This window comes from Mirounga leonina, unplaced genomic scaffold (assembly GCF_011800145.1).
Source record: "Mirounga leonina isolate KUSES-001 unplaced genomic scaffold, KU_Mleo_1.0 Mir_168, whole genome shotgun sequence".
Classification (NCBI taxonomy): domain Eukaryota; kingdom Metazoa; phylum Chordata; class Mammalia; order Carnivora; family Phocidae; genus Mirounga; species Mirounga leonina.
The window spans coordinates 12,053,328-12,114,275 of record NW_023270426.1 but is presented as its reverse complement, the minus strand read 5'-3'; the positions used below and the strand labels follow the sequence as shown (position 1 = coordinate 12,114,275).

The 60,948-nt window shown below is 43.6% G+C and overlaps 1 protein-coding gene across 2 annotated transcripts; it reads left to right on the top strand.

Moving 5' to 3' along the window:
* Nucleotides 1-463: 463 nt before the first annotated feature.
* Nucleotides 464-45,071, top strand: ALDH7A1 (aldehyde dehydrogenase 7 family member A1). Of its 2 annotated transcripts, XM_035014023.1 has the most exons (19): nt 464-691; nt 2,221-2,274; nt 2,808-2,873; nt 11,328-11,408; nt 11,734-11,857; nt 16,104-16,236; nt 18,006-18,050; nt 21,753-21,830; nt 24,220-24,317; nt 29,257-29,298; nt 30,338-30,432; nt 32,188-32,272; nt 33,666-33,772; nt 35,574-35,690; nt 36,964-37,061; nt 37,267-37,340; nt 40,848-40,923; nt 42,288-42,344; nt 44,806-45,071. In XM_035014023.1, exons 1-18 carry the CDS (start codon nt 500-502, stop codon nt 42,340-42,342), a joined length of 1,620 nt encoding a protein of 539 aa, XP_034869914.1. In that variant the 5' UTR covers nt 464-499; the 3' UTR covers nt 42,343-42,344; nt 44,806-45,071. The 2 variants fall into 2 exon arrangements, with proteins under 2 accessions (XP_034869914.1, XP_034869915.1); XM_035014024.1 differs by lacking the exon at nt 44,806-45,071 and having other exon boundaries at nt 42,288-42,522.
* Nucleotides 45,072-60,948: the final 15,877 nt, after the last annotated feature.

Sequence of the window (60,948 nt, the reverse complement as noted above, 5' to 3'; positions counted from 1 at the left end):
AATTTAACAAAGCAGTGAAAACAACCCTCTCCCTCCCTCCACGAAGAAACCTCCCTTGGCTACTCCACGTACACAACCGCGTCAGCATCACCTGGGAGCTGGTCAGAAACGGCGATTGCCAGACCCCAGACCAGAGCCATCGAAGCAGAAGGATGGTCAGGTGATTACATGCACGAGACAGCCCGAAAAGCCCCGCTCTAAGCTAGGGTACTTTAGAACCAGCGTTCTGCTGAAAAGAATTTCTAGCCGGAGCCGCGCTTCGCGGCCTCTTGCAGCAGATGGCAGTAGCCCTCTCGCTTCCTCCTAGCGGAAGGTTCCAGGCGGGGGCGAGCTCCGCGCGCCTCCGGAAGACCCCGGCCAGCTTGGGCCGGAGCGGGGGCGGGGAAGTGCTCCGGGGGGCGGGGCCCGTCCTGTCCAATGGGCTCTCCCGGGCGGGGGGGCGGGGCGCTATTTCAGCCGCTCCCGGGGGCGCGCGCACGCCGCACGTCCCGGGCTCAGTATGTGGCGCGTGCCCCGCCAGCTGTGCGTGCACTTTGCGAGGGGAAGCCAGCTCTCGGGCCCTTGGAGTAGGCCTGCCGCCTTCATGTCCTCTCTGCTCATCAATCAGGCCCAGTACGCTTGGCTGAAGGAGCTCGGGCTCCGCGAGGAAAACGAGGGCGTGTATAATGGAAGCTGGGGAGGCCGGGGAGAGGTATGCGGGCGTGCGGGAAATCTGTGCGGCCTCCGTGCGGTCCCTGCCCAACCCGACCCCCGCCCCCCACCCGCGGCCGCTGTGCACGGTCGTCCTGGGTGGCAAGGGAAGCCACGTAGTAAACGTGTGCTTGTGTAGGGTGCCTTAAAAAAACGCGTTTAGATTATTAGGTCTTTGTGTGCTATGGAGAAATCGGTGTCATTTTGGAGCTGGTAGGGCTTGAACTTCCCGCACACGCTTACAGCCTTACGGCGGAGTTCTCCGATGGGTAGTGAAGACGTGCCACACGCTTAGCGTTGGGAAATTATCTCAATTTTGTGCTTGACTCTGGCTCTTCTGATGTGACGTGTCCACAGGTAATGTTCTGCCTTAGTTGTATACTGTCTCTTCTGAAATCTTTCGTTGGAGTTTGCAAGCCCGGGCTTGCTGAAATCCTGTTAAAATTGTTGGGTGCTGAGCTTCCTCGAGGACAGGATTTTCAGCCTTTCTTTACTTCCAGAGCCACGCACCATGACTGGCACTCGGTGAAAGCTCAATTAAGTGTTTTACAGAATAGGATGGAAAGGTAAGGTGATTACCGCTCAGATTTTTGTGAAAGCTGCATACAAAAGAAAGCTTTTTTTTTTTTTTTTTTTTTAAAGATTTTATTTATTTGCGAGACAGAGAATGAGAGACAGAGAGCCTGAGAGGGGGGAGGATCAGAGGGAGAAGCAGACGCCCTGCCGAGCAGGGAGCCCGATGCGGGACTCGATCCCGGGACTCCAGGATCATGACCTGAGCCGAAGGCAGTCGCTCAACCAACTGAGCCACCCAGGCGCCCCCCAAAAGAAAGCTTTTATGAGAAGATGTTACAGAAAAACACAAAAAGGAAATGTTACATAACATGCCACAAAGTTTGTCGAGTGTGATAATAATGAGCTTGCTTTGTTAGAGGAAACAGTCCTTTGGGTTATCTGTGACTGTAGGAGATGCAGGTGCTTTTAATTATTCTCTAAATCCCCTCTTCTGCTGGCACTTTGATCCTGTTTTTCCTGTGCCATGTCATTAGGTTCCTGGATACATTACTCTCTCCTGAAAATCTAGCTATGCCTTGATTTTTTTTTTTTTTCTTTCTTTCTAATCTCTGCCGTTTGTGTGGGGATGGGCCTTTCCCATAGTTGTCCACTGTTGGCTCTTTCACCTTCTGACCAGGGCAGGGTAAGAGCCAGAAGAGTAAGTAAAACTCGTCAGTTTGGTCCGTTATTTGTGGAAAAAGAGGTGAAGTAACGGGTTACGTTAGACTACTGCTTTTACACCTAATGTTTAGATGGCAAGCTGCGTTTTGCAAAAAGTGGTTTTGAATGTTTAGGTCAAAAATGAAAGCGCTGTAAGTGACCTATTTGTAATAGAAGTTAATGTAAAGATTCCAAGTTTGGATATGGTCTCTAAGTTTAATTTCTTCCTCTGTTTTCCCATTTGGTCTGTTCACCCATTTTGGAAGGGATTTCATTTTCTATAGATAGCATTCATTTTTTTTTGTTTGTTTGAAGGTTGTCACGACCTATTGTCCTGCTAACAATGAACCGATAGCAAGAGTCCGACAGGTAAGTTTTTTGGTTTTGCTTTTTTTAATACAAACTGCCCATGGAGTTTGTGCCTGTGATGAAGAGCAGTATGGAGTCTCCCAGTCCAAGAATTAAGTGTTTCGTTTTCATAGGACATTTAAGAATATCTGGGAGAAACTGCTCACTCTTTGGGTTGGGGTGTTCTAGAAAAGGTGCAACAGAAAAGTTGTGGGGGGGGGGGTCCATTTAAGGCCATGTTTCTGAATCACCTGTTTTTGAGTGAAGGTTCTAACCTGTGAAGTCTGGGTTGGAGCCCATGGTGTTGTCCCCAGATGAGGCTGATGGACCTTGCTTCTAGGAGCAATGTTTTAAAAAGCACAGCTGGATTCTAAGCTGTTTTACTGGATTCTCACAAGTGTTTGGGAAGCATAGGCTGTGAAATTTGTCCTAAACTACAAATCTGAGGGTCACCTAGAGATACTCCAATTCTCCAAAAATCTTGGGTGTTCTCAGAAGGGGATCCTCACTGCCCTTTGTTTTTCCCTTTGTCTCCCCACTACTTGCTAATTTAGGCCAGTGTGGCTGACTATGAAGAAACGGTGAAGAAAGCGAGGGAGGCTTGGAAAGTCTGGGCAGAGGTGAGTGTGAAGGTCATGGCACGATGACCTCTGGTAACTGCAGGGAGAGAAGAGAAAAATCTAAAGAGCAGTCAGTGCTCTCCGCAGTAGGAGTTGCTGGGGGCTGTGATAATCTGCTGCTGCAGTAGTCCCAGGTATGCTTTTTCCACATTTGGCCTTCAGTAAAGGGTGATTTTAAGTGGATTGAAAGGCTGTCCTGAAGTAGCATACACCTCAGCTATGAACGCTATTTCCAAGTGGAGTTTCTTAAGTTCCTAATTGGACTGTCTATGCTGCAAACACCCTTTTGCTGCTTCTCCCCGCTCCTTCCAGCCAGCTTTATGCAGGGCTGGGGGCTGGGGGTGTGGGAGGGAGTATCTCTGCAGTTGGTTGATAGTCCTGGTTCAAAGGGCAGGGTGTTGAGTTCCTGCAGTCCGATCAGGCATGGGGAGCGGGTGGTGTGTCCCGTCCCCCGTCTGTCTCTGATGTAGGAAAGAACGTTAGGGTTCGAAGCCCACGGCCAAGAAAGAACTCGTGAGACGTCTCTGGTGCGAAAAGGTGGTTTTATTAAAGCACGGGGACAGGACCCATGGGCAGAACGAGCTGCACCGAGGTCATGAGGAGTAGCCCATTATATACTTTCAGGTTGGGAGGGGGTTTCGGATAGCGTTAAGTCTCGAAGGAATTTTGGAAGCAAGGTTTCCAGGACCTTGAGTGGGCTCCTATTGTTGGGAAAAGGTCATTTATTACCGTCTAATAAAACCTTAGTCATGAGACCCTTCAGGTGTATATCGGTGGGCCGTGTGCTTGGGGAATGATTACCAACACGTATCTTGGGGGCGTTTAGAGATAAAGGAAGTTTCCAAAGGAATTTTTACACGTTAGACTTATAGGATCCTGGATGGGAGGAGGGTCGGGCTAGGATTGCCTTTTGCCTTTAGCAAAGTATTAACATCGAGGCAGTTGAGACCCTAGAGGAATGTCACTCTGCCTGTTTCAAGAACTTGTGAGTGGACTCTAGGTAGTAAGGAAATTTAATAATTTTTCTTCTGCCTTCGTTTTCCACATCATCTCCACCTTGGGTAATATGAGCCAGTGTAGGAGCTGTGACTGGAGCTGGGCTGGGCCACAGGGAGCTGTCCCTAGGTGAGGACTGGGCTCTGGAGAAGAGAGGGAAGAACTGGGGTAGCCTGCATTTCCCAAGCCTCCGTCCCCTCCCCCACTCCGAATATCCCATTCGATCTACCACCGAGGATTACAGGCCTGAGGGTAGAAGAACATCCTGAAGGTTTAACCCAGTTCTACCCTTGGGTAAATGACTTCCCTTCTGTGTGCTTTGTCTTGTAAATAGAGGAGACCAGGCCTGCCAGCCTCCTGGGGTTATGGTGAGGGTTAAATGAGTTAATCATTCGAACTGCTGCCGAACCTGGCCATTGCAAACCTCCATACCTGAGCTAGGCACCCACGTGCTGCTCAGTTTGGGACTGCTGAGCCAGTGTTTTCTCTGAATCAAAGATTGCTAGGGTGACTTGGGGAGGGGCAGGCTCTCCCAGAGAGCCCTGAGTTGGATGCCCCTTACTTGTCAGCCAGGAGGCTGCCTCTGTGCAAACCAAGAGGAACATCATTCCTGTACTTGAACCAGATCTGGCTGTAAGTTGGCATAGCACAAGAAAAATATCCTTGAGCAGTAAAACGCCACTTCCAGGGACTCCTGGGTGGCTCAGTCGTTAAGCGTCTGCCTTGGGCTCAGGTCATGATCTCAGGGTCCTGGGATCAAGCCCCGCATCAGGCTCCTTGCTCAGCGGGAAGCCTGCTTCTCCCTCTCCCACTCCCCCTGCTTGTGTTCCCTCTCTCGCTGTGTCTCTCTCAATTAAATAAGTAAAATCTTCCAAAAAAAAAAAAAAACCCAAAAAACGCCACTTCCAAAAGTAAATTGTGTGCTAAGTAAATAAAGTTCATCCTACTTAGAGAAAAACGTCTAAAGCAGTGTCATTTATTGTTTGCAAAATAATTTTTGTTTTCTTTTTGATCATAAAAGTGATACATATTTGAGGCACCTGGGTGGCTCAGTTGGTTAAGCGGCTACCTTCTGCTCAGGTCATGATCTTGCGGTGGGCTCCCTGCTCAGTGGGGAGTCTGCTTCTCCCTCTGTTCCCCCCCGCCCCGTCGCCCCCTCATGCACTCTCAAATAAATAAATACAATCCTAAAAAAAAAGTAATACATATTTACTCAAAATTGGATGAGACACTAAGATAATCACATTGAATCCCCTTACCTCATTCTCTTCTATATAAAATGGGTATTGGGAGTTAGATTTTGTGGATTTCCTTACAGTCTTTTATGTGTTTCATAGTTGTGATTATTACACGAGGCATGTGTAGAATTTTGTGACCTATCGTAGCACTGCATCCAGCCTGAGGTATTTACAGAAAAGTTCATTACACTATTTTTTTGAGCAGTTTTAGGTTTATGGTATAGGAGAGGAAAAATCTTTTGCTTTTCACTCTTCTGTTCTGTGGCTGGTCCAATAATTGGCATAAAACAGATTCACAGGAGAAAAACATGTTAATTTCTCCTGTGGGGCGGGGAGGGGTGGCAGTGAGGAAAGATCCAAGATCTAAGGGCAGCCAGACTCCTAGGCTTCCATGCATCCAAAGCTCTGGGGCTCCTTGGTGGGGGGAGGAAGACAATTCACAGGAAGGTGAGAGGAACAAATGTTTGGTACGCAAATGTTTTCCTGCCATGCAGCTTAGGTCTCCTTATAAAAGTGATCTCTGGTAATAACTCACTTCTTGGCACAGATCCCCTTTTTAAGTTCTTTTAGGCAGTTAAGGGGGAGGAGAAAAGCTTTTCCTGAGTCTGGTGGCCTTGGTTGCCTTCAGATCAAAATAATCCTCATGCCAAAGTGGCACGTTCTGGCTCAGTCTGAGCCCTGTCAGCAGAGCGATGAGCAGCAAACGGGGTCCCTGTACCTCCTCATCACACTTAGCATGTTTCCCTCTTACCATCATCTTACATTAGTGCCATGCATTGGTTACAATGGGAGAGCCAATGCTGATCAATTAAAGTCCATAATTTGTGTTAGGATTCGCTGTTTGCATACACTGTTTTGAATGCCAGGGAAACCTGTGACCAGAAACGGCTCTCATAGGTGTGTGTGATTCAGGATCTTGCCTTTCCCGAACTGGTTTTTAAATCAAGTCTTGGCTCTGCCCTAGGGCTGGCAGCTGACATCGTGATGCTTCCCTTAATAGGGTGCTGTACTTTTTTGTTACTGCTATTTTCCTGTTGAGGATTGCATTTGGCAGTCTGCTCTCACTGAACAGTGCCCACCTCTGCACCTACCATGCTTTCTCCTACTTCCTGGACTGTTCAGATCTCCCAGTAGAGTGAGGTTGCCAAGTGGGAACGGGTTGTTGTCCTGGGTGATGGTGGAGTCAGTAGGGGATCCCACTTGTTAGAATTTGAGTTAAGCAACTGAGTTCAAAGTTGAGTGAAGTGGCAAGAGCCTTTCCTAACTGCGCCTCCGGGGCTCCTGCCAATGGGGCAATGACTCAGAGGCTGCTGGTGCCTCAAACAAGAACAGAGCAAAGCTCATCCCCTCCTGGTCTATGCACTTACCCTCCGGGCTCCTTACTCGCGTGGGGCTGCTTCTGCTTCGCCCTGATGGGTTTTGGCTGGCCTTGCCTATGTGAGGATAAACCACCGTTTCCATGAGTTCATTTGCGTTAGGCCTGGAATTTCTCAACGGGAATGTTTCTCTTTAAGGAAAAAGTACAAAATTATAGGAGGATAGATTATATACGCTGATTTCTTTCTCCTCACTACCTAAGCACAGAGAATCTGGACGGGAATACTGGTTCTGCTGCTCTCTCTCAGGAACTGGTTTCAGCCCAGAATGCCACCGATTAAGGCTCCTCTGCATCCCCAGTGTGTCATTTTTCCCATCCATCTCTGGTGAGGAAGAGCCAGAGTGAGGACAGGCAGCTGTTAATGGGCCATCTGTAAGTGAATAAAGGAATACCATTTACATGGAAGCTCTTCAACATGGGTTTCCTCGTATTATTACCCCAAAGGCTCAGCTGATGATTCTCTCAGCGCTGATAATTCCTTCCTCGTGGCTGTCCGGGATGCTCTTTCTAAATAAAACTTAACAGGTGCAGTGTGCAGGGATGAGGACTCTGGTTGCCCATCTCGGGAGGGCATGAGGTTATGAATGGTCTGTTGTGGTGGGACCAGTCAAGCTCACCTGGGAGGTGGGGCTATCTTGTTGCCTGCTCTGCCTTCATTTCCCTCCCCCCAGACCTACTCCTGGCTTTCTCAATTCTTACTACTCTATCCTGTCATTTGGGAGGCTGGAACAAAAACGAAGAGGCTCTACATTTGAATGGTCTTGGATGGAATCTAGCCCAAAAGTTTCAGGGGTGGTGTTTCTCCTATCTACCCAGGGTTGAGAATCTGTCAATTACCATTTGTCAGTGAGCAAGTCTTGAATGTTTTAAAATTACGTTTATCTCTATTGCTGTTTTTGTAATTGAGACAAGTCACCATCCTTATCTTGCCTAATGGTCTTCCTCGTGAATCTTGTCTCCCTCTGATCGCTTTACTAGACCATAACTGGAGTGATTTTTTTAAGTAAGCTCTAAGCCCAACGTGGAACTCGAACTCATGACCCCAAGATCAAGAGTTGCACGCTGTATGCACTGAGCCAGCCAGGTGACCCTGGAGTGATACTTTAAAATGCACTGTGCTTTCCCCCCTACCATTTAACACCCTCTAGTGATTTTCCCAGTATTTTTTGGAGGATCCTTTATAAGGTCCTTTGCATTGTGGCCCCTAATTTTCTCTCCTTCTTTTAACAACCCTTTGAATTTTCCAAAAATCCTCCATATTTTCTCTTGCCTTTTCGCCTTTGCATATGCTAAGTTTCCTGTTGCCCATAATTTTCCTCTACTTTCTCTACCTCTTTACCTGGCAAGGACCAATCATGCTTGAGGTCTTAGATCTCAACTTTAAACTTCAGAAAGCCGCCTCCTTCCCCACTCACTAACCCCAAGCACCACTAAGTTAACATTGCTAGGTTCTCCCCTTGTACAATCTGGCTTCTCCAGCACAGCACTCACCACATGAGATTGAAATCACCTGTTTCTTGCCTCCACCACCCCATTGGGGAGTTGGTTTCTAGTGGGCTAGAATTGTAGCTGTCTTCCCTGGTATCCCTGGGGAAGAACAGAATATTTGGCACATAGAAAGTGTGTAATAATGATTGGTTAGAGACCGAATAATACATACACAGAATACAATGTAAAGGGCCATGTGTATTGGCCATTCTGGTTGATGTTAACCAGTTTGCTAAACTTAGAAACCTGTATGCTAAACTCACTTGAGCCCATCCCATGGCTCTAGGAAGTGTGTAGGATCTGTGCTAATTCAGGTAACATTGCAATTTTTGTTTCTTGTTTTCAAAAGTGCATATATTGTAAAAATGGCAAATGTAGACATAGGAAATGTGGGGAACAGAAGTCTGTTATAATTCCATCCCCCCAAGAAGTCCCATTCCCCAGAAATGACCATTCTTTTTTTTTTTTTTTTTAAAGATTTTATTTATTTATTTGACAGAGAGAGACACAGCGAGAGAGGGAACACAAGCAGGGGGAGAGGGAGAGGGAGAAGCAGGCTCCCCGCAGAGCAGGGAGCCCGATGTGGGACTCGATCCCAGGACCCTGGGATCATGACCTGAGCCGAAGGCAGTCGCTCAACCAACTGAGCCACCCAGGCGCCCACAGAAATGACCATTCTTAACATCTTGTATATTTCTTCAAATATAAGCAAAAGTTTAGTTATCGTATGCATTATTTTGCTATTTTCTGTTCTCCAGTTACAACTCTTTAAAGTTTTCCCGTATGAATCTACCTTACTGTGAAGTATCCCATTTTATAGATGTTCCGTAATTAACCGGTCATGTGTTGATGGGCATTAAGATGGTTGGTTTGTCTCCGCTAGAAAACGGCGTTGTGATTAAGTGTTGTACCTTTGCTGGGTTGTACACTTACGTATATGCTTGATATCCAGGAGTGGAATTACCTAGGGTAGGAATGGGGGCGCCTGGGTGGCTCAGTTGTTTAAGCGACTGCCTTCGGCTCGGGTCATGATCCTGGAGTCCCTGGATCGAGTCCCGCATTGGGCTCCCTGCTCGGCGGGGAGTCTGCTTCTCCCTCTGACCCTCTCCCCTCTCATGTGCTCTCTCTCTTTCATTCTCTCTGTCTCAAATAAATAAATAAAATCTTTAAAAAAAAAAAAAAGGGTAGGAATGGTTTAAATGTTAATGGTATGCCAAGTTACCTTCCAGAAACGCTCTATCACGACCCGGTGATCTATTTGGGAAGAGCAGAGCGAAGATGAGCCCTGAGTTCTGGGTCAGGCTCTGGGAGATGGTGGCCCTTGAGCAGTGAGCAGTGCTGTGATAGTTCTCTCTAAGAGGTGGTGCGGGACTGGCTCCAGCCTGCGGGAAGCTGTCCTTAGAGTTGCCCTGGAGGAGAGGCAGAGTTAATTGGGAAGAGCTGGAGAGGAGTGATGATCACAGTTGAGGAAGTCCTGTCTCCACTTATGCATCACATCTCAAACTTCACGTGGCCCAGCCTGTACTCTTTACCTCCATAAACCCCTGACGCTTCTGAGTCTTCCTTGTCTCAGGAATTGTACTTCAAGCCAGAGACCTGGGCTTCATCCATGGTTCTTGCACTTCCCTCATTTCCCACACCTATTCCGTTACTGTGTCCTGTGCGTTCTGTTTCCAAAATAATCCCGAATCTACTTTATAGTCTCCCTTGCTTCAGTTTTACATCTAAGTTACTGTAATCTTTGGCCTAGGCCACTAGAGTATGTTCTTAATTGGTCTCCCTGCTTCTACTCTTCCCCTCCAATATATGCTCTACCTATCCCACATTGATTTTTTTTTTTTTAAGATTTTGTTTTAGAGAGAGAAAGAGTGGGGGGAGGAGCAGAGGGAGAGGGACAAGTAGATTCTGTGCTGAGTGCAGAGCCTGATGTGGGGCTTGATCCCAGGACCCTGAGATCATGACCTGAGCTGAAATCAAGAGTTGGACTCAGGGGCGCCTGGGTGGCTCAGTCGTTAAGCATCTGCCTTCGGCTCAGGTCGTGATCTCAGGGTCCTGGGATCGAGCCCCGCATCGGGCTCCCTGCTCAGTGGGAAGCCTCCTTCTCCCTCTCCCTCTGCCCCTGCTTGTGTTCCCTCTCTCGCACTGTGTCTCTTTCTGTCAAATAAATAAATAAAATCTTAAAAAAAAAAAGAATTAAAAAAAAAAAAGAGTTGGACTCAGACGATTAACTGACTGAGCCACCCAGGTGCCCCCTGCACAGCGATCTTAATAAAAGGCAAAGCAGGGGCACTTGGCTGGCTCAATCGGTGGAGCATGCAACTCTTGATCTTGGGGTCTTGAGTTCAAGCCCCAGTTTAGGCGTAAAGCTTACTTAATTAAAAAAAAAATCTGGGCACCTGGGTGGCTCAGTTGGTTAAGCGACTGCCTTCGGCTCAGGTCATGATCCTGGAGTCTCTGGATCGAGTCCCGCACCGGGCTCCCTGCTCGGCAGGGAGTCTGCTTCTCCCTCTGGCCCTCCCCCCTCTCATGTGCTCTCTCTCATTCTCTCTGTCTCAAATAAATAAATAAAATCTTTAAAAAAAAAAAATCTTTGGGGGAAAAAAAAGGTAAAGCAAGTCATCTCCTTAAAAACCATTAAAGACTTCCCATTGCACTTACAGTAAGATTCAGTAAGATTATTAGCTCCACGAACGCCTCGTTTATTTTTGCCCCAGTGCCTGGCATTATTCCTGTCATATAGTAGGTGCTCAGAAAATAGTGAGTGAATCATAATTTGAATAGGTTATGGAATACTCTTCTAGGGTTTGGCTATGCAGTCAGTTTGACCCATAAGAAAATGTCATTGGGAATCAAAGGTTTACTGGTATTTAAGGTTTTTTTTTTTTTTTTAAAGATTTTATTTATTTATTTGAGACAGAGAGAAAGAGAGAGAGAGCACATGAGAGGGGGGAGGGTCAGAGGGAGAAGCGGGCTCCCTGCTGAGCAGGGAGCCCGATGCGGGACTTGATCCAGGGATCATGACCTGAGCCGAAGGCAGTCGCTCAACCAACTGAGCCACCCAGGCGCCCCGGTATTTAAGGTATTTTAAGCTTTTTTAGAGTCATTGTGTTCAGTTATGGAATTTCTCTCTGTACGTGGCACAGACCCTTACTCTCCAAAAACCTATCATCTGGATGATGTTTTCTGGGGCTCTGGGATTGGTGTTAGGGATATGCCATAATTACAGTTTGGATGTGATCAGAAAGTCATCTGTTGGTTTGTATTTAGCTCTCTTAGAGCATGTTTGTCTAATACTGTGTTGCAGATACAAGTTTACACTTTGAATCAGATGCTAAGATTCCATTCTCTTCTTAGGTTCCTGCTCCGAAGCGAGGAGAAATAGTGAGACAGATTGGGGATGCTTTGCGGGAGAAGATCCAAATACTAGGAAGTTTGGTAAAGTATTTTCATAGTGAATAGACATTCCTTTGAGTTGCAGAATAAGGCTGCTATGCATTTGTGTTTAAGATTATAAGAACAGTTCATACATTTAAAAAATGTCTTTAAAGATGAACAAGATGAACTGGGAAGAGTAAAGACAATTTATGGATTTTTAAATTAAGATAATAGCAGACTTTCTGTAGTTTATACCTTCACAAAATAGACAAGAAATACAGTTTGCTTCCTTCTGCACCAGCCCCCCCAACCCCTGCCTCATAAATTTAGTATTTAAAACATGAATTGTGTTGCAAAATTGCTTCTTGGCTTTTTGGTTTTTTAGGTGTCTTTGGAGATGGGGAAAATCTTAGTGGAAGGTGTGGGAGAAGTTCAAGAGTACGTGGATGTCTGTGATTATGCTGTTGGCTTATCGAGGATGATTGGAGGACCCATCTTCCCTTCTGAAAGTAAGCAGTGAAGTCAGTTAAGCTAAGACTTCTGTCCTCTTCGGCCATACTCCAAAAAAATGCCCTGGCTGTGAATGATTTTCAGCGGAGGAATTGCATGTAGCATGTAAATATATGAAAATGTCTTTAATATCTGTACTAACAAATAGGTGAAAATAGCAGATCAAGATACCTGTTAAATTTTTCTGTTTTTAAAGGTAAGACTCCATTTTGGGAAGTCCGTGGGTGAGATAGACACTCTTTTATGGGGACTTTTGGTAACATGAATCACCGGTCCATCAGGAAAACAATTTGAAAATAAATCCGAAGGACCCAAAATGTTTAATACCAGTTTCAAGACTAATTTGAGTAAATACTCTGAAATATGACAAAGGTTTATATATAAAGGTGTTCATTATAGTATCAATAGGAAAAATTTGAAATGACCTAAATGCCTTATCATATGACAAATGTTAAGCTAATTTTGGTAGTCTAGTAATACATTTTAAAAGTCATACTTAATGGAGATTGCCCTCCCCTAACCCCACACTTTGTTTCTTTTTCTTTTTTTAAGATTTTATGTATTTATTTGACAGAGCACAAGCAGGGGGGGAGCGGCAGAGGGAGAGGCAGAGGGAGAAGCAGGATCTCCACTGAGCAGGGAGCTAACATGGGGCTTGATCCCAGAGAAAGCACCTGGGATCATGATCTGAGCTGAAGGCAGATGTTTAACCAACTGAGTTACCCAGGTGCCCCTAACCCCACACTTTATGAGAAAGTTTTTTTTTTTTTTTAAGATTTTATTTATTTTGACAGAGAGAGACACAGCGAGAAAGGGAACACAAGCAGGGGGAGCGGGAGAGGGAGAAGCAGGCTTCCCGCTGAGCAGGGAGCCCGACATGGGACCCTGGGATCATGACCCGAGCCGCAGGCAGGCACTTAACTGACTGAGCCACCCAGGCACCCCGAGAAAGTTGTATTTACTTAAATTATTTTAATTTTTTTTAAGAGGTGATAAATTCATATCACAAAATTGGAAAGGAATAAAAAGGTAAAGGATGAAAAAATTTTCTTCCTACCTCCCTGGATACTCCCTACTAGTCCCATGGAAATAGTGAATGTTTCTGGTTTCTTCTTTATCTTTTTAGAGGTTTTGCAGGCAAACACATGTCCTTTAGGAACACCAACATTAGCAAGCTATATGGTCTGTTCTGTACTAATTTTTTACTTAGTGTGTCTTAGAGATTGTTGCTTATTATTCCAGTAAGGGACTTCATCTTTTTTTATGCCTTTCTATTGGTTGTGAGGACGCTAATTTTTTAAGCCAGTTCCCAAAGGATGGATATATGTAGGGCATTTCCAATTTTTTGCTGTACTCTATGTTGCAGGGACTGACCTTGTACTCAGAGGAGGTTTCAACAGTGAGGATAAGGGTTTTTGTGATCTGTAACGTTGGCGATGTTAATGGAGCAAAACAGGCGACTGCATTTCTGCAGAGAAAGTACCAAGGCGGGGCGCCTGGGTGGCTCAGTCGGTTAAGCGTCTGCCTTCAGCTCGGGTCATGATCCCGAGGTCCTGGGATCAAGCCCCGCATTGGGCTCACTCTCATCAGGGAGCCTGCTTCTCCCTCTCCCTCTGCCATTCTCCCCCTGCCACTTGTGCTCTCTGGCTCTCTATCTCTTGGTCAAATAAATAAATAAACTCTAAAAAAAAAAAAAAAGAAAGTATCAAGGGGTGCAAGTCAGCCAGAGCAGTGACTGGTTATCTGTGTGTAGCAGAATTATTGATGGTTGTTACTGTCTGTTTTTCTCTATTTTCAAAAATTTCCGTGATGGAAATTATATTACATTTATAATCAGGAAAAGTAATATATTTTTTTAAAGAGCACATTTTCCTGTTTTTTCTTGGCATATTTGGCAAATTCCTAATGGTGGAAAGAATTGCAATTTTTTTTTTTTACTGTCCTTAATTAGGTATATAACAATGATTCCTATTATCCAAGATGAATTTTATGTTACTGATCATTTTTTCTTTTTTTTTTTAAGATCTTATTTATTTGAGAGAGAGTGAGAAAGAGAGCATAAGTGGGGAGGAGGGACAAAAGGAGAGGGAGAACAAGACTCCCTGCTGAGCAGGGAGCCCCATGTGGTGTTGAATCCCAGGACCCTGGGGGTCATGACCTAAGCCGAAGGCAGATACCCAACCGACTGAGCCACCTGGGTGCCCCGTTACTAATCATTTTCAATAGGCTTTTCTAGTTAAAAAAGTAAATTGGCAGTTTGGAGAAGTACACATGAGCAAACAAGGAACTTCTTTGACTTATACCTACTGAGATGTCTGCCTCACCAATTAAAATCTTTTTCAGTTGTTGGGACATTTTTTAGAAGAGTAGGTTATTCATCTATCTATGCAGAGGCTTTGCGGGTAACTTTGATTTCATTAATGTAGTAAATGCTTACTGAGTGTGTACCAAGTGCCAGGTGAACTGATAGTGATACTTGATCAGTAAGGCATTGTCCTTGTCCTGAAGGAATTAATTAATTGATTGACTGAGAGAGGAAGCAAGTGTGCATATTAGTGGGGCATGGGTAGGGGGGAGAGGGAGAGAGAGGATCTTAAGCAGACTTCACGCCCAGTGCAGAGCCTTACATGGGGCTTGATCTCACCACCCTGAGATTATGACCTGAGCCGAAATCAAGAGTCAGAGGCTTAATCACGGAGCCACCCAGGTGCCCTGTCCTGAAGGAATTTGTACGCTTCAAGGTACCTTATGTTTTAGAGTGCGAGGCAAGTGGGAGACAAGTAATGGGATAATTGTAACAGAGCATGGTAGGTACTGTGATGGGGTACAGGGGAGGGTGGTGACCCTGAGCCAGCCTTGTGAGGCAGGCAGGAAACGCCCCTAGGAGACAGTAATGCAAGGTCAGGCCTCAAGGAGGAGATGGGTGGGGTGCTTGGGCAGGGGTAGCTCTGACACTGGGAAGAAGTCTGTGATTTAAGATGGGAGGACGTGGCTTATTTGGGCAACTGCCTTGCTTTAGCACAGCTTGAGGGCACTGTGTGAGGGGAGAGACTGGGTGGTGATGGAGCCCCGGGAAGGAACCTGTCCTGCTGAGGGACTTGGACTTTGTCCTGAGGACAGCTACAATAGCCATCCAGACACCACAGGCTTGTAAGCAGGGGACGGAGGGCATCAGGGCTGTGCTGGCCTCCGTGGGGAGGAGGATGACGGGAGGGGACAGGAAGAGGCTGTGTCAGCACATGATCTCTAGGGGGATTGAGCTCAGCTAAAGGGGGGCCTGGGAGGGAGGGCAGCTACTACTGGGTTCTGTGTTCCCACAGCGAGAGTGTGGCCAGAGAGATGGACGGCTGGGAGCCCCACCTTCCCCGTCAGTCTGTGGTTTTAACTCTGTGAGCTGTCACCTTACTGTTCCAGTTCACTGCTCCGGCTGCCTTTGATTAAAATATGCCCCTTGTGGGATGGTGGGTGATGTTACATTTAAAATTTGTATATAAGATACATATTTTTCTAATAGATTTTTTTTTTAAGATTTTATTTATTTGACAGAGAGAGACACAGCGAGAGAGGGAATACAAGCAGGGGGAGTGGGAGAGGGAGAGGCAGGCTTCCCACTGAGCAGGGAGCCCGATGCGGGACTCGATCCCAGGACCCTAGGATCATGACCTGAGCCAAAGGCAGACGCTTAACGACTGAGCCACCCAGGCGCCCCATAAGATACATATTTTTCTTTGTATTTCTCATTTTCTTATATGAACGTAAAGACTTGTGCACTTCATTTAACGTACATGTAATTCTTAGAGCTGTTCTTTTTTCTTACAAATGAGCCACCTTGTCTCTCTTTGGAGAGGTTGGCCAAGGGCTTTACAGGCAATGTAAAGAACAGGAGTCACAGGTCCTGGGTCGTGCCCTTGGCATGCACATCATCCAGGGCACCTCTCATCGCCTCTTTGAAGTTTTGTTGTCTCCCAGATGGTGCTGATGCTGCCCTGCTCCACACAGAGCTCCTGTGAGGATCAGAGGCATAAAGGTATCCGTACAGTGTATAACCTAGCATAGTAGTAACAGCTTTATTGTATGCTAATTAATGTACCTGTGTAAAGTGATCCATTGCAAGGCCTCTGGAATCCCCATTGGGTCTGGTGCACTTTCTTTCTCTGAATGATTTCAGACTCTGTTGTTATTATTACCATCAAATGCATTAAGATGATGTGCTTAAGCATGTTCTGCCCCATCCCGTGTCCTCAGGACCTGGCCACGCGCTCATTGAACAGTGGAATCCTTTGGGCCTGGTTGGCATCATCACTGCGTTCAACTTCCCGGTGGCAGTATATGGCTGGAACAATGCCATCGCAATGATCTGTGGGAACGTCTGCCTTTGGTAAGACCTCACCTTCTTACGCAGTGGTAAAATGATAAAAGTAGCCATTTTCAGGTACTGCTCAAAGGATTTTAAATGTATTGAAATGTTTTCTAATAGCCGACTCTTCGATGAACATGTAAGTCACACCTGCTAGTTGTACAGTGCTGAGTTTTTATTATTATGTATTTTGCCATTGGTAGAATTAATTTTTTTGCCTTATTTTTTTTTTTTGGCAAAGGCTTGTGCCCACTCTTGTTTCCAGCTCTTTCCACCCCAAGTGAGTATACTGTAAGAGTTAGTGTCAGGATCTATAGGTTTCAGGGCTCACCACAAGGCTGTTTCCACTTCAGGTTAAAGCCACAAGTGTCCCCAGGTCACCTGCAGTTCTGGCCAGCCTTGTATAAATTAGGAGGTCCCCACGAATCCTCAATTTCAATAATTCACTAGAATGACCCACGGAACTCAAGACAATGCTATGTTTAATGATTACAGTTTTATTTTAAAAGTCTCATACTCTACCAACTGAGCTAACCAGGCACTTGATTATAGTCTGATTTTAAAGGATACACATAGGGTAAGGTGTAGAAGGGTCCCAGATGCAGAGCTTCTATGCCTTCTCCCAGTTTAGCTGGGGCATGTCACCCTACCTACCAAAGAAGCTGCACTGATCTTGGTGTCTACAGGTTTTCTTGGGATTTCCTTAAAAAGGCACAGTTGATTAAATCGTTGGACATGTGATTGGACTCTCTCAGCCCTCCTCCCTTCCCCATAGGTGGAGTCAGGGAGGGCTGAAGTTCCAACCCTCTACAACCCTCTAATCACATCACTGGATTTTATGGTGACCAGACCCCCACCCCCACCCCCATCTGGCAGCTGGCTAACAACCACCCCCCATCAAGTCACCTCGTTAGCATAACAAAGACACTCCGGGAAATTCCGAGGGGTTCTGATGCTATTTCAGAAACTGGGAACAAAGACCCAGATGTATTCTTTATACCCCACTCTAGGAACAAAACTAAGTTAAAAAGTTGGTGGAAAGAGTCACAACCTTCTTTGTGAAATTTGACTCCCCCCCCCCCATAAAAATTTCATAGTGAATCTCGAAGTGATTGTGCAGCCCTTGGCCAGTGTTCCCATTGATAATTAACTTTTACATCTTTATAAAATATGTGATAGTAGAAGTTAGTTGGGAAATGTCTATTTGGTAGATGGCAAAACACTTCCCTGTTTTTAGCTTCCATGGTGAGATCAGGAAAGCCAGGAGAGTTGTCTTGGCTTGTTTGGCGTCTATCCCACTTATTGCCTTAACTGTAATGTTGTGTTCAGTTGAATATATTCACAAACTGTCTACAAAAGCCAGGCATCGTTGGGAGATTAATGATTTGGCACCATGTTGCCAAAGAGACCCACGCTTTCCGGTATTTGAATGCATAAAGACTAGTCGTATGGCTTTTCTCAGCCCTGTGAGCCTTCTTCTGGGGAACTTCTGAAGTTCATGTTGATAGATTAACATTTCCATAATTGACAAAGGTTAATGTAACAGTTCCTGTGTTCAGTGCAGCAAGTAGGTTCAAAATTGTCATTTTCATGTTTTTCAAAATTTTATAGTCCCTTGGGTCCCAGAGACACAAAGCTGAAGAAGGACAGATTCTGATTTCAGTTACTAGGCTCCGTGGTCTAATTGGACAGAACTTGTCACAAAGACTTTTGGTTCTGCTTGACAGTAAAAGGTACTTATGATTTCCACCAAATTAAGTTGCCTTTTTTTTTTTTTTAACCCTGTCAAGGAAAGGAGCTCCAACAACTTCGCTCATTAGTGTAGCCGTCACAAAGTAAGTATGTGTGGCTTTCTTTTTCCTGAGTGTTGAGTAATCTCAAAGAGTGATTAGTAGGCCCTGATTTTTAATTCAGTGTGGAAGGGTCACATTTACTTAAGCATGGAACTTGGGTAGCCTCTTTCTCCTTTGATTGTAATAACATTTTGATAATCATTTCACAGCATATGGAGCTCTTTCAGAGCCGTATCATTGAACTCTTTGGAAACATGCCAGATATTGATTAACATGTTGAAATTGAGCTCTTTTTTTTTTTTTTTTTTTTAAGATTTTATTTATTTGACAGAGAGAGACACAGCGAGAGAGGGAACACAAACGGGGAGTGGGAGAGGGAGAAGCAGACTCCCCGCCGAGCAGGGAGCCCGATGCGGGACTTGATCCCGGGACTCCAGGATCATGACCTGAGCCGAAGGCAGTCGCTTAACCAACTGAGCCACCCAGGCGCCCTGATATTGAGCTCTTATAAACCTTTATGTCACTTGGGAAATAAAAACAAATCCAGTGGAAAGGAAGTCGTGCAATTTAGGAGCTGTATTTAGTAAATGCTGAACGTGTTCATGGTTTTGACTTCTACCCAGCTACTGCGTTTATTGCTTTTGTTTAATAAGTGGTTAGCAAAACAGAAAGAAATGATAATACTGTTCTACTGATTCTAACTAACAATGTCTAAAATGTACTTCATTCTTGGATTATAAAATATTTTTAGTTCATTTTTGAGAACTTGACAATTCTGATTAGGTCATAAAATCAGTGTTACTCATCTGTCATTGTGGAATTTAGAGTCTGTATAGAAGAGGATACCTTCCCATGTAGAGTGATGATTGTTGACAGTCCTTGATGTCCCATCGGTTGCATGGTCTGCCTTCTCTGATAGAAGGATTGCTCATAGGAAGCATGTGGAGTCTCTATGGAAGAGGGTCCTTAATGTTAGAAGTTCATTTAGGGGCAGTGGCTTAGGAATTGAAACGTGGGCTGAAAAAGAGAGTAGTGTGTGTTAGTATTTACTTGAAAGGAATATGTGATATTGAGGAAACTTTATCCTCCAAGGCAAGATGATTAAATTGAATAATTAAATAATTATTGACTTATAATTAAAATTTATTATAATTATACTTAAATTATAATTATTACAGACAACTGTAATCTGCAAAACACATGAGACAGGACACAGCTATAAAAATGATGAGGTTCCTAGGCAGTTGTTTTATTTTTTGGGTTTTTTGTTACAGGGTTTTTGTTTGTTTGTTTTTGTTTTTTCCTGGGTGCAGAAAGGTAAGGTTTTATTAAAGCACGGGGGCAGGACCTGTGGGTAGAAAGGGCTGCCTCCCAGGCAGTTTAAAAAACAAAAAACTCAAAACAGTTACTCTCGATATAGTGAACAGACTTGCCAGTTGTTATTAAGCAGCTGGTTTAAAATACCTATTTTAATAACAGTTCCAAATGTTCTAGGTGATTGCTGCTTTGAGCTTATTTTTTTTTTTAAGATTTTATTTATTTATTTGTGAGAGAGAGAATGAGAGAGAGCACATGAGAAGGGGGAGGGCCAGAGGGAGAAGCAGACTCCCTGCCGAGTAGGGAGCCCGATGCGGGATTCGATCCAGGGACTCCGGGATCATGACCTGAGCCGAAGGCAGTCGCTTAACCAACTGAGCCACCCAGGCGCCTGCTTTGAGCTTATTTTTGTGTTTGTGCTAGGCTGAGGGGGGCGCCTGGGTGGCTCGGTCATTAAGCGTCTGCCTTCGGCTCAGGTCATGATCCCAGAGTCCTGGGATCGAGTCCCACATCTGGCTCCCTGCTCTGCGGGAAGCCTGCTTCTCCCTCTCCCACTCCCCCTGCTTGTGTTCCCTCTCTCGCTGTGTCTCTGTCTAATAAATAAATAAAATCTTTAAAAAAAAAATAAAAATAAAAAATAAACAGTCTGAGGATTTGAAATGTTCATATGGGAACATGGCCACTCTTTAGATAAATTTTTTTTTTTTAAGATTTTATTTATTTGACAGACAGCTGACCCACAGGACCCAAAATGTCTTGGGACAATTCCGTAGGCAGAGCTTTTAGCTACCCACAAGGGACATGAAGTTACAAGAGCCCCTGTGCTCAGTGACGACCAAAAAGCCTGAGGTTCCCATTTCCAGTTCTCACATTGTCATCCCAGTCCAGGTGGAGTTGACCTGTTCAGGGGTCATGTCTAGCGTAAGTCATGCTGTGTCCCTGGAGCCTTGTTGATATTCCAACATTTACCAGGCAACCAGGGCAGCAGAACCAGAGAGTTAACCCTCGTCAGAGAGGCTCATGCAGTATGGGAGATGGTTTGGTGAACGCCTAGGTGCAAAGCAGAATCCCCACCCTTGAAGAATAGTTTGTCTCCTTGTGCAGACAGTAGATACACCCTAAGTCCCTGGAAGAAATTGTACAACCTGACATCTGGTCTCAAACACGACTACTGCATGTGTGATCCTTGATGGACAGGAAAAAAGAGTATTGCTATCAGGGACATTTGGGGGGACAATTGGAGAATATATGTATAACAGATCTTTTTTATGGAAGTGGGTATAGGGTTTAGATTTTTTTGTGCAATTTAAATTAGAAAGTTGCTGGAAGGTTAGGGTGATGGATGAAAAGAGCCTTGGCTCTCTCTGGGCCCGAATGCCTCAGGACGCTCAAAATGAATGAAAGAACCCAACGTCAGAGAAACCAGGATCACTGGAGCCCTTTTTTACAGCTCATTGTCAGATTTAAGTGGCATTGAACTGTGTTTAACTCAAATAACGTTAAGTTGTAGGATAATGTTTAAGAAAAAGCTCTGCTGGCCCACAGTGCTCTAGCCTGGAGGCTGCTGATATTTCTGGACTCAAGGATTTGGTGCAAGGCCAGTGGGCACTAGTCTTGAACTTGCTTAGGTGCTGCCGGCAAGTCCAGTCCCCTCTGCTCTATCTCCTCAGTGGCTCCTCTAAGTTTGGGGCCTGTTCCCTGTTTCATCCTCAACCACTTCCCTGGCTGTGGTATCTCTTTGCAGCGATCTGTTGAACCTTCTCATTTGCTGATGGGGACCACCTTTCCTTTTCTTCGTTTTTCTAGGTTATGGTCCTTACTCCTTTTTATGTCTTTCCCTCATTTTAATGGACTTGGGGCAAGAGACCAAAAAAATGCCCTATGATCAGTCTGCCATCTTGAATCCAGCCATGTGTTCAGAGTTGGGCAGAAAATCTTTGCAAACAATGAACACTTGAGCTACCTGATCAGTGCATTGTGTCTTTTACTTTTTTGCATGTATTTTTCTTTTTTCTTTTAAGAGAGAAGTGGTGGGGGGCAGGGAGGGACAGAGAGAGGGGGAGAGAGAATCTTAAGCAGGCCCCACACCCAGTGTGGAGCCTGATGCAGGGCTGGATCTCCCGACCCTGAGATCATTACCTGAGCTGAAATCAGGAGTTGGATGCTTTACCGACTGAGTCACCCAGGTGCCCCATGTATTTTTCTTCTTAAGATTTTAGGGAAAATAAGTTGTACTTTTAAGGTGTTGGAAAATCTTGCGTCTAATATGTCAGGTGACATCCAGGCCTGCGTGTTTGGGGCGGGAGGTAAGGGATGGGGGAGAGAGTCGCAACAGGAAAGTCAGGTGGTGGGAAATTATTCCTAGTTTAAAAAAACCCTTAGAAATGAAATTGTTCCCTTTCTTAGAAATTGTTTTTCCCTTTCTAGGATAATAGCCAAGGTCCTGGAGGACAACCAGCTGCCTGGTGCGATCTGTTCCCTGACCTGTGGTGGAGTGGACATCGGGTAGGTCAGTGGGCCCAGAGCAGCTTTCTGTTGAAGGACTCCGGGTCGATTGGTTAGGATCATCTTTATTAGAGTAATGAAATCCAGGACAGCTGAGGAGGGGAGAGGGGTTTTTTTGGTCGTTATTATCACATACCTCATTGGGCTTTGCTTTATTGGAGGATGAGTAAGAATTATCTTTTTAATTGCCCAGAGCTAGTTTTGTGAGGTGTTTATAGCCTAAAATAAGAAACCCCTGTAACTTTGGGAAGTCTGTGGCTTCCTGCCACTTAGTTCGTAGAGTTGCTTACTTAGAAAACGAAACTGTGGAATTGGAGTCTGGTGTCTCACTCCTTCAGCTGAGAACCTGTCCTGTTGTCTAGGTCCCTCAGCTGAACAAAAAAGGGACCTCTTCGGGGATTTGGCATCTTTTAAAATATGTATTGTTTTTAGAAAATGGCTATATAATTCACATACCATAAAATTCTCTCTTTAAAAAGGGACAATTGAGCGGTTTTTAGAATATTCACAGTGTTGGGGCACCTGGGTGGCTCAGTTGGTTAAGCGACTGCCTTCAGCTCAGGTCATGATCCTAGGGTCTGGGATCGAGCTCCGCATCAGGCTCCCTGCTCAGCTGGAAGCCTGCTTCTCCCTCTCCCCCTACTTGTGTTCCCTCTCACGCTGTCTCTCTCTCTCTGTGTCAATTAAATAAATAAAAAAATCTTAAAAAAAAAAAAAAAAAGAATATTCACAGTGTTGTGCAACCGTCACCGTTATTGTCTTCGAGAACATTTTCATTATACCAAAAAGGAACCTCCTCCCCATTAGCGCTCACTTGGCATCCCCTCCCTTCCCCCTAGCAACCACTCATCTACTTTCTGTCTCTATAGATGTGCCTTTTGGAGGACATGCCATGTAAACGGAATCCTACAACATGTGGGCTTTGTGTCTGGTTTCTTTAACTTAGCATGGTATCTGAGCCTCTTCTTATGCCGGGACCTATAATTGCCCTGATCCATGATGAAAGTTGAAGTTACTACTACTGGCCTAGACTTCAATTAGGTGTGCTCTCATCGGAGTCAGGCCTGGTTTGGTTGACACGTTGGTCTCCCTCCTTCACTTACCATGCTACTCCACTTACTGGTCAGTCTCAAAAAGGAATAATACATTGGTCCTTTTGATAGAAATGAGAAGATATTAGGAAATACAACTTCTACATGTAGAGTACCTAGTGAAATATCATCTACATGTCATTTACAACATTGTAACAAAAGACCTAGTCTTTTGTGCTCTTTGAGCATCCAGTCCTTCACATGGGTCTTGGACCAGCTCAGATGGAGGAGTGTTTGCAGGCGTGCCTTAAGTAACAGCCTCTCTGAGTATCAGCACTCATGTTCGCTGGGCTGAACCTGGGGACATCTGCATGCATTATCCCATCAAGCTGTCCCAGCCCTACGGTTAGTCTCATGCTGTGGCTGATCTGCTTGGCCCATACCAAGCCCTTTGAAGCCCAGAACCCAGAGCCAAGAGATTCGGATCTATAGTGTCTGGTCTATATTTCTTAGAGGTAACTGGAAATCCTAGCACAGTCTTCATTTAAAGTGAGCTTCCATGAGAGATACTTAGGATGTTTCCTTATAGTGTTCAGACTTTTCTTTTTTTTTTCTTAAGATTTTATTTATTTATTTGACACAGAGAGCGAGACCACAAGCAGGGGAGTGGCAGGCAGAGGGAGAGGGAGAAGCAGGCTCCCCACTGAGCAGGGAGCCCAATGCGGGACTCTATCCCAGGACCCTGGGATCATGACCTGAGCCGAAGGCAGCCACCCAACGACTGAGCCACCCAGGTGCCCTTCAGGCTTTTAATTCTTAAAGGAATCAATAGTTTAGGAGTCTGCAACATAATTGGGGTGCTCACCAAGGAAATACTAAGGTTATGATGTATAGGAAAGACTTTCATCCTTTATTTTTTTAAATATTTGAGAAAGAGCATTCAAGAGTGAGTGGGAGAAGGGACAGAAGGAGGGAGAATCCTGAAGCAGACACCCCACTGAGTGTGGAGCCCGATGTGGGGCTAGATCCCAGGACCCTGAGATCATGACCTGAGACGAAACCAAGAGTCGGCAGCTTAACGAACTGAGCCACCCAGGTGCCCCAGGACTTTCATCCTTAACAGTGTCCTCAAGGTGATTTCTGTTTACACAGAGCTCCCAAACCAGGTTAGCCTGTTGGACTGTATGGTTCTGCTTGTGAAAATCTAGTTCATTTTCATGAAGACCTTCCCTCGCACTCTTGGGATAGACTTACTGTATTGTGATGAGGAATCGTGTCAGAGTGCTCTGGCCTGGTGCCAGTAGGTGGCGCCATTGCTGGGCTTCTCTGCCTGGGTGACCTTGTTTATTCCCCTGCAGCACAGCAATGGCCAAAGATGAGCGGGTGAACCTGCTGTCCTTCACCGGGAGCACCCAGGTGGGAAAACAGGTGGCCCTTATGGTGCAGGAGAGGTTTGGTAAGTGTTGGCTTTCTCATGAGCATTGCTATTCCCTCCTCTATGGATATGAAATCTCAAAGTTGGGTTTTTCTCCTTTCGGTGGGACACCAGCCATGTTTATTTGAATGTCCAAGTAAAAGAGAAAAGGGATACAGTTATGAATGGGGAGACTGCAAACTTAAGAGCATAATTTGGAAAAGCATGTCATTTTCCCCCAAATGACCAAAGCGAAATCCTATCAAGATAATACATTTCTTGATTTCTATCAGAAGTGTTTGGCAAATTAAAAACAGAAAAGTCACACTTTATTTTTTTTATTTTTTATTTTATTTTATTTTTTTTAAAGATTTTATTTATTTATTTGACAGTGAGAGACATAGTGAGAGAGGGAACACAAGCAGGGGGAGTAGGAGAGGGAGAAGCAGGCTTCCCCGCGGAGCAGGGAGCCCGATGTGGGGCTCGATCCCAGAACCCTGGGATCACGACCCGAGCCGAAGGCAGACGCTTAACGACTGAGCCACCCAGGTGCCCCAAAAGTCACACTTTAAATAGGTGCAGGGATTGACAGGACCTAGAGTGAATATGGAATGGAAGACTTAAGTCTGTTCTTCTCCTTTCACATTTTACGTATATATGACTGACAAGGGTTGTAGGCACAGAATTTTGCGTGCTCCACTTTACGGCTTCTTAAAGAAGTTTTCAGAGATAATATTGACTGTCGGTTTTTGGCGATTTTGCTGAATTTTGACTAACCCTAGCCTAAAATGAGACTTGACTACTAAACCTGCCAGGTGTTTTGCTATAAAGGTGTTGCTTTTATTTGTTTATTTTCCCCATCCCGAAGGCATTGCCATTTATTTATATATATATATATATATATATATATATATATTGCTGGGCTGAACCTGGGGACATCTGCATGCATTATCCCATCAAGCTGTCCCAGCCCTACGGTTAGTCTCATGCTGTGGCTGATCTGCTTGGCCCATACCAAGCCCTTTGAAGCCCAGAACCCAGAGCCAAGAGATTCGGATCTATAGTGTCTGGTCTATATTTCTTAGAGGTAACTGGAAATCCTAGCACAGTCTTTATTTAAAGTGAGCTTCCATGAGAGATACTTAGGATTTTTCCCTATAGTGTTCAGACTTTTAATTCTTTTTTTTTCTTAAGATTTTATTTATATATATATATATATAAGTAGGCTCCATGCCCAGCATGGAGCCCAGTGCAGGGCTTGAACTCAAGACCCTAAGATGAAGAGTCAGATGCTTAACCAACTGAGCCACCCAGGCACTCCAGGTGTTGCTTTTAAACAGGAAGTTGACAAACCATTAGAGCCATTAAGTAAGGTCAGGTTGCAGGATTCAAGATCACTATACAAAAATCACTTGTATTCCTGTATCTTAGCAATGAATAACCTGGAAGTGAAATTCTGAAGACAGTTGCGTTTACAGTAGTGTCAGAAAGAATAAAATACCTTTTTTTAAGAAAGATTTTATTATTTATTTGGGAGAAAGAGCACAAGCAGAGGGCAGGAGCAGGGGGAGAAGCAGATTCCCTGTTGAGCGGGGAGCCTGATGCGGGCTGAGTTTACAGCCCAAGCCGAAGGCAGACGCTCAGCTGACTGAACACCCAGGTACCCGTAAAAGAATAAAATACCTAATCATCAATTAAACAGGGGCACCTGGCTGACTCAGTAGGTAGAGCATGCAACTCTTTCATCTCTGAGTTGTGAGGTGGAGCCCCACATTGGTGTGGAGGTTACTTAAAAATAAAATCTTAAAAAAAAAATTAACAAAAGGAGGTGAAGTCTTTCACACAGAATACTACAAAGTATCGTTGAAGGAAATTAAAGATCTAAGTAGATGTAAAGACATCCCATTTTCACTTTCTGGAAAACTTAGTATTGTTACAGCCTAAGAGCAATACTGCCCAAGTAATCTACAGATTGGTTGCAGTCCCTTTCAAAATGTCACCTGGCTTCTGTGCAGAAATCAACAGGCTGATCCTGAAATTTAGATGAACTGTGGAGGACTCAAAGCAGCTGAAACAGTCTTGAAAAAGAACAAATTTTGAGGACCCATACTTCCTGATAACACAACTTGGTACAAAAATACAGTAATCAAGATGATGTATTGGCATAAGGATAGACGTCAAGATAAGTGGAATAACAGTGAGAGTCCAGAAATAAACCCTTCCAGTTATGGTCATTTGATTTTTGATAAGGGTGCCAAGACATTTCAACGGAGAAAGAGTAGTCTTTTCAACAAAGGGTGCTGGGACAACTAGATATCCATATACATAGGTATGAAATGAGACCCCTACTTCATCTTACACACAAAAAATAATATTCCGAAGACCTGAACGTAGGGGCCAGAACTGTCAAACTTATAGAAAAAAAATAGAGGAATAGTCAAGGCAGTGGTTTCTTGGATATGATACCTAAAGCACAAGCAACAAAAGATTAAGTAGACATCATCAAAAATAAAACTTCGGTGCTTCCAAAGAAACTTAACAAAAAGGTGGAAAGAGAAACCTACAGAATGGGAGAAGATATTTGCAAATCCTTTTTTGATGAGAGATTCGTATCTAGAATAAATAAAGAACTCTTAAAACTCAACAATATAAAGCACAACCCAATTAAAAAATGGGCAAAGCTTTTGAATAGATAACTTGTTCGAAGATCCACACCTGGCCCAAGAAGCTTGTCCCGGCGTGCTCAAGATCATTAATCCTTCTGCTTCCATGAGCAGATTCATCTCTTCCTTCTCCTTTCCCCTTCTTCTTACTCAAAGCTATAGTTGGTTATTCTCTCTTAAGTAGTAGTTCAGTAGAAGGATTACAGTCTTTAGAAACACGTATCCGTCTGCCGTCAGTTATAGGTTCTTTCCTTGGAGAGGGTTGGTGGTTATGAGTCTAATTAGGGAACACGCAGAGAAGTAGGAGGATACGGAATGTATAGGTCCCTTCTCTGCGGTGTGTCCGTTGAAGCCGGGCCGCAGGATCCCACGTTAGGTGCAGATTCCGCTGTTGCCTTCCTTTTCTTAGCAGGTAGCATCGTCCTCCTCTGTAGCCAGCCAAGCTATCATTAAATCCTCTGTTGTAGTAAAGACTACGGCTGATAAGTAGCAGTGACTTCTGGTCATGACAGCCCCATCTCCTTATAATGTCCCCTGGGTGCTTAACTGTTCCAGAGCATTGGAGAGAGAACATATTCTCCTGCTGCCCCATGTGCTCCTGATATCAAATAAGTAGTGTTTATTTACGTAGAAGCGGATTTTAAAGGGCATTTAAGGAAAGATATTCAAAAGATCAGCAGTAAACACAGCCCTAAAGTTGAGGCACATCTCTGTTCTTTATTGCTGAGGTGTCTAAGGTAAGAATGGTGTTTGTAGACGTTCGTAGGCTGCTGTGTAACTTTCCTGGAATGTAAGTTGGCATGTTTATCAGGAGCTCTAATAGACCTACCCTTTGGCCCTGACTGAACTAGATAATCAAGAGGTTGATGATCAGTAATCAATATTATCCAACACGGGAGCAGGAGCTAAGTAAAATTTGTTCCATAGTATGCAGTGATATTTTTAAACAGCTCTTAACAACTTAGGGAGAAGGTGTAAGAGCAAATTAGTTCCTATGATGTCAAGAAAATATAAATGAACAGGAGAGAGATTTGAAGGCGCTGTATCAGATGATGAGGAGACATTTCATGGTAACTCAGGAGCCATAGCTTTCTGCCTATTTGATACTTTCTGATTTAAATTTTTTTAAAAATTCTTAACTTTTTTTTTTTTAAAGATTTTATTTATTTATTTGAGACAGAGAGAATGAGAGAGAGAGAGCACAAGATGGGGGAGGGTCAGAGGGAGAAGCAGACCCCCCGCCGAGCAGGGAGCCCGATGCGGGACTCGATCCCGGGACTCCAGGATCATGACCTGAGCCGAAGGCAGTCGCTTAACCAACTGAGCCACCCAGGCGCCCCTTAACTTTTTTTATTGTGGTAAAAGAAACGTGTGTGTGTATATATATTTATATATATAGTATATAACAAAATTTATCATTTAAACTATTTTAAGTGTATACTTCTGTGTCATTAAGTACATTTTCATTGCTGTGCAACCCACCATCCCTCTCCAGAACTTTTTTGTTTTCCCAATTTTATCCTGATTAAAAACGAACTCCCCAGTTCTGCCATCCTCCAGCCCTTGGCAACCATCATTCTGCTTTCTTTCTCCATGGATTTGACCAGTCTGAGAACCTCCTATGAGTAGCGTCACCACCTGGTATTTGTCCTTCTGTGGCTGGCTGGCTTTACATAGCATGTGTTAAAGGTGGTGGCATGTGTCATAATCTTCCTTTTTAGAGCTGGATAATATTTTTGTTTATTTGCTCATTTTCTGATGGACCCTTGGGTTGTTTCCACCTTTTAGCTATTGGTTAAGGACCCAGAAGTAGATTGCTAGGTCATATGGTAATTCTCTGTTTAATATCTTGGCAAATTACACAATTTCCCAGACTTACAGTTTCAGGGGGTATAATTTCACAATGAGAGAAAAGTTACAAGACTAACTAACACAAGGAATTCCTGTATACCTTAAATGAAATTCACCCAATGGCTTCTGTGTTGCCCCATTTATCATTTTCTCTCTCCAACATGCACGCACGCACATAAACTGTGGGTGCTTATTGGTTTATTTTTAACCTTTGAAGAAATGCTGGAAACATTGTGTTTCTTTACCACTAAATATTTTAGTGTATATCTTAGGAGTACGGACATTGTGCCATATAAGCTTGGTACAGTATGAAAATCAAGAAGTTTGACATGGATGCAATGCTCATGCTACATTTGGAATCTGAAAATAAATTAAGAACGTAATTGAAATAGGCTGTGATTTCAGGCTGTCTTGCAGTGTGTGTTAAATACTGAAATGGGCTTTAATGTGTGTTTGTGTTTTTAAAGGGAGAAGTTTGTTAGAACTTGGAGGAAACAATGCCATTATTGGTAAGGCTGCCTTTCATTTATTTTCTCTTCAGAATAGCTTTGGTAGCCATGGTGAACATAAAGAACTCACATAGAAACTCATCCTTCCTCTGTTGTGTCCTTCTAAGACGTAAGTTTGGCTTTCAGGATTTACTTGTGAGACAGGACACAAAGGTTTGAGGGCAGAGATAACTAGGAGGGACAGGTATTCATGTTGGAAAACGCTACTTGGGGCTTAGAGCTTGTGCCCGAGACTTTCTGGTGTGGCATGGTTTCTTTCTTTTCCTTCTCCTGCTTTCTGAAAACTGCCCACATGTTTCTCTAAGAATAAGTAATTCTTACACAACTTCCTGATTCCTTTATATTTTAAAAAATTAGCTTGTCTGTAATGAAATATTGAGTGCTTTTATACTGGGAAGGAGTCCTTCCTTAAAGCATTGCATCGTTTACCTGTAGGCTTGGAGTTGACTTGATTGTCTTTTTCGGTTGTTGGGCACAGAAGGAAAGAGGCTACCAGCCTATTCTGGATAATGGACATCAGTAGGGTGATTGCTTGATAGAAGCATGGATTTTGTGATAAAAAGCAAAATTTGGTAATTTGCATATTGCCGTCATCATCGTCATGTGTAAATGCCTATAGATTTGTGGTGTGCACCAGAAATTTAAAAAGACTGTGGTGATGGCTTTATTCTGGTTGAACCCATCTGGTTAAAGAGCGTTCATTCAAAAATATAGTTAGCATTTAGCGAGCGCTGGGTTTCACAGATACTGTGTTCAGCTCTTTCATCTGAGTTATTTCCTTTAATCCCCACAGTAATCCCATGAGGTACCTACCATTATTAATCTCCTTTGACATCTGTACTGGGGTAAAGACCTTAGAGCTCATTATTCTGCTCTTATGTAATCCTCCCTGGAAGAAAAGTTGCCCCCGTGATGTGAGCATGCTTCTAGCACAAGGGAAATGCTGATAGTCTATTACTGAGCTTTCGAGGACATCACTTAGTACCAGTTAGCAAGTCTACTTGGTGACACTGATGGGTATCTGCTTTGTCTCTCTAAGCCTTTGAGGATGCGGACCTCAGCTTAGTTGTTCCATCGGCTCTCTTCGCAGCAGTGGGGACAGCTGGGCAGAGGTGTACCACCGTGAGGCGCCTGGTGAGTGTGTCTGCGAGGGCACATGACGTCAGATGACGTTGTCTTCAAACCCCACTTAGGATCACATTGTACTGTTAGGAAGTACTGCTAGAAAAATGTATTCTGCAGACGTGGTTGGCACATCTGTGGTCCTGTTACTCTCTTCCTTGCTCAAGGCAGATGGTGCTGATCAACCAGGGACTCTGCCTCCCCCTCCACCCCAAACTAAAAGTGGACTCACGCTCATTGATTGGAGTTCGACTGGGGAATGAGACCTGTTTTCAGTCTTAAACCTAGAACAATATGGACAAAGTCCAATGTCACTTAGAGAATAAAATCAGCTAAAAGTTTGGAGAATTTGCAAATCATTTGCTGAAAGATAGCCTTGGTTTTTTCATAAAAACACTTTAAGTAGTAAAATATTATTAAGATTTTAATTTTGGGCCTGTAAGTCTGGTATTAGATCTAGACTTGATATGGCATGGTTTATTGAAAAGCAGACGACTTTGTTTGTTGTCTCTGGATGAATATGTAGTCTGCACACAAATGTATAGAACACATCAGTATTAAGAGCATACAGGGAGGATGTGGTTTAGCATCCGTGTGTGGGGTTTGGAAGGTTTAATCTCCATACTTAGATTTGAGCTAAATTTCAGTTTTGTGTGGGATACAACCCTGATGTTCATGACTTTCTGTTTTTATTCTCACCCATAGTGAGAATGAACCAATTCTTTATAAGGTTGACATAATGTAAATTAGAATAAAAGATACCTGGAAAGTAAGTCTCCTTTTTCTGTAACTTTTCATATTCATTTTTCATGTATTTTACAACAATTGATTATCTGTATTTCCTTCGTTGTTCCATAGTTGAAGCTCTCAAAAAAAATCTGAGATAGATGTTCATAGAACATTTACAATGTATTGAATTTGTTTGCTTTAAACATTTACTACGCTAACGCTAAGACAGAAATCGGTACTCCAAAAGATAATCATGGTAAAATTTGAAATGAGATGGAAGTCAAGCATTTGTCTATTTGGCTGAGTTTTACTTTCCTTTGTGTGTTGGGGCAAGTGTACATAATCAGGCTTTATATTTAGTGTTAAATGTTAGAGGATGTTATTAGTCACTGCCCAGATTGGTTTCCATAGGGACAGTTAATGGTATGTAGAAAAATCCATTCCAGTACTGTGGACCTCTCCATGACTGTCAATCCATTTGTTACATGGAGACCAACCCAGAGAATGGATGGCTTGACAAGTTCATCTCTGTCGGTGGGAGCAGAGCATGGAACTTAACATCTTACCTCGAGTGAGTCCAAGGGCAGTCCTCCTGGTTGAGGCCTCCCTCCTGAGCCCTACTTGGCCTGAGGCTAAGGGCGTGTTACACAGCATCAGTAGGCCGACTATTCTGCTATGATGTCGAGTCACCACAGGGACAGGTAAACCTGAGGTTCTCTGGTAATTAAGATGTCAAACACTCTAGAACCAAAACAGGCTTAATTGATGTGTGAAGCTTGGCCAGATGGGTCCTTAGAAACTTGATGAAGACATCGCCTAAAATTTTTTTCTAACATCCACCAAGTGGAAATTATTTTGCCTTAATGTAGTTAATATTAGAATTAGAAATTATCTAATACTTTATTTGCTTATGTTTTCAGAGGTCATAGTGTTTAAAAACCATTATGAGTTGTAAATCAGTACAATTATGGAAAGTTTCACATTGTTAACAAATTTGTACGTTTGACTATTCTCCTGAATGTTTCTTTTTTCACTTAGTTTTTACACGAAAGCATCCATGATGAAGTTGTAAATAGACTTAAAAAGGCTTATGCGCAGATCCGTGTGGGGAACCCATGGGACTGTGAGTATCTGGTTTATTTCAAAGATGTTTGTTTTTAACAACTGGTCTTACCAGTGTTTCTGATCTCATACTTGCTGTTTTTCCTTTCCTGAGAGGCCTGAGGACATAAGAAGCAGGGTTATTGGGCACTTGGGGTGTCACGTCCGCTCCTAGCTTAGGATCCTCAGTGCTTGATGTCAGCTGGTGGGTGAGCTTAGGATGTGGTGTTCTGATGGGATGACTCGGATGAGCTTTTCTCTCTTCACTTTTAAAACTCCCGTGCAAGCCACGAGCATCCTCGTGGAAGGCTGCAGGAGTCACCTAGCTGACTTGCCTGCTTCCACTTCTGCCTTCCAGAGAAGCCAGAGTGATTTTTTTTTTTTAATGTAATTAGATGACAAATCACATTCCTGCTTCCTACATTCCAGTGACTGCTAACTGCTCCAGCTAAAACCTGGATTCCTTCCCAGTCCCTCTGGATCCGGCTCACAGTCTCTCATGATGGGACCTCTGCCTCCCCCTCTTACCCACCCTGACTCCTGTGTACCATTTGCTCCTTTGCTCCCTGAGCTCCAGCTTCTCCATCCTTCTCGCGGAGCTCCCGAGTGTCCCAAGCTCCATCCTGCTGCCCTTTCCATTGGAAATGCTCTTCACCCCGCTTTTCCCATGCCTAGTGCTCTTAAGGTGCCACCTCCTCACTGAGGCGTACCTGAATCCCCTTCTTCCTCTGTCCCCTGGTCCCCTTTAAGGCTCTGCATTCCAACAGCATCCGTCTCTTCCCATTGAATTCCACAGCAGCTTCTGAGCCTGTGAAGTTTTTAGAGAATGATCTCATGGTCATGAATAAATGGAGCTTACGTTTTTGTTTTTTTTTAAAGATTTTATTTATTTGACAGAGAGAGGGAGGGAACACAAGCAGGGGGAGTGGGAGAGGGAGAAGCAGGCTTCCCACTGAGCAGGGAGCCCGATGCGGGGTTTGATCCCAGGACCCTGGGATCATGACCTGAGCCGAAGGCAGACGCTTCACTGACTGAGCCACCCAGGCCCCCCGAATCTTAAATTTTAATGCAGTGCTCTGATTCTTTGATAGCCATTCCTTTAACCCAGGGGTTGACAGATTTGGCCTGCCCCCTGTTCATGTAGAGAAACTTTGTCAGGACACAGCCCCACCCCCTGGTTTCCGTGTCTTCTGTGGCTACTTTTGCCCCCCTCGCAGAGATGAGTGGTTGTGGTAGAGACCCTATGTCCTGCAGAGGATTCAGTATTTCCTGTCCTTTTACTGGGAAAGGTTGCGGACTCCTGCCCTACACTGGAGGGCTGTATGAAGAGATGGGGCTGTTCATTGGGAGAGCTCGTCTAACAATAAAATGATGCCATTCAGGGTGAGATTAAGAGCATTCCTTTTTCTGTGCAGCTAATGTTCTCTATGGGCCACTCCACACCAAACAGGCAGTGAACATGTTTCTGGAAGCAGTGGGGGAAGCAAAGAAAGAAGGTGGCACCGTGGTCTATGGTGGCAAGGTAATGACACCTGAGCTTAGTAGTGACACATTTTTGCTTCCTTAGGCACAAGCAGGGCTCTGGGCAGATGGGTGAAGGGTCTCCTGCTGTCTTGTCTTTTCTCCATCCCTTTTATAAGGGGGAAATCAGTGTTTTGGTGACTGAGAACATAAAATGCATGGAACACTTCTGGAAGGACGCACAGGAAACTCAGAGCCGTGGTTGTTGAATTGAGTCCCTGGGAATTTGTATGGAAGGGGGACCTCCTTTTCCTGGGACAGTAAAGACTTTGTGTTCAGAGCAGTCAGAATCCGTATTTAGTGGTTGTTTTTAAAGGCAGGGTATCAAAAACGGGATCCTAGGTAGTTTGGCCATAATAGGCATCTTTGCTGCCAGCATTTTTACCAAAAACATTATTGTTGCATAACTAATTGGTTATAAAGGCAATTTTGGCATAAAGGGTAATGAGAATAATGAGCATAACTGGTTGGCTGTTTGTTTGGTCAGTATGTTAGTCTAATCAGTGGATTGACAGTTGGGTTTCATTTCTCCATTGATGTAGTATTCCCATTTTTATACTATATAAATCTTAGCCCTCATGATGGTCTATGCAGTGGTGCAGAGTTTTGAACTCCTTTCCCACAGAACCATGGACTTTGCATTTCCCATAGAACTTTGAAGTGTCTGTCAACGGATACGTGAGAACATGCCAAGGACAAACAACGGTGTAGAAGACTTTCACAGCGCAATACAAAGCTCAGTTAGAAATATGCACCCTGGTATTTAGAAACTGATAACCTCTCTTAACAAAGGAAGAAATTTCAGCAAAAAAAAGAAAAACGAGGAGTCAAATCAATAAGCAAGAAAATGTGTAATACTATAAATGAGAGATTTTGAAGACAAGTAATTAAGTACAATCCACAAAATCAGTTATTTGGACAGTATTGACTAACCTACAGTTTGTTTTTTTTTTTAAGAATTTATTTCAGAGAGAGCATGAGTGGGGTGGGGGAGGGGCAAAGGGAGAGGGAGAAGCAGACTCCCCACAGAGCAGGGAGCCCCCCACGCGGGGCTTGATCCCAGGACGCTGAGATCATAACCTGAGCCAAAGGCAGACGCTTCACTAACTGAGCCACCCAGATGCTCCACTGGGTCATTAAAACAATAGAAATTCACTTTGCTCACAGTTCTTGGGACTGAGTCTAAAGTCAGGGTGCTGGCAGGGTTGGTTTCTGGTGAGGCCTTTGTTCCTGGCACACAGACCATGCACACGGCCTCCTTCTCAGTGTCCACGCATTGAGTGTGGAGAGAATAAGTCTCTGGTATCTCTTTCTCTTTTTGTAAGGACTCTATTCTGTCAGATTCGGGCCCCACCCATGTGACCTCATTTAACTTTAATTACTTGCTTAAAGGTCTGTCTCCAATTTCAGTCACACTGGGGGGGTTAAGGCTTCCACGTACGAATTTGGAGATGGGGTATAATACAGTCTTCAGACAGTATAGATGACCTGTTTTTACATTATATAAACTTTTTAAAAAACCACCTGTCACTTTTTTCAGTGTCACTTGCTCACGTCACATGTCACAGCTTTTGCTCCTTCACTCCTTTTTCTATTTTTCTTTGACTAACTAAGTTAGTATCAACAGGAGACAGAGAAGATTTTTGTTCATAGTGGGAAGTTACTTTGGGGAAACAATTTATCTGTATAAATGGTGTTTATTTTTTTCTCTCCTCTAAGTAGAGGGAAAGCTTGTGTCCTCTGACCCGAAGTACCAGAAAGCAAAATGCCTTCATTCTCATTACTTTATTTCTCTACTGAAGGTCATGGATCGCCCTGGCAATTACGTAGAACCGACAATTGTGACAGGTCTGGCCCACAACGCGTCCATTGCACACACAGAGACGTTTGCTCCGATTCTTTACGTCTTTAAATTCAAGGTAAAAATGGATTGTTTCCCTTTTCTTGAGTTTGATGTTGAAACAACTGCGAAGACGAAAGAAAATGAAGGTATATGAAATTGCACTCGGTTAGCCTTTTGGGAGGTTTTAGGAAGTCACTGTGATAGTAGGAGTTTGAAGGTGAAGGCTAAACCGTGATGAGATGAACACTATATACTGTGGAACATGTCGGACTCGCTGTCAGGGAAACCAAGGCAGGCTGAGGACCGGATTGGAATTTATGGAGACTGGCTCTCCTTCACGTGTCACCTGTTTTGAGCTGTGTAGGCCTGATGGTCAGCTTCCACACGGAAGGGACCAGATAGTCCCATAGCCTGAGTGCTGAGTATCAGCAGACAAATGAGAAGCTACATGAGCGATCTAAGACTTACAATTGTAACCTGTATCCATGGAGAGCCTGGGGGTTTTAGTAGACGGAAAGAGCTAGAGGGTCTCCTTTCCCACCGTGAGACAGGCCCAAGCCATGCCAGCAGATATTTGGCAATCGAATCAAGGTTTGAATGTGCCATGATTAATAGTTAAACTATAATAATGAGAATCACATCTTTTTGCAATTATAGTATTGCTTTTTATTTTTAAAAGATTTTATTTATTTATTTTGACAGAGCGAGAGAGAGCACAAGTAGGCAGAGCGGCAGGCAGAGGGAGAGGGAGAAGCAGGCTTCTCACTGAGTAGGGGGCCCGATGCAGGGCTCGATCCCAGGACCCTGGGATCATGACCTGAGCCGAGGGCAGACGCTGAACGACTGAGCCACCCAGGCGCCCCAGGACTGCTTTTTAAAAACCTTGATTTAAATCGTCTTAGTATTGTTTCATGTCATGTGACTAGAGAGGATAATTTTATGTTTTGTACTGTGTGTATGTGAGTGAATTCTTGAGTAAATTATTTAGTGTATCTTGCCTAATCTGTAAATTGGGGATAATATAAAACCTGTATCATTGGATGAGGATTAAATACCTAAATGCATGCAAAGTGCTTAGGTCAGTGGGTTGCATATAGTAGGAGCTCAGTAAATATTGGCTCCTAGATGTAGCAGCTTGAATGGAAGCATGTCCTCATCTCTGTTTCTCAGAGTACAGTTAAGGGAAAACCCCGCAAAGCTGTGTATAAGAGAAACAATTAGTAAGAGATGGAGATTTTGGTTTACTTTTATGCACTGAAATTATACTGGTACATCTCATGAAATATACCATCGTGAACTTTGACCTGAACACTGCGTCCTCTAACATCTTCCATTGTCTGTCCTTTCAGAATGAAGAAGAAGTCTTTGCTTGGAATAATGAAGTGAAACAGGGACTTTCAAGTAGCATCTTTACCAAGGATTTGGGCAGAATCTTTCGCTGGCTTGGGTATAATTTGTCTATTTTGGGAATTTACATAAGCCTAATTTGTGTGGTGAATGGGCTTACAAAAAAAGAAAACAAAACCATCGTAGTTGAAAGACCATTTTTGAGCATCGAGAGTCTTAGAGGTTTTGTTTGGGTTTTTTTGTTTGTTTTGTTTCTTTAATTTCCTGTATGTTGCTCTCAACCATGCTTCCCTTTCTACACACAGACCGAAAGGATCAGACTGTGGCATTGTGAACGTCAACATCCCCACGAGTGGGGCTGAGATTGGAGGTGCATTCGGTATGTAGAGAATCCTTTTCCATGCTGGGGGCAGTATGTTAGGTGGTCGGGGTATCATAACAGAACACCATGGCCTTGGTGGCTTGGACAACAGAAACTGACGTTCTCAAGTCCAAGGTTAAGATGTTGGCGGGGCTGGTTTCTCCTGAGGCCTCTCTTCAGTCCCTACGTGGCCTTTTCTCTGTGCCTGCCCGTACATCCCTGGTGCCTCTTTCCTTCCTAGGACACCAGTCCTATTGTTATAGGGCCGTACCTTTATGACTTCTTTTTTGGGCTTACGACTTCTACCTTAATTACCTCCTTGAAAGTCCTTTTGCCAAATACTGCAAAGTATTGGAAGTTAGGTTTTTAACATAGGGATTTGGGGAGGGGATACAATTTGGGCAGCAAGGGAAAACCAGTCGTAGCTTTTAGAAAAGTTTGACCAAGAAACCGAAATAATAGAACCTGGTAAGAATCTGTTCTAACATGCTTAAGAGGAGCTTACGTGCCACATTCAGAGTGATTGTCCAAGATCCGACTTTTTATTCTCAAACACAGCATCACACTGGAGCCGGGGCCCTTAGCTTAGGATATGTGACCCCTTGAAATGGTGGCATCTCTTTTTTGGGGAGATGGTCTATGACCCAAAGAACATTAAGAACCCCTGGCTTTAGAGATAAGCCAGATTCCGTCACACGAAGAGCTCTGGTTTTTGGTTGCAAAGGGATGTGGTAAGTGTTAAACATTAGCTTTTATTTTAGATAAAATACCAACTTGTTTTTTTACACTGGGTTCTGCTTGTATTTTCTCGTGGTTAATAGTTTGTTTGTTTGTTTTTTTTTTTAAAGCCATTCCAACTAACAATCGTGTGTTAAGCATTACAACCAAAAATGAGGGGAAGTATAGTGAAAACAGATTACCTTGTTTACACTTACATATATGTCTATATATGTGTAGAGGAAAACACACATGCATTAATATCTCCAACAGTTTAAATCATTCAAGGCAGTTTTTAATGTTTTAGCCCAGTGATTGCTGCCCTTACTATTCAGTGTGCCGACTTTGATGAAAGGCTCCTGCTTTCCTTCAGGCTCGGCCCTGGTGGCCTGCGTGCATCAGTGTCCGTCTCTCCCCCTGCAGGTCTTTATTCCGTTTGTAGCCCACACTTCTTTGTGCACCTGACTCTTCTTCCTTGGAGCCTGCGCAAGTTGTAATTTTTAAATGGGAAAGGGGGTTCTCCCACTTTTCTATTCCGGCTTCATTCCCAGCAGCAACTACTTTGAGTAAATTTACTTTTTTTTTTTTTTCCCCTTTTTTTACTTTTTATTTATTAGTTATAAGCAATCTCTCCATCCATCGTGGGGCTGGAACTCACAGCCCTTAGATCCAGAGCAGTGTGTTCTACCAAGTGAGCCAGCCAGGTGCCCCTACTTCAGTTTTTCAAAGTAGGGTGCTTTAACTGTTTACTCTTTCTCCACTTTAGACGTTATTTGTTGACCCTCTGTTAGCATAGATGAACTTTCTTAAACCTTCCTCTTCTGTGTGTGTGGCATGATGTTATCATGCTCGGTGAGGTCAGGAGGAAACCAGAGGAACCAACCATGCTTCTCCGTGTTCTCCCCCTCAAAGTTACACAGGATGTGCTCCCTTCTTCCAGCAATGGATCGGGACGACAAATGTGACATGTCATCTACCAGGAAAACTCATGAGAGACTCAGCACCCAAGGCTTTTGTTGGGGGCTGGTCACCCAGGCCTCCTTTCCCTGGCATATACCGAAACTCCAGACTCCCTGAAGGAGAAAGCAGGGGTTTTAACATAAACCACATTGTTCCAAAACAGCTGAGGCCCCGTGAGACACTTTTATCATTTAGGAGAAGTTTTATGTCCGTGTAGGGAACTGTTTAGCAGCCAGGTTCCCACAGGCAGCAACATTGCAAACAGGCCTGCTGTGTCTTTCCTGCACAGTTTGCAATAATTTTTCCTCAGACTTTTGCAGTTGTTATTCATTTGCATTATGATTTCTGGTATCGTGGATGAAGAGCCCAGTCCACTTTGATTTTCAATCTCTCTTTTTTTATTTTTTCCTATTTATGTCAGTGGAGGTCTTTGTACAAATTTTTCTTGGACATTGGGCCAGTGATTAGCTTTAGCGTATTGGGGCTCATAATTTTCAGGGCTGGGGTGTTTTTGCTAGTTCTGTTTTCGTAGTATTTTTGACAAATTTATTCCCTTCCACTTTTTCTCTCTCTCTTTTTTTAAGGTTTTATTTAGAGAGAGAATGTTGAGGGGGAGGGGCATAGGGATAGGGAGGGCGAGAATCTCAGACTCCATGCTGAGCCTGACTTGGGGCTCCATCTCACGACCCTGAGATCGTGACCTGAGCTGAAACCAACAGTCAGACACTTAATCGACTGAGCCACCGAGGTGCCCCTGCTTTTTAAAGTAATCTCTGCACGCAGTATGCAGCTTGAATTTAAAACCCTGAGATCAAGAGTTGCATGCTCTACTGACTGAGCCAGCCAGGCACCCCAATTTTTCTAATTACTGGAACTATTACTCGAATGTTATCTCTTGAAGCATTGTCTATTTTTGTTATCTTTTCCCTCCTATTTTCCATCTTTTTTTTTTATATGGGCGATTTCCTCATTTTTTTAAAAAAAATTTTTAAATTTAATTTATTTTAAAGATCTATTTACTTTAGAGAGAAGAGAGAGAGTGCCTGCGTGCTGGGTGAGGGGCAGAGGGAGAGGGAGAGAGAGAATCTCAAGGAGACTCCCCGATGAGTGCAGAGCTCAACACAGGGCTCGATCCCATGACCCTGAGATCATGACCTGAGCCAAAATCAAGAGTCGGACGCTTAATCGGCTGAGCCACCCAGGTGCCCCTAGGATTTTATTTTTAAGTAATCTCTATCCCCAACGTGGGGCTCAAACTCACAGTCCCGAGATCAGGAGTTGCACACTGCACTGACTGAGCCAGCCAGACACCTGCTCAGATTTTTCTTCTAGCTCTTCTGTTGAGTGTTTTCTCCTGTGCTATTACTAAAAACACCACCAAGACTTGTGCTTTGATGGCACGTTGTACATAGTATCCTTTTTTTGTTTTATGGACTCATTACCTTCTTATGATATAAGGACATTCATGTTATATTTCAGAATATTATAAAAGTGTATATATGTTGTTAAAAATTGTGTATAGCTAAGCTTAAATGAGAAAATTATATTTCCACTGTCCAGAAGTTTCCCATCTTAATATCTGGTCTAATGGTAAGGTTGGTTTTCTTTTGTTTCTGGCAAATTTGTTGCCTCTTTATTCCTTTTGGTTTTTTCCCCCCTCTTAGTTCTTTTTTCCTGTTTATTTGGTCTCTGTCTTTTGTTTGTAGAGGAGATACTCTGAGCTAAATGGGAGCTCGTTGGTCAGGTAGCTCTGGTCTCCTTTCGGTGTGTTTCTCTCCGTGCTCCCAAGAAGAGGCTGCACCCGGAGAAACTGCTTACGACCTGTGAACTTCTTGTGTATTTGTCTAGGAGGAGAAAAGCACACTGGAGGTGGCCGGGAGTCTGGTAGTGATGCCTGGAAACAGTACATGAGAAGATCCACTTGGTAAGAAAAGGCTTTGGGAGGGTGGGTTTGAGCTTCGAGCCATTGGAATGTGCTTTTCCGTGCGGCTTCACTTCAGTTTGGTTTTGTAACGAACTGCAGCTGTCCCCTCCCAGGGCATCCATCCTGTACTGTTACTTGTCTCCCTTTCTTGTCCCACTTCAGCTAGTGCCCAGGGCTCGACTGAAACTGTCTCGGTGGTGGTTTCTGTCTGGAGACACCAGAGGAGCAGGACATTGGAAGGTCAACCAGTAGGAGAGAGTGGGAGAAGCTGTACTTTCAGTTTTCTCCTTGGGTGGGGCCACCACCCTTGCAGATGGTAGGAGCAATAGCAGAGGGGAGGTGTGCAGGGCCCCTGCAGGCCACAGGAGTGAGCATGGCTCGTGATGGTGCATTAGCTCGTTTACCCAGCACACCGGTGGCTAGTGAGGGAGAATTTTACTAGGAGTTGGTTGTTCTACTTGTATGCTATTTTGGGGTTGTTTTTTTTTTTTTTTTTAATTATTTATTGGGAAGGTACACGAGCTGGGGGACGAGCAGAGGGAGAAGGAGAGAGAGAATCTCGAGCAGACTCACGCTGAGCGCAGAGCCTGATGCAGGGCTGGATCTCATGACCCCGAGATCATGGCCTGAGCCGAAATCCATAGTTGGACACGTAACTGACTGAGCCACCCAGGCGCCCCACTTGTATGCTGTTTTTCCTTTCCCTTAGATGGAAATATTTTTACCCAACTGTATTAAAACAATATGTGGGTCAGGCCCATGTGATGTTATGTTATAGAAAGAACACAAGTTGAGGATCCAAGGATGCTCATCTTAAGTCTCAATTTATTGCTTCTCACTAGCCCTGTAACCTCAGGTGGATTCCCAAACTTAGCCCCTTAGAGCCTCAGTGACTTGATGTCTGTCTGGAAATTCTGAGGTGCTTTTGGCTGTGCCTTAAGTCCCAGACACATGCACGCTGTCCTGGTTCCCATTCTTTGTTGTTGTGGGGTTTTGTTTATTTTTGTTTGTTTGTTTCCTGGTTCCTGTTCTTTGAAATCAATTACGTTCCTTTTACTTTCCTTGCGCACCTGACATCTAGAGTGGATCCCCATATTCTTGTGCCCTGAAGACTATGAATAACATATTGGATACGTGTTTTTCCAGATTTCTGTGTTTCTCTCCTTTGTCTTTTCTCTTTTATAAAACTGGATCTGTACTAACCTTGTTTCGTATCCTAATTTTTTTTCTTTACCAACTTGTATCTTGGACATTTCACCTTGTTATGTGTATAGAAATGCTAGATTTTCTTAATGGTATAAAACATTCTATATTATATATGTACTACCCTTCATTGAATTTGTTCATTTTTTTTCCCCCTCTAGTACCATCAACTACAGTAAGGACCTTCCTCTGGCTCAAGGAATCAAGTTTCAGTGAAGGTGACAGTAAATTGACGTTACTTCAGATTTATAGGCATTTCTTCTGAAGATGAAGAAAATTAAGATTTGCCCTGAATAAATGCATCATTTTGATTACAGCAGTGGCTAGTCTCCTAACCCTCAGGCCCCAGCTAAATCAAGAGACTTATTTTTTAAAAATAAAACTAAATTGTCATGACATAGCCATATTTAGTAAAAGGATGAATTTTTTGTTACAAGTAGTTTGTGAGTTTAAGAATTTTTTTTTTTTTAAGATTTTTTTTTTTTAAGATTTTTTATTTATTTATTTGAAAGAGAGAGACACAGCGAGAGAGGGAACACAAGCAGGGGGAATGGGAGAGGGAGAAGCAGTCTTCCCGCGGAGCAGGGAGCCCCATGCAGGGCTCGATCCCAGGACTCTGGGATCATGACCTGAGCCGAAGGCAGATGCTCAACGACTGAGCCACCCAGGCGCCCCGAGTTTAAGAATTTTTTATTATAATTTAGGAAAAAAGGGAGTAGATGCAATAAGAGGAAATTGGAAAAACAGAATAGAATGGAGAAGAAACTAGAAGTCTTCTGAGTAGATGCAGGAACATCTGCTGAGTGTGAATAAAGATTGCCGTAGTGAGTATTGACTCACATTAGCCTCTAGCGTGTTTGCAGGGAGTGTGTTCGTGTTCCTTGCATGTGGGTTAGCACGGCACAGCGCCCATGTGGAATGACTTGCTCTGTATGAAATGACTAAGGGTCTTTGTCACCATTATGACTTCTCTTGCTCATATTGGCTTGTGTCACCACAAAAAAGATATGCATGGTGGACATAGGTTTTGCACCTGCCAAGGACTCTGCCCATGTCTGTGGAAAGTGTGTCTGGGTTTCTTATGCAGCCTTAGACCATTTTTATAGCTATTACATTTGTGCAGTTGCCCTTGGATTTGTTCCGGGAGAATGACCACTCTGTGTGTGGCAGCATGTGGTTTTTTTGTGAAAGGAGGAAAGTTAGTTTATTTGTGGCTGAGAATCTGCCTCCTTCTCTTGGGAAACTGAGCCTTTGGAGTGGTTCAGCCCAAAGTTGCCTGTGGAGCCCACTTTGGCTCTTGAAGGTCTTCTGTCTTCCTGGCAGTCTATCCTGCCCGGCTGGGTTAGACCTGGGCAGAAGCCTTCCAAGAAGATGACATTTGTAGATAACCTAATGCATCAGGGTGTATGGAGAGATTTGGATGACTGGCAAAGGGTGGGTTGAGTTATGACAGAGAAGTAAGCAAATGAAAAAACGAAGCAATTAAAAATTTATCAGGGTGGGAAAGGTATTCATAATATGTCCCATGGCGTAGCTGGGACTAGGGCTTACCAAGGCATGCTGTTGTCAACCTTGAATATTAATTAAGTGAAATGCTGGTCATAGATACCTGTTGAGAGCATATGGGCAGGAAGAAGTTGGGGTTACATCAAAGAGGTGGACAGTTCCTGTTCTCTAGTGGAAAATCAGCAATGCCTAAAATTACAGACGTAAGAAAGACTTAAGAAAGGTTGATGGAGGGCGCCTGGGTGGCTCAGTTGGTTGAGCGACTGCCTTCGGCTCAAGTCATGATCCTGGAGTCCCTGGATCGAGTCCCGCATCGGGCTCCCTGCTCGGCAGGGAGTCTGCTTCTCCCTCTGGCCCTCCCCCCTCTCATGTGCTCTCTTTCATTCTCTCTCTCTCAAATAAATAAATAAAATCTTAAAAAAAAAAAAAAAGAAAGGTTGATGGAGATAGGTAAATTCTGAAAGAAGTGTTGTCTAGGGGGATAAATGGGAGGTCAGGTGTGGAGATGGGAGGGGATGGCTGTTTCTCAGAACATGTCTTAGAGAACTGTTTGAGTCTTTAAGTCAAGAGAATGTATAACTTTGATAAAAATTAAAACCCACAAAAAAGAAAATGATGTTGGAGAATGAGGTGCTTGGAATCATGCATTTCCAGCACACACACACACACATGCACACACACACTTGTATGCTCCGTATTGACTAGTTCACCTTGAAACATCTCATGAAATGATCCTGCTGAAAGCCAAATTTTCTCCATTTTTTAAAGTTCATCATAGACTGGATTATGCTATATTGAGATTATCTGTACTTTTTAAAATAAGTAGTTGCTTAAGAAAATCATGCAATTTGGGCATTAACTTTAAAAATCTTGCTATGGCTTTGTTTTGCCTTTTTTATTTTAGGTCACAATGTTTAAGTGTTTTAGCCCTGTCTTAGGGACTGTATTACTATCTGAAGAAAGTAAAGCACCATTTAAAACACTTTTAGGAATCACATGCTGACAGGCCATTGTTATTTTGTGAAATTGTGCAAGGTGATTTTTGATTGAAATATTTTCTTATGTCCTGGGTTTTCCCAGGATGATATTTTTAAACAAATGTTCTAAGATATAAACTGTATCAGTGTTTGTTTTACCTTAAAATTTTTTACATTTATAATTTCTCTCTTTTAGGTTTTTAAGGAGGCTCTCCATCCTCCTGTGTATCTGTTAAAGCCATGATATGGTGGCCAATTTTCTAGCATGCTGGGGTGACTGGCAGATCTAGTCTTACATATAGAAATCAAGTAAAACTGATTCTGAACGCTTTTTTGGAAACTAATTCTTCATAATTTTTCTACACGTTTCTAACAATTATGAGCACATATTTTTGTTATAATGCTTATTAAAAAATTTTGTGCTTGGGGCGCCTGGGTGGCTCAGTTGGTTGAGCGACTGCCTTCGGCTCAGGTCATGATCCTGGAGTCCCGGGATTGAGTCCCGCATCAGGCTCCCTGCTCGGCGGGGAGCCTGCTTCTCCCTCTGACCCTCTCCCCTCTCATGTGCTTGTTCTCTCTCAAATAAATAAATAAAATCTTAAAAAAAAAAAAATTTGTGCTTAAATTGTCCCTCTTTGTCCTTTTTTAGTGACTCAACAAATAAATGTCACTTGTTAGTGTTTTTAACCAAGGGAGTTGAGGTACACCTTTGTGTGTGTTGTTAGGGTTGTGTATTTTAAGGTGCTAGGGGCCCTGTACCGCTTCGTGTGATTACTGTTTCCGTTGAGCCCCTCCTGCCTGCTTGCATCTGGTGCTGTCACAATACTGCCATCTCCTGGCCCCCATTGTGGACAAGAGGGCTTGCGGTCAGCGTGCCAGTTTCCACCACTGCTGTGAACCCTAAGTGTCTTGGCATCTTGCTGTACTTCTCCAGTCTCTGGAGACAGCATCCCACCGTCTGACCCTGGGATCCTGACTCTTGTAGTTCCATAGGCAGGCATTGGAAGACTTGATTGTCCTGACCTCCGTTTTGGGAGGCAGGCACTCATGAGGAAGAGCTCACAGAATGGAGTTGAGGCAGTTTTCTCAAAGGAAATAGGGATGCGGTTACTTTTTTCACTCCTCTCTTCCCTGCTGTGCAACCAGAGATCATTCTCGTGGCATTCTCTGTCCCTGGGAATGCTGAGGGGACAGAGGAGGCCAAGTCCTTGCTCTTCTGCCCTCCTAGCACTTCAGATCTGTCTCCTCTTGCCTGCAGTGTAACTTTACTTATCTGCCTGTTTGCTGTAGGCGTTTGCGCTGGTGATTGTCTGCAACTTCTGCCCTTTCTGTACTTCTCCCCTCTTGCACGTAAGTGCTCATGTTTGGTTTTGAGATGTTTGTTGGCCTTAAAGGGAAATTTAAGGGGAAGTGTGAAGACATTAGGTGCCAGGATGTTATTTTTCAGTCCCAGAAAGTGTTGATACATTCTGATGTACTGAAGTTTTGGACTTTTCATGCAATCAAATCTATTGGTTTTTTTTTTTCTTTTAAGATTTTAAGTAGTCTACACACCCAACATGGGGCTCGCTCGACCTTCACAACCCCAAGAACAAGAGACACATGCTCTACCCACTGAGCCAGCCAGATGCCCCAAATCTATTGATCTTTTACAGTTTTTCCAATTTAAGCTTAGAAAGTTAGGTTATAAATTTTTTCCTCTGCTTTTTTTTTTTTTAAGTGTATTTTTAAATACTTGTACACAGTTCAAAATACAGTGGGCCTATAATGCTTAAAACACTGTTCCCCCTGATCTGCCCCCGCCCCTTACTGGAGTGACCACCCTCACCTTTTCTACTGTTGCTGACCACATTATTCCTAATAAGCTCCTACTGCTATTTTTCAGTAAATCAGTTTAGATATTGAATGCAGAGTTCTCAATGCTATAGGTGAGGATTAACTTTCTTATTAGTACTTCCCCAAACATAAAGCCTCTTTCCCTCCATTCCCCTCATCTCTTTACACCACAGCATCTGGTTAAGTCTGTAGTCATGACTTAATTATGACTTGCAAAGGGCAACAAATCATGCCTGCTTTCTTGTCTTTTTCCTGGAGTTTGTAATTGCCCTTATTGCTTAATTTGCTCTGCATCTATTTTTTTTCTTATTGTGGTAAACTACAACATAACCATTTTAAAGTGTGCATCTCACTGGCATTTGGTACATTGACTCACTGGTGCAGCGATCACCACTGACTAGTTCCAGAACATTTTTATCACCCCCAGAAGAAACCCCATACCCACTGAGCAGTACTCGCTTTTTCACCCTATTCCCCAGTCCTTGGCAACCACCAGTCTGCTTTCTGTCTCTGGATTTGCCTATTCTGGATATTTCATAAAAATAGACCGTTACTAATTATTTCTAAATGCCTGGATTCTGTCACATGCCTGTTAAGATTTTCCAGTTACTCAGGAAGCTGTTTTTATTTTTCCAGGGATCACCTGTCCCAGTGCTCTTTGTGTTCTGCTTCAATGAGATGGTCTGCTCGGGGCTAGCATACGAGTGACCTCGGTGAATTTCCCTTTCCTTTGCTGGTCTTCTGCGTTAGAGACTCTTGCTTCCTGGCTCCCATGCATTTTCTCTGATTGCTTTATACTCTAGTCTTGCTGGAGCACATCCTGCAGAAGCTTCCTGACTGGTGGTTTTGGAGGTAGTTTTTGCAGAGTCTTCTAAAGGAAAGGGCTTTGTCTCCACATTGAACGGAAAATTCGGTATAGGGTTCTGGATTAAAAATATAGAGACTATTTTTTTTTTTTTCCACTGGAAAGGCCTGTAAGTGTTTTGTGGGATTGGCCTATTGGTCTTTAATCTGTTTGGCCTTAAGGTGTAAGCTATGATTTGATATACATTAATATCCCCTTCACATATTTAATACTCCGCCCCCCCAGCCCAGATTTGATGAATGGATTTCCCTTTCCTCACTGAGCCTTTTATAATACGTTGCATTCTTGTGGATACCAAGATCTGTTTGTAGGTTGTATATTCTGATTCAGTGATTAGTGTATATATGTGGTTGTGTATACATACATACACGTGTATTGGACTGATTTAATTCTTGTGGCCTTTATCTATTTTTAGAGGGAGAGAGAATCTCAAGCAGGCTCCCCACCCAGTGCAGAGACCAGGTGAGGCTTGATCTCAACCCTGAGATCATGACCTGAGCTGAAATCAAGAGTCGGACGCTTAACCGACTGAGCCATCCAGGAGCCCAATTCTTGCTATGGCCCAGGTCTTTAAATTCCTGTTACTAAAGTTTTTTTGTTTTCTTTTTAGAGTCCTATTCAGATTACCTGTGTGACCTTCAGAAAACAGCTAACCTATTTGAACTTCATTTTCTTAACTGTAATCTGGGGTCTACCAGTTTGGCTGCTTTGTTGTAAGCTGCAGAAAACAATTTTGCCTTTAGCAAAAATTGGAAAGAACGGTGGTCGCACTCACTTTGCTCCTGCGGGTTCATTCTCCAACATTCTCCCGCAGTGTGTCTTTCAGGGCTGACCTCTGGACTCCTTCACCTGAGCTTTCTTTGTGTTCTGGTTTTTGATTGTGCAGAAAATCAAAGCACAGAGGTCAGAGTATCCACTTCCCCACTCCCTCCCTGCCAGCCTTTGGCAGTTACTGTCACTGGTTTTAATCTTTGTTCTGTGACTGCAGAGCTTGTCAGGTGCCCCCTCTGCTGTGGTAACACAGGATTCTGCCAACACCATTCCCTTTTCTTGCCCTTCATTCTCCAAGTGCAAATGGCATGGTGTTGATGCTTCCTGGGTTTGTCACCTTCCTCGATTCCTTATTCCCCGGACTAGCTAGAAAGCAGGTAATAATGAACTACCTTGTTCTGCTAGAATGAATGAACTTCAACTATTTTTAGGCCTTTTATTTTCTTTACTAAAAATTAAAATCTTTAAAAAAATTTTTTTTTTTTTAAGATTTTTATTTATTTGAGAGAGAGAGAATGAGAGACAGAGAGCACGAGAGGGAGGAGGGTCAGAGGGAGAAGCAGACTCCCTGCCGAGCAGGGAGCCCGATGCGGGACTCGATCCTGGGTCTCCGGGATCATGACCTGAGCCGAAGGCAGTCGCCCAACCAACTGAGCCACCCAGGCGCCCTAAAAATTAAAATCTTGAAGCAGCCAGTGGTTGGCCTGGTGTGGATCCTTTGCCTGTCCAGTATGTGACCTGCTCATTGTTTCGAGGAAGAGCAAGACCACTGTATTAATACTCGAATGCTGAAGTCAAGGGAACGTAATTCCCTGGATTTGGAAATAGTGATATTATCCTGGGAATGAAATGTGGGTGCTGGTCTGCTAAAACAATACATTGCATTCCTCAGGGCAGTAATAATACCTGCCACAATTTTAAAGAAGAAAAATTATAAAAGTAACTGCCTGGCACATGGTGAGGGCTCCGTAGGTACTGGCTATTGCTGTTAGAGTGTTTTCTATATTTTCCTAAAAGAAATGTAGAAGCACGTTTCAGCTTTTTGAAACGGGAAGTTTTGGGGTATTTTCATTGGAATTACATTAAATTTATAAATAAATTAGGAAAGAGCTAATTCATAGTAGTCAGATTTTTTTGATCTCATTATGTATATGTTGATTTGTTCAGGTATTTATGACTCCACAAAATTTTGTAGTGCATTTCATGTGTCTTTTAAGTTTATTCCTATATATTTTAAGATTTGAGTTATAAATGAGATTTCCCCTTCCTTATGTATAAGTTATTACGTAGACTTCACTTTCTAAGGTGGATTAGGTTTGAAAATGGAAACAGGGGGTACCTGGGTGGCTCAGTCGGTCTGCCTTCAGCTCAGGTCATAATTCCAGGGTCCTGGGATCAAGTCCCACATTGGGCTCCCTGCTCAGTGGGGAATCTTCTCCCTCTCCCTCTGTCCTTCCCCCTGCTTGTGTGCTCTCTCCCTCTCTGTGTCAAATAAATAAGTCTTTATTAAAAAAAAAAAAAGAAAATGGAAACACATATCTATCAACACTCTACATTTGCTCTTGGCTGGTTGAAGGTCAATTTTAGCCCTGTCAATTCTACAGTTGGGGAAATTTGGCCAGGATTCAGATAATATGGAGTTGTCTTTACGGTGTTGAGCTGTAGGCGGCACTGCTGCTCAGAGCAAACGTCTGAGTTTGGCAGGGAAGGGCGTTGTGTTGACTGTGGTATCCAGGAGGTCACCATGGAAAAGGTTTTCTACTCTGCAGACAGATGTGCTAAGCACCATGCCCTGCTTTTATGGAATGCTTTACATTCCAGCGCCATTGGTAACCTGCATTTCCTACTTCTGGTCTGCTAACGACACAGATCACCTGAGCTTCTGTGGGTGACTTAACTTTTGGGTAAAATCTAAGCCCCAGAATGTCAGTGAAAAAATAGTATTGGGCTGTAATTGCAGATGAGTGTCTTTTAAGTTAAGAAATGTTAGTAAGTTGGTTTATTTTCTGTCCACTACCCCTGTTCCTTGTGGAGCATATGGGTGAGGTTACTCCAGTTTGAACAACCCCAGGGGACATTTCATTTGTTTCACTCATACTTCTATGGTACTTACTATGTTCCAGGCACTTTTCAAAGCACTTAACAAATGGAAACCCATTTAATTCTCGTAACAAGTTGTGAAGTAGATACTATTGTAATGCTCACTTTATTAACGAGGAAATGGAGGAAGAGAGAGGTTGAGTAACTTTTCCCAAGTCAACCAGCTGATAAATGGTGGAAATGGCTGAAATTTGAACCCAAGCAGTCTGGCTCCAGAGTTAGTGCTCTAGTGATGAGTCACCTAAAATTAGTGTTCTCCTTCCTTGCCTACCTCTTTTGAATCGCTGTCTCTTCATTTTTTTCTTCTGTAATTTAATTTTTTGTTTTTATATAATCACAAACTTCAAAATTGGAGTACAGTACAAAGAACTTCTTTCCCCTTCACTATTTGAGAGTATGTATTGACCTCTCCCAACACTCCAAATCCTTGAATATGTATTTCTACAAACGAGGACATTTTCCTACGTAACTGTCGTATGCCATCAAGATCAGGAAATTATTGATACATCTTATTCTCAGATCCCATTCAACTTTAACCCCTTGTATCAGTAATGTCCTTTATACCAAAAGGAGCTGTGTTGTTCTATTTTTTTTCTTGACTTTTATGACCATGACACTTTATATATATTTTTTAAGATTTTTATTTATTTGAGAGAGGGAGAGCACAGAGGGAGAAGCAGACTCCCCACTGAGCAGAGAGCCCCACATGGGGCTTGACCTTGGGACCCTGAAATCATGACTGGAGCGGAAGGCAGACACTTAACTGACTGAGCCACCTAGGCGCCCTGACCATGACACTTTGGAAATTACAACTTACTTGGTAGAGTGCCCCTGAACTTGGTGTTTGCTCATGAGTAGATTCGGGTTTAAGATTTGTGTTTTAAGGAGCGCCTGGGTGGCTCAGTGGGTTAAGCGTTTGCCTTTGGCTCAGGTCATGATCTCAGGGTCCTGGTATGGAGCCCTGTATTGGGCTCCCTGCTCAGCAGAGAGTCTGCTTCTCCCTCTGCCTCTCCCCCCTGCTCATGCTTGTGCTGTCTCAAATATATAAAATCTTTAAAAAATTTTTTTTTGTGGTAGAGCAGTACAATCACAGAAGTGATGCTGTGTTCGCCTCGCTGCATCTTACCAGGCTCTGGCTTGTTGCCATTTGTCCATTACTGAGGATGTTAATGTCACTCTCATAAGGAGGTGTCTGCTGGCTTTCTGCATTGTAAAACATTTCTTTTCCCCTTTGTAAATGAATGTCTTTCACGGAGAGGTGCTTTGAAACTACCTATATGGCCTGTTTTCTCTTAGACTTTCTATTTATTTACTTGTGTTTGTATGTTCTTATGTTTTCCTATTTACTTTTTGGAGCAAGATGTTCTGGGTGGTTCTTGTACTTACCTGCCCCAGCCTTGGAATCAGCCATTTTCTCTGAAGAGCCCTGATTCCTGTTAGTCAAGAATCCTATTGAGAAGCCGAGACATGTGAACATGAAAATTTCAGTGCTGCGAGGTCCTCACAGCAGACAAGAGTTGGGAAATACACATACATACAACCTTTCTACATATGGACAACCATGAGGCCATATCAGAACTTCACATCCAGTCCAACATCATAGTGCTTGTTCAGTGTTTGCCTTTCCAGGATTTGCTTCTCTTGTCTCTGACCGTCAGAAACCTGCCTCCCAGTACCCTCGATACTTGTTCTGGTTGGTTTCACCAATATCCCATTCTCCCAAGGACGCCCTGCTCACCTCATCCTGGTTCTCAGGGTGTTGGGCTCGCCCTTACCATGGACGTCTTCCTCACCCAGCTCAGCCTCAGACACCCACCCACAGCTACTCCCACATGGGGACATCCTTCTTACCCATCTAATGGCTTTAGGATTGCATTGTTGAGGAAGAGAGACAGAGGACCTGACCTTTCCTTACATGTGCAGTTTCGAGTCTGATTCCAAATGGCATTTAGGTGCCCCCCACCCTGCCTGCCTGCCAGGGAGCTGAGATGTCTGGGGCTTCAGCTGGCTGTACAGGGAGGTGCAGGTCTGGGAGGTTTAACACCCGCGTCTAGGCACAGCTCCGTTTCAAGTGGGGTGAAGGCTCTGAGGAATCCCCTGATCTCTCTGGCCCTAACTCTTGTGTGTGAAGTGAATAGGCTGGACCAAATCTGCTCTCAAAAGCTGGTCCCTTGTGGGCCAAAATTGGCCTGGGTGCCTGTTTTGTTTGGAATTTAGCTTTTATAAAAATCAAATTAAAATTTCTGAAAGCATAGGCGGTGTACTTTAATTTGCCACAGTTGGTCACAACTGTGATCTTACCCAGCTTCATGCATTTCCTTCCAGCCCAGGGGCTCCGTGGCTTTATTCTTTAGCTCTGATGAGTTAGGCGTACTTCAAAAAGCCCTCTTGGCTAAGTACAGGTTTTCTACCGAGAGTGGAACAGTCGGCTGTGCCACGTCGGGACCCTGGCATTATTTAGGATATTATTTTAGCTGCTTGGGCAGAGACTACAAAGAAGAAAGGCTAAACAAACTAGTTTTTCTGATTTAAGAGCTCAGGTGTAAATAGTCCAGGGTGGGTCAGTGACCCACGGTGTCCAGGCCTCAGGCTTTGTTCCGCATAGTAAAAGGTGGGTCACTGCCGCTCCGCATTTCAGCTCGGATATAGTTGGGAAGGCACTCTTCTGTTGAAGCATGTGACCCAGAAGTTGCACATGTCACCTAAGCGGAACTTAATCACACAGCAGACACAACCCATGAGAGGTAAGAAATAAACCTTTAATCTTTTTTTTTTTTAAAGTAATCGCTACACTCATCATGGGGCTTGAACTCACAGCCCTGAGATCAAAGGTTGCATGCTGTACGGACTGAGACAGCCAGGCGCCCCCAGACCTTTATTCTTGGGAGCCATGTATCCAGTCAAAACCTGAGTGTGGCGTTATGTTGAGAGGACAGAAGGGATATTGGAAAATTAACACCTTCCAACTCTGTATGTGTTAAAAATACTCCCCTCTGCCCACTATCTGGAATATCCTCTGTCTCATGTCATTTTGCTTCTCCATGCGGATAATCTGCCAATTAAGAATGCATCTAGATTCTGTCTTCATCCCGGAGGGCTTTCTGTCATTTATCCCTTAGTAAAAAATGGAGGCGGTGAGCTTCCCAAAGCAGCAGATGAGGGAACTTTCAATGTTGGTTAGGAAAGAGCAGGAGGTGGGACAGTGGAGTCAGGGTTGGCAGAGGTGGGTGGGAAACCCTGTGGGAACACCAGGCTGAAGGGAAAGAGCAAATCCTGGGAGAAGGTAGTGCTGGTAAAAGAGAAGTGGGAAATCCAAGAGAACCCAGGACGTGAGCTTCCACTAGTGTGGCCTCTTTGCTCCAATTTCTGCTCTGTGGCTCAGTGGATTTGTAACCTGTCACACTGGGGCTTTCAGAATGGCTGGATTCAGTTCCCCAGCTCTGTGCTATGTGATGCTGGGAAATCCAGATCTCTTCTAAGACCCACTGTCCTCCGTAAAATGGGCATGATCTTCCTACCAGGCTTCTTTTCCCAACACTACCATGAAATACAAATACAGTGTCAAATAGGAAAATTGTGTGTACAAAGTCTAATAGAAAGATGATATTGATAGATGTGGTAGAACTCTCTCTGTTCTGTGCAGAATTCGTCTAGGCCTGGGCTGACCCAGGGTTATGGATTTAGTTAATACGGGGTCACCCTGGTTGAAAGGTCATTCCTGCAGCAGCCAGGGTCTAGGGGAGAGCACATGGTCTGGGGGGCTGGGGCCCTCTTTGTCAGGTTCGGGACCTGGGCTTCAGAGTAGTTACCTGTCTGGAGAGATGAAGAAGATGAGCACGTCTCAGGTTTTTTATAGTCAGAAACATCTTAGGCTGGGCCATGGGGTTGTGGTAGGATCTCCAGAGCTGCCTCTAATGGGTGCTGCGGCCCAAGGGACGTGGCTTGAACTCATCAGATGTTGGATTCCTCTGAGCCAAATAGCCATAGAACTGACCGTCTCTGCTTTTGACCTGGTTTGAGCTGGTGAACTCATTCACTTGGTTGGCTTTTAGCTGTGAAAATTTCCTGTGTGGAATGAGGAGCTATTTTGTATTTAATAGTGTGTCATCTGAGTGTGCGGTCAACCTGAGGACATTCCGCTGTGAGCTAGGAACGTGAGCTTTGCTTACAATCTCAAACCGCGCGTGAGAGAAGCTTTGCGTCCGTCCTTTTTCAGAGCCGAAGTGTCACATTGCCTTACCTTTTCTGGGGATGCTATGAGGTGGACCGCCTCCCAGGGATGCATCTTGTTGTATTTTGTATTGCAGCTTGGAGAATCAGGTGTTCATTTTATATTGTATCCCTCAGTATTAATGTTAAAATATGACAAACTATTTTAGAAATAATCAAGATGATTCACCGAAAATTTTTTTTTCTTGCCTTGATGTCCTGTTCCAATGTACAAAATTAGGCATCACCATTGTAGTGTTTCAGTGGTGTTTTAAATCCTGACTCCAGATACCCAAAGCAGAGTGATGAAATGATTTTAATCTCCTGAGATGGAAAAGAACCTTTAAAGAAAAAAGTATTAGGACATTTTCTATAGCTTCGGGGCTGTGGACTCTGCATCAAATGACTTAGTGAATTTTTATTCTCATAATTTGCTCTCTGTAAGGAGTCAAAGAAAGATGTTTTTGTACCTCTGCCTCCCTCTGCCATTCCTCTCAGCTGCCAAGTAAATAACAGATCATTCTCGTATTGTCTCTGAGCTCAGGTAAGCTGAGGGTCTCCCAGCCTCATTCCCCATTTGTATTTTTTGACCTCTACACATTTAACAATGGCTTTCTCATGATCACACCGCCTCCATTCCTCCTTGAAGGATTTCGTTTTATTCTTGCCCACAGAAATCACAGAGCCACACTGGCTGCAGGTGGTTTGGCCTTCCAGAACTTCCACACCACTAGAGGGCAGGTGCCCCACCATTGAGATTTTACCGCCTACATGCCTCTCAGGCTAAGTGGCTGGAGTCATCATTGCCTTGCATCTTTATAAATAACCTTGTCAGTGTGTCATTTTCTCTTTCCCCCAACAGGAAGCTTCTCTGTAACATGATTTCTCTGAAGTGGGCAAGAGCCCAATTGTTCCCTCAAAGTTGCCTAAATGACTTGAAGGGCTTGAATTTTCAGTAGCTTACAGAAAGAAAAGGGGCTTTCTCACTGGTACAACTGTTCTCTCCAGTGAAGACTCCCTGGCTGACCTCTCTTCACCATCAAGCAGTATAGTGCCAACCACACTGTGACTCATACTTCGATAATCATTACAGGAAACTCGCTTTAGGATTCTTCTTGGACTTACAAGGTCTACTTCTGGTTCATTGTTATTTCTTCTGTCGTGTGAGTATCCCTTAACAATAAGGAAGGTTACAGAGAACTTTTTAGAGCATCTTCACTCCAAAGTCATATTGACTTCTCTCTCTCTCTTTGCCCCCAGCAGTTACAGTGCATCATTATTTTCAACTGTCTGTTTCCCTCAGTAAATGAAAGTTCTCTGAGGTCAAGACCTTCTCTAGCTTATTCAAGACCTTGTGTAGCTCTTTCTCTCCTGTATCTAATGAGATGCATGGTATACAGTATGGAATCAGTAAATGTTTCTTGAATAAGCAAATAAATGGATGCTTTGCAGAGGTTTTGGCTTCTTTTTGTATGTATAGGGGAAGAAAAAAATTTTACTCTACCCTCTTAGATTCATTAATTGGGACCTGTGAATTAAACTGAGAAAAAGATAGATTGACAAGAGAAAAGGAATATAAATTATATTTGTTATTAATCTTTTAATTTTTATGTGCACAAATGCCTTCATAAAAATGAAGACTCAAAGAAGTGGTTGAACTTGGGGGCTTACATACTATTTTACCAAAGGGTGGTAAATTGTAGAGAAATGACAAGACAAAGGAAAAGGGGCTTGGGCTTTTCGGGATGGTAGGCTGTGGAAAGGTGAATATATGGGGGAAACTAATGGAAGATAAAGTTATCTAGTAAGGTATATGCAGACTCAACACTTTCTCCATGGCTGGTTATAAATTTGTTCTCTTCCAGGTACAAGAGAGGGGGATACCCTTACAAGGGAAGTTCATACTTTTAGGCAGATTGGGGGAAGTTGGAGAGCTTTCCCTGTGTCTACTTTTTCTCACTTGCATTCAGTTCAGAATCATTTTTCTGCTGAAGTGGCATATTTTGGGGTGACATATTCTCATCCCTTTCATGTGTTTGGTAAAATTTGGTTGTGGTAGAGAAGCCTCATTTGCCACTCCACCATCCATTCTCTCCCTCTTCAAGTAGGTATATGGCTTCCTGGAATAAAGATAGCATCTTCCCAGCTCTTTGCTGTGAGGTGTGGTTTGTGAAAAAAACAGGCTGGGTTTCTGAGGACTTCTAGGACCAGATTACCACCTCTGGATTGCCAGCCCTTGGGCTTTTCTGAGGTGGAGAGATAACCTTCTATCTTGTTCATGCTACTCTAATTTTGGTGTTTTTGTTTGTTACATGTAGCCCCACCTAATCATAACAGATACGTTGGTTTAACATTTGCGTTTTTGAGGACCAGGGGGAGAGTGGGATTAAAAATCTAAATCTAGGGGCTCCTGGGTGGCTCAGTCGTTAAGCGTCTGCCTTTGGCTCAGGTCACGATCCCAGGGTCCTGGGATCGAGCCCCGCATCGGGCTTCCCTGCTCCGCGGGGAGCCTGCTTCTCCCTCTCCCACTCGCCCTGCTTCTGTTCCCTCTCTTGCTGTGTCTCTCTCTGTCAAATAAATAAATAAAATCTTAAAAAAAAAAATCTTAATCTAGCTGGGATGACCATAGAAAACGATGCCACTTTCAGGTGTTCAGAATCTTAAGACAGCCTTAGCTCAGGTGCTTTTCTTGGCTAATTTATTTCATATCTACCTGCTCACAAATGGGGAACATGTCCCCTCTTCCTGTCTCACCCCATGACTTAGAAGTGTTAATAAATTAGTACATCAAAATGTTGATGTGGGGCGCCTGGGTGGCTCAGTTGGTTAAGTGTCTGCGTTTGGCTCAGGTCATGATCCCAGGGTCCTGGGATCGAGCCCCATGTGGGGCTCCCTGCTCAGCAGGAAATCTTCTCCCTCTCCCTCTGCCGCAGGCTGCTCCCCCTGCTTGTGCTCTCTCTCTCTCAAATAAATGAACAAAATCTTTTAAGAAAACAAAAACCCCCCACATTGGTGTATTTAATATGTCCCGGTAGGTGGAAGGTACCTGTGTACCTGTAACTGGCAATGAAGCAGGAAGTTTGTTGTGCCCAACTTGGTATTTTGTTTTGCTTTTAGACATAAGGAAAAGGCAACCAATTGCATTTTTTAAAAAAGACTTTCCCCTATTACTACTAGTATTTTTTTAAAGTAGGCTTCATACCCAACGTGGGGCTTGAGCTCAAAACCTCGTGATCGAGAGTTGCATGCTCTACCCACGGAGCCACCCAGCCGCCCCTCCCCTATTATTTTTATGTCACTGGAGCCAGTTTCTTTTTCCTGTTTCCTTTAAAGGATTTACATTTCTTTATTGTCTTGTTGAACTCAGCTCGTATGTATAAGCACTTCCTCTACAGTGGCACATTTCTTTCTTCAACCAGTTCTTTCCTATACACGTTGGGTATCTAAACCTTGTTCCGCTTACCTTCATAGCCATAAAGGAGCAAGGAATGCTGTCTTTTTCAAAGGAGTGGTGGCTATGAGTACGTGCAGACGGAGGGGTGGGGGGCAGTTGATGAGCTGTTCCTCAAGTCTGCGCCACGGCTTTATGAGAAAATCCTTTGCCTTCATTTTCAAGTGAATAATACCTTTTTTTTTTTTTTTTCTGTAGGAATTCTCACTAAGCTTAGGCAGTTATGGAATTGGGAACTTAATAAAGTTCTAATTGGAGTCAGGGGACATTAAAATAAGAAATTTTGCTCTCGAATGCCCCTGCACTTTGAACTAGTAGGGGTCAAAAAGCAGAAGGTCCTGTCAGGCTGGGCCATTTGGGGAACTTCAGTGGTTTGGGCAATGTCTCAGCTGGCTGCACAGTCCAAAGTGTTAGGTGTCCTCCTGAACCCTCAGGTTGAAAAACACCTATTACGTTGAATCATAAGAAATTGCCATTTTGTTTTTAAGTTTAAAAAAATGGTAAAATATTGGAAGTTTATTTGGATCAACCTACACGTGAGTTTTCAGTTTTCGTGAAGTTAATTAATTAATTAATTAATTAATTTTTTTTAAAGATTTTATTTATTTATTTGACAGAGACAGAGACAGCGAGAGCAGGAACACAAGCAGGGGGAGTGGGAGAGGGAGAAGCAGGCTTCCTGCTGAGCCGGGAGCCCGATGTGGGACTCGATCCCAGGACTCTGGGATCATGACCTGAGCCGAAGGCAGTCGCTTAACCAACTGAGCCACCCAGGCGCCCAAGTGAAGAGTTAATTTAGAACAGTGACCATGAATGTCATGAGAAGCGAAACATTATATATAATGCAAGGCTGAAAATGGATTTTTTTTTAATGAATAATTTGTAAATAAGGAAATGAGGCTCAGGGAGTAGAGATCATTTGTCCACGTGTCCAGAGCTGGGAACTAGAGGAGTCATTATGGGAACCTAGATCTTGCTTAACTTGAAGCCAATGATCTTTTCATGAATACTCACTGCCCCTTCACTTGTATTCAGTGTGGTAACCTCCTTGGTCAGTTTGGGAAGCAAATAATCACTGCACAAATGAACCTTCTTTTGTTGTGGAGCTGTTGAAAAGCCTTGAGCTTGTATATAATTACGTGGCTACTTGAAATTAAAAAAGCATCTCAGTATGTTATTAAGAACCATCTTTTAAAAATGGACGAATACATTATTTTCTTATGATGGAAGCAAGACATTGGGGGGAAAAAAAACCGAGATGGAAGCAAGGCGTTGGGGAAAAAAACAAACCAGAAAGTACACATAAGCAGAAGAAAAAAAGTCTGGCAGCCATGATTTCAGCAACTGGAGACAAGCAGTGTTAATACTTGGATATTTGTCCTTATCTCTCTGTGCTCATTTATTTAACAAATATTGATGGAGCACCCACTCCGTGCCAGGCACTGTACTAAGTGGTAGGCTGGTTTGGACAACAAGTAGATGTAGTCTTTGCCCTCAGTGTAGAGGAGGCCAAAGTCAATAAACAAGTACACCAACAAATACTTTGTCCACATACTGAGATATTTGAAATAAAATGCCATTAAAAAAAGAGAGGGTAGAGTTCTGGAGTGAGAGAGGAATGAGGAATATGCTCATTTAGACAGGGAGGTCAGGAATGGCCTTGTTGAGGAGAAGACACTTCCACGGAGATGAGAATGGTTAAGTAGTCAGTGATACAAATCACTGAGTATCTTGGCAGAGGTATAGTCAACACAGTGAGGGAGATCAGAACATGCGACCCCAAAAAAGGCCTCTTTGGCATATTGAATATTTGGAGCTGGATGCACTTGAGAAATAGCAGATGCAGGAAGGGCTCTCTGATCTCCCCCCTTGTGCCTAAAAGTAGAGTGCCCTCCCGGCACCAGGAAGGAGGAGCACATTCTTATCATTACACACAGGGAGTCAACATGAGATGAGTCTGCACAGAAATACCTTATGAAAACAACCCTTATTTGGTGTTAGTTTCCCCCATGTATATACTAGTCACCTTGCCACACATCACTGCGTTCAGCCCCAAGCCACCTTTCCTTTGCCTTGTCACATCGCCACAATTTATTGCTCTTTGCTAATGTGGTATACGAGCCCTTGGGTCTAACTGCTTCTTTGGGATTTTCACTTCTATGTAGGAAACCACCCATGCCTTGGAAAAATAGTAACATCAGAAAAATCTATATACTTTTTCTCCTGTCAGTTCAATTCCTAGGCCCTAGCCACAGAACCTAAGAGGGTCGAGGAAAAGTCTCTCCTCCCCTGCAGCAGGAAGGAGGCTGGCACATTTGACAGACTTTCCAGGAGGAGGCATAGGAGGTGTCTGGCCTGGAGAGAGGCCCACATTTTCATAGGGTGTGGAAGAGAGCTGGAATTGTGTCCCATGTGATTATTATACATGTAACTTTAGAAACAACAATGGAATAATTCTGTGTACATGGTCATTGTCACTTTTTTTTTTCATGATCAACACATAGATTTGGGGTGTATTGTCTGTGACACACGAGTGTCCTTACCTGGGTAACCCTGCCTGTTCCTTGCTCTCCCATTGCCTTTGTGGGAGAGAAAACTAGGCTATCTGTTCCTACTGACGTAATATAAATTAGGAAAAGGAAAAACTGCCACTTCCTTGTATACACAGCTATGAAAGTAGGTCCCTGGGACTGAGTAAAACCCACAAATGGACCTTTTCCTTCCAGGAAAATATTTTTTTATTACTAGCCTTTCTTCTGCCCAGAAAGAGGATATAAATCAGATTTGTGCACAGTGTTAATATCATTAAATTGTAACACCTTAAAATCACATCATCTATCTACTCTTAATTTCTTCCGAATCTCACAAAACTCGGTGTTCAACCAGAGCCACGTTCTGATTTCTCCCAAGAAATTTATATGCTCCTCTGCCCTTCTGTGTGGCATTTGGGGAGATTGTTTGTTTTTAATCACTGTGCTATTTTTGGCCACCATCAGTATTTCTCTTGATAACCACTGAGGGAACGTGGCACATGCCAGGGCTGGGACTTGAGTTGTTTGTAGTTGCAACACTGAAAATCACCATATCTGGTCCTGACAGATCCACCT

Excerpts from the sequence above, each read along its gene's own strand:
- ALDH7A1 (XM_035014023.1), top strand. The coding sequence starts at position 500 with ATGTGGCGCGTGCCCCGCCAGCTGTGCGTGCACTTTGCGAGGGGAAGC. Across the intron at positions 18,051-21,752 it reads ATTAGTGTAGCCGTCACAAA|GATAATAGCCAAGGTCCTGG; the intron begins GTAAGTATGTGT and ends TTCCCTTTCTAG. Across the intron at positions 24,318-29,256 it reads TATGGTGCAGGAGAGGTTTG|GGAGAAGTTTGTTAGAACTT; the intron begins GTAAGTGTTGGC and ends GTGTTTTTAAAG.